Source organism: Lampris incognitus, chromosome 2 (assembly GCF_029633865.1).
Source record: "Lampris incognitus isolate fLamInc1 chromosome 2, fLamInc1.hap2, whole genome shotgun sequence".
NCBI lineage: Eukaryota > Metazoa > Chordata > Actinopteri > Lampriformes > Lampridae > Lampris > Lampris incognitus.
The window spans coordinates 11,219,271-11,291,359 of NC_079212.1; the positions used below are offsets into that span (position 1 = coordinate 11,219,271).

At 43.5% G+C, this 72,089-nt stretch overlaps 2 protein-coding genes across 10 annotated transcripts; one reads left to right on the forward strand and one right to left on the reverse strand.

The window, feature by feature from the left end:
• Positions 1-2,309: 2,309 nt before the first annotated feature.
• Positions 2,310-24,597, reverse strand: LOC130108334 (tyrosine-protein phosphatase non-receptor type 22-like). The gene is given in 28 exon segments (XM_056275240.1): positions 2,310-4,588; positions 4,699-4,779; positions 4,880-4,910; positions 5,008-5,126; positions 6,730-6,792; positions 7,299-7,326; positions 8,343-8,464; positions 8,621-8,683; positions 8,921-9,025; positions 9,531-9,558; positions 10,014-10,138; positions 10,451-10,528; positions 10,843-10,920; positions 11,115-11,201; positions 11,557-12,098; positions 12,232-12,362; positions 14,592-14,653; positions 14,656-14,677; positions 14,941-15,018; positions 15,137-15,203; positions 18,471-18,613; positions 18,849-18,908; positions 19,306-19,377; positions 19,532-19,570; positions 19,842-19,937; positions 21,135-21,211; positions 22,825-22,933; positions 24,346-24,597. Coding segments are annotated over 28 exon segments (2,667 nt in total). The 5' UTR covers positions 24,445-24,597; the 3' UTR covers positions 2,310-4,526.
• A 12,417-nt stretch (positions 24,598-37,014) lies between these two features.
• LOC130107243 (C4b-binding protein alpha chain-like) lies at positions 37,015-49,937 on the forward strand. 9 transcript variants are annotated; one of them, XM_056273743.1, is made up of 13 exons: positions 37,015-37,236; positions 37,447-37,552; positions 37,687-37,872; positions 38,110-38,209; positions 42,433-42,506; positions 42,977-43,159; positions 43,253-43,432; positions 45,738-45,821; positions 46,602-46,634; positions 46,735-46,782; positions 47,372-47,432; positions 47,862-47,925; positions 48,653-49,937. In XM_056273743.1, the coding sequence occupies exons 2-13, from the start codon at positions 37,495-37,497 to the stop codon at positions 48,653-48,655; spliced, it is 1,074 nt and encodes a 357-aa protein (XP_056129718.1). In that variant the 5' UTR covers positions 37,015-37,236; positions 37,447-37,494; the 3' UTR covers positions 48,656-49,937. The 9 variants fall into 9 exon arrangements, with proteins under 9 accessions (XP_056129718.1, XP_056129719.1, XP_056129722.1 ...); XM_056273744.1 differs by having other exon boundaries at positions 37,450-37,552; XM_056273747.1 differs by lacking the exon at positions 45,738-45,821.
• Positions 49,938-72,089: the final 22,152 nt, after the last annotated feature.

Here is a 72,089-nt window from a genome sequence, read left to right on the forward strand (position 1 = left end):
GTTCCAAGACGAAAACCACTGCTGAGCAAAAAGAACATAAAGGCTCATCTCAGTTTTGCCAGAAAACATCTTGATGATCCCCAAGACTTTTGGGAAAATACTCTGTGGACTGACAAGACAAAAGTTGAACTTTTTGGAAGGTGTGTGTCCCATTACATCTGGCGTAAAAGTAACACAGCATTTCAGAAAAGGAACATCATACCAGCAGTAAAATATGGTGGTCTGGGGCTGTTTTGCTGCTTCAGGACCTGGAAGACTTGCTGTGGTAAATGGAACCATGAATTCTGCCGTCTACCAAAAAATCCTGAAGGAGAATGTCCGGCCATCTGTTCGTGACCTCAAGCTGAAGCGCACTTGGGTTCTGCAGCAGGAAAATGATCCAAAACACACCAGCAAGTCCACCTCTGAATGGCTTAAGAGAAACAAAATGAAGACTTTGGAGTGGCCTAGTCAAAGTCCTGACCTGAATCCAATTGAGATGCTGTGGCATGACCTTAAAAAGGCGGTTCATGCTTGAAAACCCTCCAATATGGCTGAATTACAACAATCCTGCAAAGATGAGTGGGCCAAAATTCCTCCACAGCGCTGTAAAAGACTCATTGCCAGTTATCGCAAACGCTTGATTGCAGTTGTTGCTGCTAAGGGTGGCCCAACCAGTTATTAGGTTTAGGGGGCAATCACTTTTTCACACAGGGCCATGTAGCTTTGGGGTTTTTTTTCCCCTTATTAATAAAAACCTTCATTTAAAAACTGCATTTTGTGTTTACTTGTGTTATCTTTGTCTAATATTTACATTTGTTTGATGATCTGAAACATTTAAGTGTGACAAACATGCAAAAAAATAAGAAATCAGGAAGGGGGCAAACACTTTTTCACACCACTGTACATTCATACCTAAGGGCAAATTTAGTATGGCCGATTACCTGACCTACATGTCTTTGGACTGTGGGAGGAAACCGGAGCCCCCGGAGGAAACCCATGCAGATACGGGGAGAACATGCAAACTCCACACAGAGGATGACCCCCAAGGTTGGACTACCCCAGGGCTCGAACCCAAGACCTTCTTGCTGTGAGGCGACCGCGCTAACCACTGTGCCACCTAGGAAAATAATGCCTTCTTTCGTTCATGAATTGATTAAAATTTGCATATGCAACGACCTAAGATAATGTGCGATATAGAAGTGCAGCTGAATTGTTTTGGTCAGTAAATGATACACCCATCAGCCGATCACTTACAGGTATGTGAATAACATTGATTATCTCATTTTATCTCATTACACTGGCACCAGCCACGGGGTGGGATATATTAGGCAGCAAGGGAACTGTCAGTTCTTGGAGTTGATGTGTTGGAAGCAGGAAAAATGGGCAAGTGTAAGGATCCGAGTGACTTTGACCAGGGCTTAATTGTGATGGCTAGATGACTGGTCAGAGCGTCTCCAAAATGGCAGGTCTTATGGGGTGTTCCCGGTATGCAGTGGTCAGTACCTACCAAAAGTGGTCCAAGGAACGACAACCAGTGACCCGGCGACAGGGTCATGGGTACCCAAGGCTCACTGATGCACATGGGGAGCGAAGGCTAGCCCGTCTGGTCTGATCCCACAGAAGAGCTGCTGTAGCTCAAATTGCTGAAAGCTGAAAAAGTGAATCCTGAGTATGATAGACAGGTGTCAGAACACAGTGCTTTGCAGCTTGCTGTGTATGGGGCTGTGTAGCTGCAGACCGGTCAGAGTACCCATGATGACCCCTGTCCACCACCGAAAGTGCCTACAATGGGCATGTGAGGATCAGAACTGGACCAAGGACCAATGGAAAAAGGTGGTCTGGTCTGATGAATCACCTTTTCTTTTACATCATGTGGATGGCTGGGTGGCTGGGTGTCATTTAGCTGGGGAAGAGGTGAAACCAGGATACACTAAGGGAAGAAGGCAAGCCGGCAGAGACAGTGTGACTCTGTGGGCAATGTTCTGCAGGGAAACCTTGAGTCTTGGCATTCATGTGGATGTTACTTTGACACGTACCACCTACCTAAACATCATTGCAGACCAGGTACACCCCTTCGTGGCAACGGCACCCCCTGATGGCAGTAGCCTCTTTCAGCAGGATAATGTGCCACACTGCAAGAATTGTTTAGCAATGGATTGAGGAACATGACAAAGAGTTCAAGGTGTTGTCCTGGCCTCCAAGACCAAGTTACTCATATCTCAATCTGATCGACCATCTGTGGGATGTGCTGGAAAAACAAGTCCAATCCATGTAGGCCCCGCTTCGCAACTTAAGTCAGTTTTATATGTATAGTCCATTATCACAAATTACACATTTGCCTCAGTGGGCTTTACAGCAATACAACATCCTGTCCTTAGACCCTCCCATCAGATAAGGAAAAACTCCCTAAAAAAAAACAAAAACCCTTTAACAGGGAGAAACCTCGGGTAGGACAACAGAGGAGGGATCTCGCTCCCAAAGATGGACAGGCGTGCAAAAACATACAGGACTTAAAGGATCTGCTGCTAACGTCTTGGTGCCAGATACCAGACGACACCTTCAGAGGTCTTGTGGAGTCCACGACTCTACGGGTCAGAGCTGTTTTGGCGGCACAAGGGGGATCTACAAAATATTAGGCATGTTAGAAAGGTTCCAGATGGGGGGGTGGGTGTGTGTGTGTGTGTGTGTGTGTGTGTGTGTGTGTGTGTGTGTGTGTGTGTGTGTGTGTAGATCCCCATTGGTACCGCCTCCCGTGGTGGGGCGGAACTTTCCTCCTTTAACTTCTAAGAGCGCGTCGGACTCGTTTGAGAGACGGTGTGGGTTCCACTTCTGCTCGGGTATAAGATCTTCTTTTTTTATTGCATTTTTCATTCATGTACAGATCAAAAACACAAGAAGAAAAAGAACATTGTGACCGGTTATTTTCTTGCCCGGTGCGGGATTCGATACGGGGTGTACTGCGCCACAAGGCGACATCGCTAAGCCGAGCGGTTATTAGTAGTTTACAACATGAAAAAAAAACAAAAACAAGACAACAACACGGGGTCGGGTACAACGTCGACTCGGGGGGGGTCCTTCGACTACATATGACGTCACGGACTACGTTGCCAGCTAGCGTTGTGCTAGCTTTACACTTATTTAGCCGTGTGTGTGTTTTTACAGCCCACGTTGGCGTAGGGTTGGTTCGTAAAGGTGCGAGGGTCGACGGCTCGGGAGGTCCCGCTGCTCCTAAACGGAACTAGCCCCCACCCAGCCACGATGCGGGGAGTCGTGACGTCATCTGTAGTCGCAGGGCCCCGAGCGGGGCGAGTAGATCAAGTGCCGAAGACCGGGATGGGCTTTTACCGTTAGACCGCCGTAGAAGTTAAGGGAAGGTTCGATTATATTGTAACGTGCATGGATAAGTAGACACGTTGGTCCTTGACTAACGGGTCGGACCCTTTAGTCGACTGGTTAACGTTGTCGCTTGCGGAGTGGGAGACACGGGTTCGCGTCCCGGCCATGGCGACGGTCTCCCGGACCGCCCCCCGAATTCGCTACAATATATTTGTCTCCCGAAGGACCTGCCGTGTTCGTGCGCGTCCGGAGAAGCGGAAGTCGGGCTCTTTACGTACCGGATGTAACTTGGCTGTTTGTTCGGTTTCTGTAATTAACGAGTGGGTTAGTGGAAAGGCACCGAGCTAACGGTTAGCAGCTAACAGCTTTCACACTTCCGACAGTACTTGCCAGTTGTAATTTATGTGTAATGTTGCCAATGATTGCTTTGCATTGTTTCATTCCAGAACCCCCCCCCCACACACACACACACACACACACACACGTCTACTTGTCAACAAACATCGTTGGAGGTAACAGCTTTGCATTCCTGCCGATGCACCACAGTCGTCCCATACTCCCAACTGGCTACAGCTACAGTCCAAGCTACCGGTCCTCCGTCACAAGGTAGGTGGTCTTAATGTTGTGGCTGATCGGTGTGTCTGTGGCTGGTACATTTCTTTCCTCTGCCTACCACCTCGACAGGTGAGCCAAAAGGTGAATTTTGGACCCTGAATGCAAGGCGGCAGGCACAGTTTATTTACTTGCACGAGAGCAAATGCATATGTGTTCTGAGGACACATACAATACCTGTGCACCCGTTTGCATAGCTGTTTTAGGCAAGTCTAACAATACTAGCTTATACACATGACAACAAATGAGTGAAACCGCCCACTGTAGACTGCCCCCGCCGTCGAGCCAGTTATTTCCATAGAGGGCCACTGATAAATTTTCTACTCAAGCTATTTGTCCATGATTGTCTTGCGTGTCCATTACCTTCCCCGAGGCACTGGTTGTTAGAAAAAAAAACTCTTGTTGTCAAGCATCGACAGGGCTACCTTCAGCCAGGTAAGACCCCGCTACAGTACAGTATCTTTTGGCCCTGAGAGCAGAAGCAGCAGCTTTGAGAAGTTTTCTGAGCAGAAGAGGGGAGTGCTGTGTGATCCTCCACCGTAGAGATGCTCCACCTACATCCAACCTTCATAGTTAAGAGAGGGGGTGACCGCGATTCACACCCAGGTCTCAGGGTGACTCCTTGGGCCTTTTGGTTTCCCAAAACGGTTCCCAAAACCTAAAATCGGGATACAGATTTATTTTGATAAGCTTGTGTCATAAATAATACATGAACTCTTATCTATATTCTATAGTCACGCAAAATAATTGAGGGTCATGCAGGCCTACCAAACTTGAACATGGAAGAGGAAGCCGCAGAAACGGGAGCAGATCCGGGTTCGACAGGTGGCGGCGGAGGGTCCGTTTTAACTAAAAGTGTAAATTTGTTTCTCACATTATTCCTGCAAGTGGACTTGGTCTCTGTACAGCTGAGATATATTTCATCTAAACAGAAACTTGTAGTACTTACGTTTCACTTTGTGTTTAAAAAACTTCAAGCTCTGACAGGATAAAATGAAACGCATTAGGCAAGTTATTGACATGTTTCAGTTTTTAAAATCTTGTTGGTGGGTGTCGTGTTTGTAGTTTCCATGTCACCTTTGTTCTTGACATGCTCTTCTGGTTGCTCTTCACTGATTTTCCATCTGAGGTCTCGGTGTTGGGCAAGGGCCAGCATCTGACATCATCCTGCCCCACTTCTGCTTTTGCAACTGTGGCTGATGAATATGAAAATAGGATTCAACATATCTATAAGAAAATCTGATGTGTGGATCTGAAAAAAGTACATCCATTCATGTGGTGTTGCATCTTCGTATTCACTGGCGGTTTTATACCGTGAATGTTTAGGCACTATATTGCATCTAATATTGTCTTCGTTTTGGACATTTAGGTTTTCTAACCTAATAGGCATTAGATTAGAGCAGCTAATGAGAATCATGATATTTTCGTAAGCTATAATCATAGAGGTTTGTTGTCGTAACAATGTGTGTATATATACACTACCGTTCAAAAGTTTGGGATCACCCAAACAATTTCGTGTTTTCCATGAAAAGTCACACTTATTCACCACCATATGTTGTGAAATGAATAGAAAATAGAGTCAAGACATTGACAAGGTTAGAAATAATGATTTGTATTTGAAATAAGATTTTTTTTACATCAAACTTTGCTTTCGTCAAAGAATCCTCCATTTGCAGCAATTACAGCATTGCAGACCTTTGGCATTCTAGCTGTTAATTTGTTGAGGTAATCTGGAGAAATTGCACCCCACGCTTCCAGAAGCAGCTCCCACAAGTTGGATTGGTTGGATGGGCACTTCTTTGAGCAGATTGAGTTTCTGGAGCATCACATTTGTGGGGTCAATTAAACGCTCAAAATGGCCAGAAAAAGAGAACTTTCATCTGAAACTCGACAGTCTATTCTTGTTCTTAGAAATGAAGGCTATTCCATGCGAGAAATTGCTAAGAAATTGAAGATTTCCTACACCGGTGTGTACTACTCCCTTCAGAGGACAGCACAAACAGGCTCTAACAGGTACTATTTAATGAAGATGCCAGTTGGGGACCTGTGAGGCGTCTGTTTCTCAAACTAGAGACTCTAATGTACTTTTCTTCTTGCTCAGTTGTGCAACGCGGCCTCCCACTTCTTTTTCTACTCTGGTTAGAGCCTGTTTGTGCTGTCCTCTGAAGGGAGTAGTACACACCGGTGTAGGAAATCTTCAATTTCTTAGCAATTTCTCGCATGGAATAGCCTTCATTTCTAAGAACAAGAATAGACTGTCGAGTTTCAGATGAAAGTTCTCTTTTTCTGGCCATTTTGAGCGTTTAATTGACCCCACAAATGTGATGCTCCAGAAACTCAATCTGCTCAAAGAAGTGCCCATCCAACCAATCCAACTTGTGGGAGCTGCTTCTGGAAGCGTGGGGTGCAATTTCTCCAGATTACCTCAACAAATTAACAGCTAGAATGCCAAAGGTCTGCAATGCTGTAATTGCTGCAAATGGAGGATTCTTTGACGAAAGCAAAGTTTGATGTAAAAAAAATCTTATTTCAAATACAAATCATTATTTCTAACCTTGTCAATGTCTTGACTCTATTTTCTATTCATTTCACAACATATGGTGGTGAATAAGTGTGACTTTTCATGGAAAACACAAAATTGTTTGGGTGATCCCAAACTTTTGAACGGTAGTGTATATATATATATATATATAGATATATGTATAGATATACATTTTCACTGCTGCCGTGTGAAGTATCTAATGACATGAGTATGCGAATACTTCAATGTGAACCAACTTCACGTAAAGTGCTACTTACCACTTCCCCCTCCAGATGCGACCACAGGAAGTGGCGCTACCTGATTAACTTCAATAAGGGGCTCTGTTTTGGAAACAATCATAACCCCACACACGCACACACACACACACACACACACACACACACACACACACACACACACACACACACACACACACACACACACACACACACACACACACACACACACACACATTGATATGTTCATTTCCTTCAATCGTGAGAGAACAAATAACTGGTTGTTTCACCAGTCAAGTGTCTTTCTCTGGTCATGGACAAGGATGCCCCCCGTTGGTGCAAATGGACGCTCATATGGTTGTTTTAAGCCGTCGTCAAAACTAAAAAATCGAGTCATTAGAAACGTAGGCCTTTTTTTTTCGACCTCTGATTATTTTTCAGCACATTTTGATGCAGACCGTGGCAGTGTAGTCAGTTATAACTATGGAACTTGAAAACATTGATGTAGTTTAATTCTTCACGGCAGCAGTTAACAGCTGGTGCTCGTAAAGCGGCGGCAGAGTTGGAAGCTATCTGCTGACTGAGGGGAACACGAGGGGATAAGAGCTTACCTTGTCTTGAACCTTTAGCTCGAACACTCTGGGGGAACATTGGAAAACAGATGAGCGTGTTAGTGTTCTACCAACCAGAGTGTCTGACTCACACTTTGAGTCACAAGGGGAACTTTTTATAGCACGAAGAGGCTTTTTTTTGTTTTTTTTTAAATGACTTCTCAAACTCCTCTGCGAGAGTGGATAACTTGAATAATGTGATGCACAATGTGAGTGTCACTCTTTTTGCACGTATTACTTTTTTTTTATTACCACACAGTCACAATCCAACTCTGGCATGTAGTATGCAAGATATTTAGGATTAACTGAGGATCCAGCGAGTCTCCAGAGGTGGAGGTATACACTGGAGAGAAGAGGAATGAAAGTCAGTAGGAGCAAGACGGATTATTTATGCGTGAATGAGAGGGAGAACAGTGGAATGGTGAGGATGCAAGGAGTAGAGGTGACAAAGGCGTATGAGTTTAAATACTTGGGGCCAACTGTCAAAGTAATGGGGAGTGCAGGAGAGAGGTGAAGAAGAGAGTGCAGGCAGGGTGGAGTGGGTGGAGAAGAGTGTCAGGAGTGATTTGTGACAGAAGGGTACCAGCAAGAGTTAAAGGGAAGGTTTACAAGATGGTTGTGAGACCAGCTATGTTATATGGTTTGGAGACAGTGGCACTGATGAAAAGACAGGAGGCAGAGCTGGAGGTGGCAGAGATGAAGATGCTAAGATTTTCACTGGGAGTGATGGAGGAGGACAGGATTAGGACCGCTCAGGTTGGACGGTTTGGAGACAAAGCAAGAGAGGCAAGATGGAGATGGCTTGGACATGTGTGGAGGAGAGATGCTGGGTATATTGGGAGAAAGATGCTGAATATGGAGCTGCCAGGGAAGAGGAAAAGAGGGAGGCCAAATAGGAGGTTTATGGATGTGGTAAGAGAGGACATACACGTGGCTGGTTTGACAGACGAAGATGCAAAGGACAAGAAGAGATGGAAACGGATGATTGCTGTGGCGATCCCTAACGGGAACAGCCGAAAGTAGTAGTAGTAGCGTCTCCATTACCTTGCTCCTGTTCATAGGATCTTCGAGGAACCTCTTGGAGTGCGAGGTGCCCGCCCACTCGGAGGAGACGCCTATCCTCGGGGAGGCCTGTGTAGTCTGAATGGGGCCGGTGCTCTTTTGGACTTGTGGGAGAAAGCATCAGTCAAATTAGTCTTTCGGGTGGGTTCAGAACTGTATGTGCAGCTGCAGTTCCTCATCTGATCTTTGGTTTTTGCATCAGCTTTAACGCATAATGGATGCCTCATGAGAGAGTGTTTGCAGATAAAGATAAGACAAACCTTCCTGGGCGATGAAAGACTCTGAGGTTCTATCTGGAAGGGGTGGAGTCAGGTTGTTGTCAGCTGTACCAACATAAGAAAACCAACAGCAACACGTTGCCTTAATCACTTCCTCCTTTTTTTTCCCCATGTTATTTCTCAAATGTAATACACACGTTAATTTGAAATACCATTTTAAAAGGCATATGACTCACTTTTGAGCAGATGAGGATATCATAGAGGTCGGTGTGGCCTATGAGCCTCATAATGTAAAAAAAAAAGAAAGTAAGATGATGAATCCATCACTCCACTTGATCTTACCTTGAGGGGCGAGGGGAGGAGTTTGTGCATTTAGAGGTGGAGAAGAAGGGTGGAGGTTTGAAGCTGAGCTTGATAATAGAACTGAATGGGTTACTGGTGATGGAGCTTGAGGAGGGATAAAGCAAACGTAACCAAATCAATTATTACATGCATATCAAGCGACAACTTGCAGTCTTGATTTTGTGAGTCTTTATCACTGCATTTAGCTGGTGTAACGGATGTGGGTAAGGCATGAAAAGTGACTATGCAAGGGGAAGTTTTCCAGCATTTATTTGCTCCTGCAGAAGACGAACGCAACAATTTTTGGCATCTCTTCTGCACCTCTGCTCCTCGTCAATGCAATATGGCACTGTGAGGGGAAGGCGGAAGCTATGGAAGCATAGGAGGTACAGAAGGAGTGGCATGAAGCAACATCATTTCTGCAGGGAATATCAATAACCGTAAATTAAAATAACTCAATAAGATAGAATTCACAAATACTTAACAGAGTTATTAAATGATAAATAAATTCAAAAATACTAATTGGAAATAAAGAAATTAATTAAGTGCATTTTTTTTATTCCGTTACACCGGCATGAAAAAGGTAGAGGGAAAATATATATATATATACCTGTAAAATTCATTTTAATTTTCAAGCTCTGAAAGAAAGAGAAGTATGTAACCGTTACATGGCTGCGGGAAATTTTTATATCGATTTTCTGTGTGCAATTCAGTAATTATAAAACAGTTTCACACACTGGTGTACATTAATTAAAGTTACTGACAGGGTTTTCACATGAGAAAATCTCCTCATGATATGTTAGGTATCAACCACATTCACAAGGGACGCTGTCTCAACTGGAGCTGTCTGATAATCGTTGTCAACCACATGTTGATTTGGTTTCAACTGATGCTGGTTCAGGAACACCTGCAGACACGGCCAATTGCGTCTGTAGGGATGCCCGACCCAGCCGGAGGTAACACGGGGATTCGCCGGTTCGAATCCCCGTGTTGGTAGGCAATGGAATAGACCGCTATGCTACCCGGACGCCTGATGTTACACTTTTTTGCTGGAGACGATGCATACGTCATTGGAAATATGATGATATCCCACCTTGCTCCTTGCCCAAGGTTTTGTTTCCTTGGGAGTTGCAGTGCTCATGGAGCTGCCAGACCATTCTGAAGACATTCCTATTCTGTTCACCGCCGGCATGAACTGAAGCTGATGCTCCACAGGAGCTTAATGACAAGGCAGAATAATCAGTATCACATTCATATTCAAACACATTACAATTTAACCACGGATAATGAATATTGATGTTTTTATTTTATTGTTGGCCATAAAGGTTTCAAGCATGTCATGACCTTTGCCATCGCACCTATACCTTCATCACTAGCCAACACTAATGACCCTGGGGTTCTCTCTGGAAGTGGAGGTACAGGTGAGGGGGGTGATCCTGAATATATACAGGAAATTAAAATCAGTTTCACTGGATATTAAGATTTTTTTTAAAAATTTTTACTTGTCATGGCCTTTTCCATCACACCTACCTTCATCACTAGCCAACACTAGTGATTCTAGGGTTCTCTCTGGAAGTGGAGGCACAGGTGAGGGGGGTGGTCCTGAACCTGAATGGACATTAAAATCGGTGTCATGGCTCTATGGCATCAATGTGGCTTCTATTGTGCATATTTCATATTAAGTGTCATGCACCGGATGAGTACCCCCTCCCCCTACCCTCACCCCCAGCTTTGGATGCCCATCATTCAGGAAAAATTGGGCCTACTTTGATGGCATGAAAGTAAAACTCATATTATTAGAGCTATCATTCGTCTTAAGAATTCGTGACAAAATAATGTCATATCTGAAAACACAGTCATCTGCATTTATGAATTACAGCCTTCATCTGTTGTATCTTCTTTACATCACTGATACTCCTCACCTCCCATCTCCAATAGAGCCTCAGCTGCAGCATTGGGTGGGATGATGACCTGTAACCCCGGACAGGGCTCCGAATTCTCTGCGTCACAGAATCAAAGCATACGTATTGTTCAAGCATATTGCTAGACCCTGGAGTAAAATGTGTAGATGGTACCACACAGCAAGAATGAAGCACACCGGACAGGCAGGCCAGCTATAATATGCGACATAGAGACCGGATGTGAGATGAAGGTGCTGTAGGTGTGAGCTTAGCCACAGAGCAGCAGCACTAACCTGCATTAGCAGACAGCACATAGGATTCAGGGGTTCGCATAGGTAATGGTGGAGGTATGTCTTCATCTGGATGAGCCGAAATTGTATCTAAAAAGACACTTCAAATCAATATCAACCAAACCGCAAAATCAAATTCAATTATTCCGTTATCGCCATTGCACATTGCAAACAAACCTTCAGATAATCAATCTAATAATCTTTGAGACTGATGCACAGGCGAATAACCATGCTTAACTACAGCTGACTGTCACCACGGCATCCAAAATCATTGGCCGTGCTGAATCTCTACATACTCACCGGACTGTCCTGCCCATCACCTCTTCCAGCTCCTTCCCTCAGGGAGGCGCTACAGGTCACTGTCCACTAAGACTAAACGCTTCACAAACAGTTTTTGTGTCTAACTATCTATCTACCTATCTATCTATCTATCTTATCTACTTACCTGAGGTAGGAGCATTGAAATCCAGCGTCTGGTTGTTCAGTGTTAAACTGGGTGTGCTGAACACAAGGTTATCTGTCTGCTGGCCTGCAGGACTCAAGTCCTCGCTACAACCCTTCGATTCCTCCTCTGACAGAGGTGAGTTTACTGGAGAGTCAAAGTAGGGGTCCTCTACTGTCAGACAGATGGCTGCGATGGGCAGTACAGAAGAATTCAATGGTGGTAAGTCATCCTTCTCCTCCAGTACACGGGCTTTCTGGCAGGTATATCCCAGTGGTGGTGAGGCTGTGTGGACCTCACTGAAAAAGTCTCCTTGCTGAAGGTGTTGGGGATTGGATGGAGGCCCGAGAAAGGTCTGGGGTAGGTGTTGTTGAGGATTTTGTTGTTGATGCTCCCTCTGTTTGTCCCTGTTGGCCATGGCACTGAGAATATCTGAGGTGGAAGACAGCTGGGACGGTGGTAAAGCAGTACCCTCCTTTGCCAATAAAGGATTGCTTAATGGTGCGACATGATTCGGTATCTGTTCCCGCTCTGCAACTGGAAACCTGGTAGAAATTGAGATACAGTTTATTAGCATGAGCACAAAGGACCATAATATCGAATGGCCTTCTCGTTTATTTTTTTTCTGTCAAATTATGGAATAGGGCCTTTTTAATGAGACAGTGATTGTCGACATACATTTGATGCAACTCTGCACCCATTGGACGCCATGATTCTGGTCTGGGTTGTGAGTCAAACCCCAACTCCTCATCGATGTCCGAGAGCTCACTGTCACTGGCTGCTGCCGTTGACACTGGGGGCACCCTCAGCTGTTTGATTTAGCACAGATATGCAAGTTCATTTATTTATTTATTTATCCCTGTTTTCTCCCCAATTGTATCCGGCCAGTTACCCCACTCTTCCGAGGCGTCCCGGTCGCTGCTCCACCCCCTCTGCCGATCCGGGGAGGGCTGTAAGACTACCACGTGCCTCGCCTGATACATGTGGAGTCGCCAGCCGCTTTTCACCTGACAGTGAGGAGTTTCACAAGGGGGACATAGCATGTGGGAGGATCATGCTATTCCCCCCAGTTCCTTCTACCCCCCATGAACAGATGCCCCGACCAACCACAGGAGGCGCTGGTGCAGCGACCAGGACATGTACCCACATCCGGCTTCCCACCGACAGACACGGCCAATTGTGTCTGTAGGGACGCCCGACCAAGCCGGAGGTAACACGGGGATTCGAACCGGCGATCCCTGTGTTGGTAGGCAATGGAATAGACTACCACGCTACCCAGACACCCCTAGGTATGCAAGTTTTAACATTTAAAAAAGTAAGAAACTTTACATACAAACTGGTTTCAAGGCACTAGTTAGCACTAGTTGATGATCTGTTATCCTAGTATGCAATTTTCAATATTAAATATTAACAGATGTGCACCACACAGCAGGATAAACTTGATGACATGTCCAGTTGGACTACTCATCTCTTGCCATAATGTTTCTGCACATCATAAAGAGTGACTCATTGGACCTCTGATTGCTCTGCTCAACTTGAAGATAATTTTCCACTGCAGATCATGTGACTGTCTCATGTCAGCGGTTTGAACAGTTGTGGGGGAGTCTGCCACAGTTATGTTATGGGATGGGCTTGTCTGTAAGCTGTTGCCCTTACAAAAAACATGTTTATTTTGACAAATGAACAAATACATACACTACCGTTCAAAAGTTTGGGATCACCCAAACAATTTTGTGTTTTCCATGAAAAGTCACACTTATTCACCACCATATGTTGTGAAATGAATAGAAAATAGAGTCAAGACATTGACAAGGTTAGAAATAATGATTTGTATTTGAAATAAGATTTTTTTTACATCAAACTTTGCTTTCGTCAAAGAATCCTCCATTTGCAGCAATTACAGCATTGCAGACCTTTGGCATTCTAGCTGTTAATTTGTTGAGGTAATCTGGAGAAATTGCACCCCACGCTTCCAGAAGCAGCTCCCACAAGTTGGATTGGTTGAAGATTTCCTACACCGGTGTGTACTACTCCCTTCAGAGGACAGCACAAACAGGCTCTAACAGGTACTATTTAATGAAGATGCCAGTTGGGGACCTGTGAGGCGTCTGTTTCTCAAACTAGAGACTCTAATGTACTTATCTTCTTGCTCAGTTGTGCAACGCGGCCTCCCACTTCTTTTTCTACTCTGGTTAGAGCCTGTTTGTGCTGTCCTCTGAAGGGAGTAGTACACACCGGTGTAGGAAATCTTCAATTTCTTAGCAATTTCTCGCATGGAATAGCCTTCATTTCTAAGAACAAGAATAGACTGTCGAGTTTCAGATGAAAGTTCTCTTTTTCTGGCCATTTTGAGCGTTTAATTGACCCCACAAATGTGATGCTCCAGAAACTCAATCTGCTCAAAGAAGTGCCCATCCAACCAATCCAACTTGTGGGAGCTGCTTCTGGAAGCGTGGGGTGCAATTTCTCCAGATTACCTCAACAAATTAACAGCTAGAATGCCAAAGGTCTGCAATGCTGTAATTGCTGCAAATGGAGGATTCTTTGACGAAAGCAAAGTTTGATGTAAAAAAAATCTTATTTCAAATACAAATCATTATTTCTAACCTTGTCAATGTCTTGACTCTATTTTCTATTCATTTCACAACATATGGTGGTGAATAAGTGTGACTTTTCATGGAAAACACAAAATTGTTTGGGTGATCCCAAACTTTTGAACGGTAGTGTAAATATGAATATATTCATGTATACTTGACTATAAAAACCGAGTATTGGCCTTTATTACCGTTGCTACTTTTTGCAAAAGTCTCAAGTATTCAACAAGTCCAGAAAGACAAGTAAAGTTTTAAGTACACCATTCTCAAGTCAAGTTTACCTTTTGCGTATGTATGACAAAAATAAAATATACTGAGTACACTTGCTTATTTGTACTTTTCAAGAGGTATACTAAATGTGAACTGAAGTAAACCTCTTTTTTCTAAGGGGGGGGGGGCTTATACCTAATCGAGATCTCAAAGGATTTGTTCCAGGTTGCTCACCTCATTTTTGCTGCCTTGCACGTCCATCAACTTCAAATATCTCTCAAACAGCAAGATGAGGCTCTGTAGACCAGCTTATATTGCTCCTGAGATTTCAAATCAAAACCTGCTCTGTTAGATGGCATACTGGCCCCGAGGCATGATGTACGTAACTCCTATTTCTAAACAAAACGAGAAAAACTACACCTTCTGGCAGAGAGACACGAACACTGACATTGAAAACTGACTTAAAGGTGGCTGTTAGGACCACGCTGATGTGCACGGCTACTGTGGTTGTTTCCAACAACATAGGTGTTAGCTACAGATGAAAGCATGTCGTGCAAAGCTCACTCAAGTAACACATAGCTACCTTGGTTTGAACTACAGAGGGCCGTTGGGTTCGCATCGTTACAACCAGATCATAAATGGAGAAGTCAGCGGGCACGATCTGGAAAAAAAAAAAAAGAAGTTAAGACACATCACAATGCAGCTTCCACTTTTAGAAACGAAATAATTCAGATAAAAATAGATCACTTGTGCAAAGTATCAGGACAAGCACTTCTCACCTGCTTCTTCAGAAGGTTCCAAGTATAATCGATGACACACAGGACTCCTGTTCTGCCACAGCCAGCACTGCAGTCACAGCAGCCAAAACACAGATTTCAACAATCAATCCATGACGTACGTAGGGCAGAACTATCATTCTTAGAGCACAATTCTTACTGTTGTTCAAATAGTCATGGTCAGATAGGACTTCTGTTATTGAAGATTAGAAAGGGCAAATATATGCAGATAGGACTCTGACTTGAGTCTGATAGTTTGCTCGGGTAGTATTTGCAAAAATGGTTCATGTTGAATTTGTGTATGCATAATCTGCTTTAGCATGCATGGGTGGATTCATGCATAGGTGGATTCACGCATGGGTGGATTCATGCATAGATGGATTCATGCATGGGCCAATTCATGCACGGGTTGATTCACGCATGGGTCAATTCACGTATGGGTGGATTCATGCATGGATAGATTCATGCATGGATGGATTCATACATAGGTGGATTCATGCATAGATGGATTCATGCATGGGCGGATTCATGCATGGATGGATTCATTCATAGGTGGATTCATGCATGGGTGGATTCATGCATGGGCCGATTCACGCATGGGTCGATTCACACATAGGTGGATTCATGCATGGATGGAATCATGCATAGGTGGATTCATTCATGGATGGAATCATGCGTAGGTGGATTCATGCATGGGTGGATTCATGCGTGGGTGGATTCAGAATTGTTAAGCAAGCTGTCAATCTCAAACATTAAATTTAGTTCACTAAGCTGCATTTCAAATACAACGTTTTGTTTATTCAAACTTTTTTGGCACTCCATAATCGAATAATGAAAACCCCACCCATACAGTCTGCTCTGCAGGTTACAACGACTGCCGAGTCCGTCTTGGAGTTTTGCACAATAACTCACACACACTGCAGGTTGTTGGACAAATGACAGAACCCACCCCATTGCATCAGCAATAAAAGGCAAGACTCAGCTAGGGACTAGTATTGGAAATTAGCTTTGGCTATATACACGTACAGTATTTACATATGCATGTATAGTATGTACATGTACAGTATGTACGGAAGGAAATGGCTGTGGTTGAATACATATTTCATGAAGTGGAAGGAACACAGGGTGATGTACAAGAGTGGAGGAAAGTGCACACAGGTGGGACTATATCTTATGTAGGAGTAGCGATCTGAAAGGGATCGGAGACTGCAAGGTGGTGACAGGGGAGAGTGTAGCTAGGCAGAATCGGATGGTGGTTTGTAGGATGAGTTTGGAGACCAAGAAGAGGAAGAGAGTGAGGGCAGAGACAAGGATCAAGTAAATGGTGGAAGTTGAAGAAGGAAAGCTGTTGTGTGGAGTTCAGGGAGGAGTTAAGACAGGCACTGGGTGGTAGTGAAGAGTTGCCGGATGGCTGGGCAAGCACTGCAGAAATAGTGAGGGAGACAGCTAGGAAGGTACTTGGTGTGTCATCAGGACAGAGGAAGGAAGACGAGGGGACTTGGTGGTGGAATGAGGAAGTACAGCAAAGTATACAGAGGAAGAGGTTGGCAAAGAAGAAGTGGGATGGTCCGACAGATGAAGAATGTACATTGTCACTTGTACTTGTCACTTAAAAACAAATAAACAACAAATAAAACAACAAGGTTTTTTTTGTTTTATACCAAACAAATCAAAAATACGAGTATCTCCCATTCAGTACTGGCACCTTCATGCTTTTGGCAATACTATCTGACAAGCGACCCTCCCCCCCCATAAACACCCACAGTCCTGCACGTCACATCCTCATTGTTCAATGTGCAATCTATGGGACCAATAAAAAGTGTTCATATGGTTACATCCATCCATGCATTATTCAAGCCGCTTATCCTTACTCAGGGTCGCGGGGATGCTGGAGCCTATCCCAGCAGTCATCGGGCAGCAGGCAGGAAGACACTGGACAGGCCGCCAGGCCATCACAGGGCCAACATATACACACACACACATTCACACCTAGGGACAATTTAGTACAGCCGATTCACCTGACCTACATGCCTTTGGACTGTGGGAGGAAACCGGAGCCCTCGGAGGAAACCCACGCAGACACGGGGGGGGGGGCATGCAAACTCCACACAGAGGACGACCCGGGACGACCCCCATGGTTGGACTAACCCGGGGGTTCGAACCCGGGGCCTTCTTGTTGTGAGGCGACCGCGCTAACCGCCGTGCCACCGTGCCGCCCTGGTTAGGTTACAATAAGAATATATACTTTATTCTCCCTCAACATGTGAGACATATTTTCAGAATGGCTTTGACAAATTTCATTTTTATTTGCGTCCCCTACCTTTCCCTGTTTGCTTGTGGATTTACTTCGAATTCACAAAATCATGTGAAATTTCAAAATCATTTTCACACTTGCATAATTTATCTAATTATGTTGACTTGGCTACTGGTCATTAACAACGTCCGTAGCAGAATGTGAACCGGTGTTTATACGAGTGTCTTTGGATTCAAAAGTGTTTGTGTTCCACCTGAAGAATAGAGTCTAATTAAGACGGGGGGGGGGGGGGTTGAAATGCGGTGTTTTCTGTTCTAGTTGGAGGGTTTTCTATGTGTGCTTATAGTTTTGGGGATCGGAGCATCATTACGAGAACAGGCAGTTAGGTTTGAGTCATACGTGTGAGACTGAAAAGCCATAAACTAAAAGCACCACGCCGGGCCACACATTCATTTGTTCAGCACGAGAAATGGTAAACTATAAATCTTCTGACAGCACCACCTCCTACAGTCGTCCGCGGACGAAGCCTTACTCAAATGGGCCCGTCTCTGACAAATCATTTTGTTCCCGCCACCTCACCCTGCAACAGGTACAGGCAGATCATGGTGGGCTAATGTGGTCTGCATGATACTACTCTGCAAGTAAGTGCATATAAACCATCAAGGGAAGCATTTTGTCCTCGCTAACAGACTCATTCCAGTTACAGGCAACCAAGGGCAAGTGTCGCTCCAGGGTAAAGGAGTGACCGTGTTTTGCTATAGGTAGTCATGCGTTAAAATGGGCCATAACTGAAATGTGCGAAAACTTGTAACTGAATTCGGACCAACCTTCAACAGGAGATCAAGTGGTAATGATAGCCAGCAAGAGAGGAAGTGCATCAGTGAATGTTCTCAAACCCAGTGGGGTTGTTAGCAACGAGCCCACTTCCTGTGCCAAAGAGGGGTGTGTGTGTGTGTGTGTGTGTGTGTGTGTGTGTGTGTGTGTGTGTGTGCCCTAATGCCTAGGAGGGGCAACAACGGTCTCTGTACATTAAGTGCAGAACAAACCCTGCCCACACAGCAAATCAGGAAGAGGAGGTTTGACCTGCAGTGGATGCAGATCGGCACGTCATCGTGGGGCTGATAGGAGCGCATTTCGTGCAGCATCTGCAGGATGGGGGGGATGGAGTCTGGGACACCGTGATCGGGCCAGTTGACATAGTGCAGCTGACGCAAAGCGCGGCAACGCTGGATGAGACACAAACATCGCAGAGAACTGTAATCCAAGTTTACAGGGGCCAATCGCTCACATTTCCTCCAGAGTTATAAGGCGTAAAGTTCCCACATGATGAGAAAGACACAGTTCTATAATGAAAATGTATGCTGAGCTGCTTAGAACCAAGTATACAATAGTTGCCACCAACAATCAGGAAATATTCTGTTCGTTTTTTGAGAGTTAATCTTCTAAAATCGTATAACTTACATCCTGATAGGTCACCCTCAACATCCTGGTCAGGTAGTCTCCTTTACTTTCCTCAGACTCCTGTATGCAAACAACCAGCAATGCACTGTTAGTTTCCTGAAGCAGAGAAATTCTACTTTGGTGTTGCAAAAAGAAAAAAAGGGGGGGGTGGTAGCTTTGGTGTTGCAAAAAAAAAGGGGGGGTAGCTTAGATGGGGGAGCAAATTTGCAATGCATGGATGAGAAGTGAACACGTTTTAGACCGCAGCTTTCCAGGCGGAGGACAACGGAGACCGTTTGAGAAGGGACGAGGTGCATCCCACACATCAACGACGTTAATATGGGAGACGTAGCCGTCTGTGTTCTACTGCCAGAAAGTGGGCTAATAACGTTGGTCAGCTTGGTGACAAGAGATTTGCTATGGGGAAGGCTGTTTCAGGAACCAGCCGAAGCAGGAAGTGGTTTAAGAACACACTTACACAGTGCACTGTGAAGGGCTCACACACAAATGACTCCACCTGTCTCTCTGGCCAGTAGCGCTCGCACTTTTTCTGTAAAAAGACCACAAAACAGACCACGCCACAAGCTGGGGAACAACTCGGGCGTTTTAAGAAGGACGCGGCTTTACATAAGTATAATGCACCAAGCGTGCAAATGTTGTGAGAGAAAAGGATCGTGCAGAACGACGTGAGGAAATGACCTTACCCTCCCCATCTCGAACTCCCGACAGGCCATCACGATGACCTAGTGCAGAACATGGCCGTCAGAGAAGCGCCACAGTGAAACATTACAGGCAGGCATTTACAACAGTGATAACAGAGAGAGGAAGGGCACGAGGCGAGATACAGAGGGGAGAACGGAAGAACAGACTAACGGTAGCTTAGCGACGGTCTGCTCGTGTAGGGAAATTAGACAAAGAACCCCAATAGGGGGTTTTTTGTGTTGTTTTTTTTTTTAACAAAGATGACTTGTGTGAAATAAATCATTTCATCTGCTGAAGGAAGGCTGGCCTCACCTCGATGTTGTACTCCCAGATCATCCTCCAGAAGTCACGCACCGAGTGTGGTAAAGGACCCTGAGTGGCAATGTAGGCCCCGGACTCCGAGACCCCCTTTAAACAACACAGAGCTGAGCATCAGGTCTCAGATAATATGCAGTCGCAGTATTTCCAAGTCAGCTTGCATTACAGGACAGAAATGGCCTCCATGCATCCGTTACTAAACGTTACGCCATCATCCAACATCATACCGTTAATTAACATTAGGCGTTTGGAGAGAAGTACACATACATATTTTGCTCTATTTCTTCCTACAATGCTTTGTTAACCTGCTTTAACCAGAGATGGCGAATGGCTCCAATGTGTGCACAACTCAACAGCAGGGTTTTTTTTGTTTGTTTTTAACCGAAGCATGACCACAGACCATATCTCTTAGTTTTGCATCTCTTCACCGTGCATTTCAATTTGGGTTTGCATCGTCCTATCTGTCTGAACTCTTGATGCCCTTGTGGGTCAGTGCACAGCCTGGGACGCCTAGGCAAGGCTCTTCTAGCTGGACTGGTGTCGAGGCTAAAGGTGACCGGGCCTTTGCTGTCAGGGCCACTGTGGAACAAATCGCCTTGAGTCAGAATCAGAATCATCCTTTAAATTTTCTATGATTTCAGGGGCGTCCGGGTAGCATAGCGGTCTATTCTGTTGCCTACCAACACGGGGATCGCTGGTTCGAATCCCCGTGTTACCTCCAGCTTGGTCAGGCATCCCTACAGACAAAATTGGCCGTGTCTGTGGGTGGGAAGTCGGATGTGGGTATGTGTCCTGGTCGCTGCACTAGCGCCTCCTCTGGTCGGTCAGGGCACCTGTTCAGGGGGGGGAGGGGAACTGGGGGGAATAGCGTGATCCCCTGGTGAAACTCCTCACTGTCAGGTGAAAAGAAGGGACTGGTGACTCCACATGTATGGGAGGAGACATGTGGTAGTCTGCAGCCCTCCCCGGATCGGCAGAGGGGGTGGTGCAGAGACCGGGACGGCTTGGAAGAGTGGAGTAGTAGCCAAGTACAATTGGGGAGAAAAGGGAGGGAGGGAGGGAGGGAGGGAGGGAGGGGGAATCATATTCTATCTGATGGTTCAAGCCCTCTGTAGCTTGGTTTTGAGAAGTGCTGTACAATTAAAGTTTATTGTTATTAAACACAAACTTCCACCTACTGCTGTATCATCTCATTCTGAACACAATTTAACATCTTAAAAAGAGAAGCAGGGGAAAAAAGTTTTCAAATACCAAAGGGTTCTCCTTTCGAGGGTTTACGCAAAATACCTTGATGAAACTTGCGTTGATGTAGTCCGAGTCATTTGTGGAGGTGTTGAGGGTGAGCCTCACTCTGCTGTGGTCAACTGAGGAGAGAGGAAGTCACATGCTGCCATACAGTTCACTATAGCACAGTATCTATACTGGTCTAATGAAATACTATACTGAATATACTATATACTAGAAGAACCCCGCTACAATGTAGCGGTTTGGTTAGCCACCCGTCTAAATCTCCCTCCTCTTCATCCTGCTAGCTAACCGCCCCCCCCACTCCAACTCCCTCACCCCAAAATGCTCAGAATCATCTGAAATGCCGAGAAAAGTGGTTTTTAGCCATTTTTAGAAAATGCATATTTTGCATATTTATGCATAATTATGCATAATTTTAATTTTCTGGGATTTTTCCCGCACTCTCTGAGACAATACCTACCACCTCCAAAAAGAATTAGGATCATAAATGCTTTAGTTTTCGGTCCCGCTATCTACACTAACTAACACACACACACACACTAACACCACACACACACACACACACACACACACATTACGAAAATATATGAGTAGATACTGAATATACATTATACTGGTCTAATGAAATCCTATACTGAATATACTATATATGCTGACTATACATTATACTGGTCTAATGAAATACTATACTGAATATAAATTATACTGGTCTAATGAAATACTATACTGAATATACATTATACTGGTCTAATGAAATACTATACTGAATATACTGAATATACATTATACTGGTCTAATGAAATACTATACTGAATATACTGAATATACATTATACTGGTCTAATGAAATACTATAAAAAAATATACTGCTGTAGGGAAATCCCGGTCGTTCTAGTGTTGATTGGGATTGGCAGTATTGTATTAATTACAGGTCGTAATATGATTTGGTATTTCTTCTGCATAACAATAATACATAACCTCTGTTATTTTTTAAACTTGCCGTCAGAGGAATTTAATTGCATAGGGTCTTACAATCAGTCCGTAAAGGTTTATAAAATCACAGGGAGGTAATAGGATACCAACTATTGTTTGTACGTGCTATCTAATTTCTAGCAGTGGGTATGGTAGATCTACTTCCTCATCGCTGGACTTGAGCCATCATGGTAGTAGCAACGGCACAGCTAAAGGCAACGAGTTGAGCACTGGTTTCACCACCCACCCCCACCCCCGCCAGATAGCATCTGGATGTGGGCCACTTCAGGCAGTGATGCGGCACTGATGGCCTCCTTCTGGCCCTGACAGAATGGATGTGAGCCTGAAGTGGCCCACATGTATAATAACAAATGTGGCCCAAATATGCCAAATCAAATGTGGGCCTTTTTTGGCAAAGATGCGGTGCTCTTGGCAACATGTGATCTGGATGTGACCCTGATGTGGCCCATGTGGTAAATGGTGAACATGGCCCAAATATGACAAAACAAATATGCGCCACCTTCGGCGAATATGCGGCACATACGGCATTGCTATGGCCCAGATCTGGCAAACAGGAGCGGACCGCCCAAGCGCCATCATCCCACGCGGTATGTGGGCCGGATGAAAGTGTCAGTGTGGGACGGGTCCGGGCCACAGCAATTTTGCTATCTGGGCTGGCTAAAGCCTGTTGCAGCTCAACGGAGAGCGGGCGAGTGTCCCATGCTGGCCCAGGTACAGCTCTGAGAGATCGTTCTTACATGGAACGATGTCCTTATATCGGTTCTTCTTGATGTTCTCCTGCTTGTCTGCGGCACTGGTGGAGAATATCTTGTCCGTGCGATACTTGATCGACTGCTTTTTCAGCCTCTGAAAAAGAAAGCGGAGTCACTGCCACAGTTCACGAGGATCATTCGGCGGATGCGGTTCATGTAGCTATGCTGCGATGATCTTTGTGACATCAGAAGATAACTTGATTTATGTCGCAAATCGCACAAACAGACTTGCATTCCAGGCAGTTCTGAGATATATTTTGCCATTGCTAACCCTAACCCTTTTTGTGTCTGTTTCTAAATTTTTCTAAAGCACTTAACCTGTAAATCTACCATGTAACAAACACTATCTATAGAGGCCGATGTTAGATTGTGTTGCATAAATATGATTCCCGAGGCCATGGAAGTTTTGCTAATATGTAATTGTGTGGAATGTGGCCTCCCTGTCTTGACGTCATGTACGCAGAGGGTAGATTACATCGACCGTCCAAGTTTACAGGAGTTTAGCTCATACTGCATGGCTGCGACCAAAGTTTTAGCACTAGAGACCTCCGGCACTGCCCACTCACGCAGATCTGGCAGGGCCGTGAGACTTGCAGTGCGCTTGTGACTGGAAACTGACATGGTGACACACAAACGGAGAGCACTTCGACGTGGTTTCGACCAGCAGAATGAGTACAACTCCAAATAAACCCACGGCGCATCATCGCTTGTTTTTCACAACACTGGCCTTTTTGTTCAGAGCCATGTTCTCACAGTTCCAGCAGAGTAAGTTAAAGGGCTTGTGGACCATCTGCACTGCTAACACCACAGAGCGCTTTTTGTTCTGGGAGGAAATGATGCAACTGGCATGTCTCCCTGGAGTGGTCAGGGTGGCAGAGGCATGACAGCGGCCGGGGTGGCATGTGTGGAGCACAGGGCGTCGTCTCCTGGCACTAAGGATGACTGAAATGTGTAGCCTATCGCCATGGAAACAGCTCATCCTTGTGCACTAAGCCTTGTCTGTGTGTGTGTGTGTGTGTGTGTGTGTGTGTGTGTGTGTGTGTGTGTGTGTGTGTGTGTGTGTGTGTGTGTGTGTGTGTGTGTGTGTTTCGGTCAGCCTATAGACACACGGCAGAAAGTGAGGACTGTTCTGCATCTGTTACATCGCATTTGCTTTTGGTTCTCCTTGCCTGCTAAGTTACGAGCATCAGTGCAAAGAGGAAGCTACAGAAGTGGCACTGGGCTGTAAAAAAGCCACATGTCACTTTCCCGAACAGTCTACCCTCGGTGGAAAATTGTGCATTTTTGGAGAGTGAAACAAGATGTATAACACTTTTACCATGTAATAGTAGATGACAACGAACGAACAAATGGATGAAAGCACACTGAATAATTTGTCAGCTGTGAAGCCGTGTCAAATGACTCGATCATCAGTATCACTCGGTAAACCCCCCTATAATGTGAAGACTTGGTCTACAGTACTTGTCACGACATTATTGTTCTAATAGGGACATGATAATGACTCACTAAGAACTCCTCATCAAGGCCGTTCTCTGGCTCCTCCTTCGTCTCCTTGCTTTCCAGCTGGGCCAGAAGGCTCCTCAGTATCCAGGCCTGCTGTTCCATAGCTGCTGGTACACCGCCTGGAATAGGTCACCTCCTTCAGGCATGTCAGGACCCAGTGGTCCTCCTCCACAGGTCATGGGGCAGGAACTTCAGCGCCCGGAGTTCTGGGACTATGGCAGATGTACTCGAAAACTATACCGGTGCGAACAGCGACTCTCTCACGTAACTCTGACATCAAGGAACTATTTGTGAGGAAGCGTACGAGCTGTCTTAGAGGAAGAAAGAGTGAGCTAACAGGTTCTGTGGTCTGATTGAAAACACTGCCGCCGCCGCGCCCCCTCAGCGCGTCTCACTGGGTCCTAGAGCCTCCTGGGTGTGTGATTTTGATGTGTCTGAGTGTTAAGACAGGGCAAGGGAGGGCGACACTAAGGAGAGAGGAGCAGACATGAATGTGCATACTCAAGCTTGAACAGCTGTTGCTACCCGGAGTGAGCGTGCCATAGAGCATCCAGCCTGATGGACTCCATTCAGGACACGGATACACAACAAGTAGGTTGGGGATGGAGGTAAACCCGAAGAGAGGGTAAAGAGACGTCGTCTGGATAGCCATACAAATAAATAGGTATGTGTTTATTTCCATATTCGTTTGTTTATTGATTTATTTATTCATCTGTTCATTCCATTATTTTACTGGGTGTTAAATTGTTGGGGTTTTTTTGCTTCTTATCTGCCTTAACAAAGCAATGGACAGAGCTGTGCTCCTGTTTATGAGAATTGAGTCAGAAGTGCAAGACTTCCTTTACCGTGTATAAAACCGAATTATCCTTTTGTTTGTCAATATATTTTATCAACAATCTTAACTAGCAGCAACCTTTTATTATCACTTTCCACTTTTACTTTGCACTGACTGCTCTGTTGTCCTGGGGAAAAGGACACTTACTACTGACAACAATAATAATAATAATAATAATGAGAAGAAGAAGAAGAAGAAGGAGGAGGATAAGAGGAAGAGCATGAGAATAAGGATAATGGCCAATAAAGCTGCACAAAGTCTATCTCCTATCTTGTTCCCTTGCAGTCTATCAGGGAATACGCTGACATAATATGCTTAAATTACATATGAGAGATTTAAGTTTCTTACATATGAAACAATGAGTCCCCATCTTCAACCCAGATTTTCACATCTCTGAAACCAGGCACTTCACCACGTTCACAGGTAGAAATAAAATATCGCCATCTAGCGGCTCATTTGTGAGCAAGCGGGACTAGCCATCCTAATATGGTTCTGACAGGAGAATTTAACCAAGTCGCTCTTGATTTGGTTTTGTGATTGAAAATATGAAGTGAAAACAGTCACAATCTGACAGCCTAAACCTTGCTGGGTATTAATTTTCATAAATAAACAAAATGATTGCAATGTTCTTATCCCCAAGCTTGTATTATAGAGTGTAGAACTGAAGAAGGGGAATGGACATGTATGTACAGTAGTGCCATACGTATTTGGCCATCCTCTCACGATGAACCAGGTTGAAGAAAATATAGCCCCCTGTGTGAAACGAGCTGTAACGAGTGTTTCAAGCAGCGTATACAAAAGTGTAGCTCCACACCCCACTGCATCAGAAATGTAACAGGAAGCCACAATCACCACAGTCCATCTACATCCTGCCTTCTTGTCAAACATTGTATTATTTCAAGCTTTCACTTTTTCACAACAGGATGAAATCGCTTTGTCTGATTCTGCTGTTCCATGGTAAGAGGGCTATAATTATTACCAACGTTATTTGTTTGGCTAAAGTTTAACCCCACGATTGAAGAAAAAACACAACAAAAAAAGTCCAACCGCAACAAATGTCGCAAACACGTAAACTTTTAACTTGAAACAGATCAAATAATGAGTTATTGCATATATAGAAATGTGGTTTTTGAGGGTCAAATAATGAGTTATTGCATATATAGAAATGTGGTTTTTGAGGAGTTTTTTTTTTTTGCAGCAGTGACAAGATGAGTGCTATGCTACAGTACTGATTAAAAGAACAACTCTGCTTTTCAGCGAGCGTTCAGCTCAAGTGTAATCATCGACGAATCCATGGCCGCGTTGGCGAGGAATTCACACTGGTGTGCCACTATGACACAAGCCGTTTTCTGTTCAGCAAAAAGTACTGGTGTCGTGGGGACTCCAGAACCACCTGTGAAATCTTGATGGATTGTGAACGCTTTCAACAAACAGATCCTGGACAGAGGGTTCGCATCGTGGATCTGGGGAGAAGAGGGGTGATTGTGAAACTCACAGCTCTTCAGCTAGAAGATACTGGAGTGTACTGGGTTGGCATTGACAAAGTATATGCGGACATCATGGTGTCAATCAATGTGGTTGTCAGTGAAGGTAAGAATACAACACACACTCTAAATAATGGGAAATACACATAATGCCCATGAAGTGTTAAGTTCTCTACCCTATCACTTTAATTCGAAACAGTAATTGTCATCTCTCTCTCTCTCTCCCCCTCTCAGTGCCAGTGTCAGAACCAAAGGTCTGGCCCTTAAACTCGCTGGTGGGCACATGTTGGGGACAGCCAGTAACGGTGCGCTGTGGTTGCACACGGGGTACAGGTGTTGACTACAAATGGTACCAACACAATGGACAGCAGGAGACCCAGCTCAACAGCTTATCAGATTTGTACCTACACTGTAGTAGAATAAAGGATGACAGCCATTACTACTGTGATGCCAGTAACAGCGTGAACAGCCAGAGGAGTGATATGCTGTCTGTGCAGGTTCTGGCACCAGCAGTGGCCCACTGCGTCTACGTCATTAATATACCGGGTAGGATTTTCTCCTCTTCAGAGCAGGTTGAGTCAGTTCGCCTGGACGCAACGTTTACTGATAGAAACGCTTCATTGCTAATGTAAGCGGCCTCTTCAAGTCTCAACTGACTGCAGGTATCCCCACCCTTATAAACAACACAGCGGCGTAACGACCCAAACCAACGATCAGTTTCATATGGTGACCATTAATTGCCTAGAGCAGTGGTTCTCAACCTTTTTGGGGTCCTGGACCCCCTGCGTATTTTTGATCTACCCTGAGGACCCCTCCACCTGATCTTGGGGGAGGGGGGTTGCAATTGGATAGAAACAGTAGAAACTGCATTTTAAATTGCATTATAGCATTTATTCACTCTTTGGGGCAAAAATAAGAGCTTTCAGTTGTAACTTAGATATAGTTAACAAAACAGAGTTCTTATGCAGTAACTTTCAGATATGTGTAACAAAACAGAATATGTATTCAGTAACTTTCAGATATATGTAACAAAACAGAATATGTATTCAGTAACTTTCAGATATATGTAACAACAGAATTTTGATGCAGTAACTTTTAACAATGCAAACGGGAGCGAGATCTCTTATTAAAATACAATAGATTACACTTGTGAAACAGATGTAATTAGAGAAAGAAGTCCTGTTACCCTTTATAGTTTAGGTAGATAAAGGTCTCAGTCACATTTGAGTAAAACAATCCTATTTCTATAAATGTCAGGATCTTTTTTTTTAAAGATATTTTATTTTCACGGACCCCTTGCAATTACACCACGGACCACTAGGGGTCCGCAGACCCCCGGTTGAGAAACACTGGCCTAGAGTTTGCACGACATCGGTCTTGCTAAAAACGGGAAAGTTTTCCCTTCGCGTTTTAAAGAAGTTCCGGGTTCAGACCACGTCGTTTTGAATACGGTCCGCACGCACACGGATCCGCAACGGAAAAAAACCGAGTTTCCTCACCACCGGCTAGTTCCCCCGGGTCTTGTCCAAAAGCGTCTCTTGGCTGCCCTCCGTGGAGGTATGGGTGGACTGGGAACTTGGCGCGTGTAACTAATAGCTGATCGCAGTAATGGAGGAGCGTTAATAAACTTGACGGAGACAACGGCGCAGACACAGCTCGGCGATCCGCCATTGTTCACGTCGTTTTACTCGCGCATGACTATTCGACTGAAAACGTAATACGCATGTGCGGCGCGGAGCCGTGACGTCGCCGTTTTCGCACGGAGCGGTTTTGCTCGTTTACACGGCGACGGCGGAGTTTCGTTTTCCAAAGGTGTCACTCTGGAACCCGGTCTCAAAGGTTTGCGTTTTCAGGGCCCCCAAAACGCCGTTGTCGTGTGAACGAACGGCCAAAACGCAACAATACTGTAACGTACGTGGATAAGTAGACACGCTGGCCGCTGCTTGGCGGGTCTGACCCTTAAGTCGCGCGGTTGGCGATGCCTCCTGCGGTGCGGGCAATACGGGTTCGCGTCCCGGCCGCGGCAGTTCCTGTGGCTGCGTTGTCCCCCGAATTCGCCACAATACTTTACCGTTTTACGTTGAAAACGTCGTCGTGTAAACGGCCCCAGTCACAGCATTGTAAGGCGGTGACAGATGTGCTCTTAGCGCCCCCCGGTGCAGGGATGGATGGTCGTTCCCTCTTCACATAGACGGCCTCTTTGACGCCCCGTTCAAACCAGCGTGGGTGTAGACTGCGGAGTCCTGGCCTGACGTGTAAACTCTCCTGTGTTGTTGTGCCACCCTCCCGGCCAGCGTCTGTTTAGTTATGACTATTTGCACTCCACACAGTCCCCCCTGCTTAGTGCCATAGGAAGAAAAAACTATCTTTGTTACAGAAAACATGTCTCCAGTTCGTTATCACCTGCTGCCCTGTGTAATCCGGCTCTTCTAAAGGTGAGTTCTCTCATCCCATGGCTCTTACAATATCCCTGTTAGGAGTAGGCCAGGATTTAATACCCACTACCCTTTGCATTATGTGTCTTCAACTGTCAGGCCAGATAATTTGATTACAGTCTGCTGTAGTGATTACAGTCCAACTAAGCCCCTTAATCCAGTTGTTTTTGCTCTTTTAAACGCCCAGTCCATGCCAATAAATAAATAACTAAATCTTTCATTCTCAATGATTTGATTACTTCCCTCAACGTTGACTTTCTATTTCTTACTGAGACCTGGCGAGTGCTCCCCTCTAGTCGAGCTCTACCCACCCAGCTACTATAATTTTCTGAATGCCCCCAGGTTAACAGGTCATGGTGGGGGTGTAGTAGCTGCTTTTAAAAAACAATACACTTGTATTCCTTTTACTTTTGGTTCTTTTAACAGTTTTGAAATGATAGCTTTTAAAATTGTGTGTGACAACCCAATTTACTGTGTAATCCCCCAATTCATCTACAGGTTTTCTCAATGAATCCTCTGAGGTATTGTCCTCTCTTGTTCTTAAATTTGATAGGGCTATTATAGTTGGTGATTTTAACATTCATATTGATAACCCTTTTAACTCATTTGTCTTAGATTTTCATACACATAGAAATGTATAATTCCCTCTTGCCTCTTTAATATACAGTCAGCAGCCATGTTTTCTAGTTACTTTTCCAGTCTGGCCAGCTGCCCTCCTCACTTCTCCAACATTAATGACCAAGTTAGTTGGTTTAATGATTTGTGTACATCTGCCCTTGATTTTTCAGCTCCATATACTTCCAGGGCTGTCCCAGTTATTAACACAACCCCTTGGATCAATGAAAATATCCATCAAAAAAGAAGGGAATATAGGAAGACCGAACGCAGATGGGGGGAAAAAATCTACTCTTGAAGGTCACCAACTCCATATGAGGGAGTTATTATCGAATTTGAATCAAACTATTAAAGATTCGAGAGCTGCTTACCTCTCTCACTTGAGTGAGTGTCCAATTACTAGGCGTGTCCAATGACATTCTTATGCATGCTGATAAAGGTGAATACTATATTCTTATTCTTCTAGATTTAACCGCTGCCTTTGATACATTCGATCATTCACAGACACATCGATCATACCATCTTACTTGATAGGTTGGAGAACTGGGTTTGCGTCTCTGGTACAGCCTTAAATTGGTTTCGTTCTTATCTGACAAATAGATACTTTAGTGTTTGTTTTAAAAATCTTGTATCCTCGTCACCTCCCCTACTGTGTGGAGTCCTTCAGGAGTCTGTCCTCCTTGGGCCAATCCTCTTCCCTTTATAGACGCTTCCTCTTGGTAATTTGTTTAGTCACAGACACACTTGTTCAGTGTTAAGGGTGGTCCTATTGCTAAGGGTGGGGTCGTTTTGTAATTTCATATGGACTACCTCCTCTGCTTGAATATTACACATGGCCCACTGAAACTGGTTAATGGTTGCGCCTATCTGCATATAGAACTGATCGTTGGTTTCGGTCGTTGTGCAACTGTATAGTTTATAAGGGTGGGGATATCCGCACTCAGTGTAAACTGAAGGGGTCACTTAGATCAGAATCAGAATACTTTATTAATCCCCAAGGGGAAACTGGGTATGATCGATGAAACCTTTCTGTCAGTAAATGTTGTGTCCAGATGAACTGATTCAACTTTTTTGGGGGGGGGGGGGGTCCTTACCTAGATTATTGAGCATGCATAACGACATTTTCTCCACTTTAAAAAAAGAAAAAAGAATGATTAATCAAGTCTATTTTTGTGAAGCTGTTATCTAATTGTTGCATGGGTTGCATATAAGGATGATGGCACTATAAAACCTTTCTTTCTTTCTTTTTCTTTTTTTATCTCAAGACCAACCTGTTTATGACTGCAGGGATAGACTAAGGACCAGCCCGATGTCATTACCACCCTCAACTACCTGCCAGACTACCGAGCAAATACATAATGTTGAAAGAGGAAACCAGTCTATACGCATCAGTGAGGAAGATCAAGACCTGCTTCAGAGCAGGTTAGACCCTACACCATCCTTCTGCTTATTAGGTTATCACTTAACTGAATTATGTCTCAACTATGTAAGATGGCTGAAATAGAAATTTTATTCTATTATAACAGGTGTCTTAAATTCAGATTTGACCAGAAATGTAAAGCGCAGCTTGACTGGTTGATTGATTGATTGATTGATTTATATGTTTAGCTTCATGTTATTAATCTTCTGTGGGTTGTAACACAGTTTGAACAGTCAGAAAACACATTTCTGCAGACAAATTTACTCTCTATGTAAAACATCATCTTGTATTCCCTAAATTCTTGGGACAGTTGTTTGTGCAGTTAGTAAAGTTTTAAGTCATTAAAAAAGTGCAGTTTGGATCCAATTACTTTATAAAAGTCCCTGGGCCAGAATTTGGACAAACCAAACAATATCCCCTGAATTTACATTAAACAGAGCGACATGACAAAGTTGTCCGCCCTCGCCTCTCTAGCGATAGAACCTCTTGCCGAGAAAATACGAACTGAATCTCTTATTTACGGTTATAACACAGACACAACACAAAATAGGATTACTCTATATGCAGATGATATATTATTATCCATCCGTCCATCCGTCCATCCATTATCCAAGCCGCTTATCCCAATCGGGGTCGCGGGGATGCTGGAGCCCATCCCAGCAGTCATTGGGCGGCAGGCGGGGAGACACCCTGGACAGACCGCCAGTCCATCACAGGGCCCTAATGATAATAATAATAATAATAATAATGATGATGATAAAAAAAACGGGTGAGCATCCGACGAATATTAGCGGCAATTACTGTCTTTGGCAGTCTCTCTGGCTACCGTATTAACTGGAATAAGAGTGAGCTCATGCCTGTCGATTGCATGATCCAAATATACTAAAGACCTTCCCATTCAAGGGGACTCCTAACAAATTCACCTACTTAGGTATACAGGCTACTAGGAAACACCAATACCTATTTAAAGAAAATGTATCTCCTTTTATTTCCAGATTATAATCATGTTTAAAATAATGGCAGACCTTGCCTCTGTCCCTAATTGGCAGAGTCAATTCTATTTAAATGGTCTGTTTACCTCAATTGCTATACCGATTCCAAAATCTCCCAATCTATTTAACGAAAGTCTTTTTTATGAAACTAGATTCTATCATCACCCAATGCTCTGGAATAGCAAATGTCCCACAATAAAAAAGATCCCCTTATGCAAACCCAAGACAGAGGGAGAATTAGCTCTACCCAATTTCATTTGCTACAATTGGGCTGTAAATGTCCATGCCTGGATGTTTTATTTTCACTCTCCCACTGCCTCTTATAAATGGCTATAACTAGAAAGAGAAGACTGCTCCCCATATAACCCAGGGGCTATTATCTTAACTCCTTCCAGACCTCCCAAAGCTAAATACCAGAGTAATGAAATAATATATGGCTGTGTGATGGCCTGGTGGCCTGTCCAGGGTGTCTCCCCGCCTGCCGCCCAGTGACTGCTGGGATAGGCTCCAGCATCCCCGTGACCCTGAGAGCAGGATAAGCGGTTTGGATAATGGATGGATGGATGGATGAAACAATATATGCATCAACTCATATCTGGAAGTAATTAAACAAGAACTTGAGTTCTCTAGCCTCCCTGATGCCAAGTTTCTTCTCTGTGCAATAAGTGCCAATCTAATGAAGCCACTCTAGTACACTGCTCTGTATAGTGTCCTAAGATTCAGATGTACTGGTGCAACATTTTCCATATCATTTCAGAAATTCTCGATTCAAGAATTGAGCCTGACACACAAACTATTATTTTTAATACTTCAGAGACTTTAAACAACCTCATATTGGCTCATAGATGATTTATCAACTATTTCCTTATGGCAGTTAAGAAATGTTTGTTGATGTTGTAGAAGGGTGAAGACATTACTAATGTTAAAATGTGGCTTGATGATCTTGTCAATACTCTTGAGGCAGAAAGGATTAGATATATTAGAAGTGTTCAGGTGAACTTATTTAATGTCATCTGGCAACGCTTCATTCAATATTTGGGGAAGATAACAAACAGTCTGTTCTCCACCCACTCCACCTGCCTGCATTCTCTTCTTCACTTCTCGTCTGGACTCACTGTTACTTTGAACAGTTGACCCCAAGTATTTAAACTCACCCACCTTCGTCACCTCTACTCCTTGTATCCTCACCATTCTGCCATCCTCCCTCTCATTCACGCATATATATTCCATATTGCTCCTACTGAATTTCAGTCCTCTTCTCTCCTGTGCATACTTCTCCACATCTCCAGAATCTCAACCTGCTCCCTACTCCCGCTACAGATCAGCGTCATCCACGAACATCATAGTCCATGGAGACTCCTGCCTGATCTTGTCCGTCAACCTATCACCATAGAGCTTATCCTTGATGTAATCCTCCCTCCTTGAAACCATCTGTCATTCTTACAGCACACCTCACCACTGTCACAATGCCCTCATACATATCTTGCACCTCCCTTACATACTTCTCTGCCACTCCCGACTTCCTCATACAATACCACACCTCCTCTCTCGGCACCCTGCCATATGCTTTCTCTAAATCCACGAGGGCAAAATGTAACTCCTTCTGACCTTCTCTATACTTCTCCATCAACATTCTCAAAGCAAACATCACATCTGTAGTGCTCCTTCGTGCCATGAAACTGTAACAGTGTACGACCACGGATGTGCAGGCTCACTAGCCCTTGGCTAACAGGTCGGACCCCTTAGTTGGCTGGTTAGCCTAGTCGCTCGTGGTGCAGGGAACCCAGATTTGATTCTCGCCTGCTCCCTGAATTCACGCTATATTTGATGGCAGTGGTGGGATGCATATGCGCTCCCATTCACACCATGGTAGAAGAGTTTGAACCCTCCTCCGATGCTCCTGGCCTTACTCCCCTTCCACCTGGTCTCTTGCACACACAGTATACCTACCTTTCTTCTCTCCATCATATCAGCCAGCTCGCTCCCTTTATCAATCATAATGCCAACATTCAAAGTTCCAACTCTCACCTTCACACTCTTACCCTTCCTCCTCTCCCTCTGCCTCTGCACATGCCTTCTCCCTGTCCTTCTCTTTCACCCAACAGTAGCATAGTTTCCACCAGCACCCTGCTGGCCAACAGTACCGGTGGTGGTCGTTGGTAACCCGGGCTTCGACCAAACTGGTGTGGAAATCTGATTAAGAGCCGCGTATTTGATTTAGCAAAGATTTTATGCCAGATAGCCTTCCTGACGCAACCCTCACCACTTATCTGGGCCTGGGATCAGCAGTAAGAATGGACCAGCTTATGCATCCTCAGTGGCTGGGTTTTACTTGTTATTTAAAAAAAAAGGTACAGCTTAAGCAAAAGAAATGTCAAGCAATCTACCTCGCACACTCTTTAAATGTCCATAACTTTCTTGAGTATCTTCCAACATTTCTCTTTTTACAGGGCATGGACGGGGCTGCCATACTGGTATACACTGCTGCGTTGGATCTCATTTGTTCTTCTGGTGACAAGCTTGTGCTTGGCCTGCAGGTACAGAGGTGCATACAGATGCTAAAGGTACAGAGATGCACAAAGGCACCAAAGGTGCGGACAAACAGGGGCTGGATTCTTACACCAACCTACAAGTTACCCAGTAGTTGGTGGTGTATCTGGTTGCGTAGCATTGTTCTCTGTGGCTTGACTGCCATCTAACTTCGCATGCGATTGTTTACAATAAACTGTTACGGTGAAATGAAACGATTAAACTGTGACGTAGAATAGGTCAGTTTAATCTGTATTATCGGCGTCACCCATCGTCAGTTTTGGAAATAATTACTATTACGTTTCAAATGAGAAATCTCCAATATTACTTCCAGCCCTGGCACGTGGTGTGGCGACCCTGTGCTGCTGGGAGCGCTGATGAGCGGAGGCCCCTACTCTCTGCCAATCACGGGAATGCCGGGGGGGGGGGCTGGCTGGCCCGCTGGTTACTGAGTGGTTTCGTTGTTTTCGTTTGGGGGGGTGGGGGGGTGTTGAGACGACCAGTAAATTGTGTTAGAGAATGGCGGTCTGTAATAAAGACGTAATGAAGATGACGTGTCAGTGTGGTCTTTACAGCGGTGGACGCCTGCCCATCACTACCCTTCACCGCAGATCCTTATCGCTGCGCACTTCACCAAGTTATCTTTCGTTGTGGTTGTTGTTTGTGTAACCGGTTATTTTCTTGCCCAGTGCGGGATTCGATACGCGGTGTATTGCACCACACGGCGACATCACTAACCGCTCGGCTAAAGGGTCAGACCCGTTAGCTGGGAACTAACGTGTCCTTATTAGTAGTTTACAGTCGTCACCCTCCCCGGAAGCGCGCCCTCGCGCTTTGTTATTCCCGCGCTCCGAAGAGACTGCTGAGGATTTGCACACTTCCGGATCCCACCGCTGCCACCAATGTAACCGGTTATTTTCTTGCCCGGTGCGGGATTCGATACAGCGTGTACTGCGCCACAAGGCGACATCACTAACCGCTCGGCTAAAGGGTCAGACCCGTTTGTTAGTAGTTTACAGTTGCCTTATACAGACGCTGACAAGCGGCCGGGGGTTTAACAATCCAGGCCAAACTCAGGTTTAACTGATATTTTGAATTGAAACATGTGCAGTGAAAAAAAAACATTCTGAACTGATTTGACGTTCACGGTGATCCTGTTCACTCGGGTGAAAGAGACGTTTCTTAACTTCTAAATTGTTCGCTTAAGTTTGTCACACCGGGTCAAAATAACAGAGGACTGAATTCGTCTCGCGATACCGGACGATCCGGGGCTCTGCGCCCAACAATCTGGTGTAGCGAGCCTGACTTGTGAGTCAAGAGCCTAATAATATTCTGCGGAAACGAGCCACCCAATCAGCCATTATGAGAATGGGCGTGTGTGTGTGTGTGTGTGTGTGTGTGTGTGTGTGTGTGTGTGTGTGTGTGTGTGTGTGTGTGTGTGTGTGTGTGTGTGTTTTCAGGCTCTGAAGTTTACACAATAGAGGAACAGACCCGATGTTGTGACTTCTCTTATCCACACCACACCCGACAGATTTTGACTGAGAACGACGTAACACCGCTTTCCACATCTGTTAGGTGGTGGTACATGTCACTATATGAACAAATCTTTTGGCATGTTAACTTGATCTTGATATATACATTTGTAACCACATGGATTAGTACTGGTATAATGGTGGTGTTGGTGGTTATGGTTCGCTTTAAGCGTACCATGAGCGACCATCAGCTGATTGCTTATGGCATGAAACGGGCTTGTACGGTCTCATAAAGGATTTACCTGACGCACTGGATTTAATCCAGCCATCAGTAATTGACAGCCGATGATTTATGGCATGAAACGGGCTTGTACGGTCTCATAAAGGATTCACTTGACTCGCTGGACTTTTAACAGAGTTGTGAAAGCCAGGTCCGGAAAGTAAAAGTTCAAACCATGTGTCTGCCCCACTCCTGCGCTACGCCGGCAGTTTCTAGACAACTTCGCTCCTCAACTGAACTGGCGAACGCAGTCAGCCGCTTTAGTGACACGGTCGGAGCGAATACACGGCTTGGATCTCGGACTTTCTGGGCCTGGTTTGCACAACTCTGAATAATCCGGCCGTCAGCTGGATGATTTATGGCACGAAACAGGCTCGTACTGTCTTACGGTTCGTATTGTCTCATAAAGAATTTATGAGACAATACTAGTAGTATTGTCAATACTATAGTATTGTCTCATAAAGAATTTACTTGACGCGCTGCCAGCGGGTGGAGTGGGTGGGTGCGCAGACCGCGGTGGTTTTGCGGCGGACCGGCGGATCTCGCACTGCGCCTTTAAGGCGACGCCCACTTGGTTCAGAACGGCTTTTAACCGGAAACGTCGGCGTCATTTCCAAACAATATAAGGAGTGGCGCCGCGAGCCGAGCCAGCGCAGTCTAAAGGTGGCCGTTTCTTCGACGCGGAACAAGATACCGTGGGGTTATTAAGGGATTTTTCGTTTTGTTAGACTACATATGCTCAGCCAAGGACCGCGGCAACCACACCTATTTTTGTTTAACGTTCGAGGTGTCTGTTAGCCGGCGGAAGACCTCTGCGACCTGGCGACGCTACGTGAGTTTGGCACTTGTGATGCAGTCGGCTAATTTAGCTGTTAGGGAAGGGAGCTTGTCCCTAGGGACAAGCTCCCTTCCCTAACGGCTGCGTTGAGTCGTTACTGGCCATAACGTTAACTCCCATTACGATCATTTGTGGTCCAGTCGTTTGAATGTATCTCAGTACTCTAAACGCCGACGTTGTTGTCGTCGTTGTTGTTGTTGCTAGAAGGAGATCAGCGATCCTGTTAAAAACGCCGCCAACTAAGATCACACGATGAGGCCTGCTTGTTTCCTCATAGCGAGCCTTCTCGCTCTTGCTGGCATCTGCCAAGGTGAGTGACGTACCACACGCACAACCCCGTGGCTGTTTTGTGATGACGTAGGCGGGCTGTTGTTTCAACGTGGGATGACTTGTCCTCCCTTCCCGAGGTTATCCAAAGCTCTCGGTTTGCCTTTTCCCTCCCAGGCCAAACTTGCGGTCCACCGACTCCCGGAGACAACGCGAATGTGCGCCCCGAAGACGCGAAGCCAACTTACGACGATAAAGAAACGATCACCTTGGTCTGTGATGTTGGCTACACGAACCAAGGGGGGTCTCCGACCATTACATGCCAGGCTGGTGCTTGGAGCCCTGTGAACCTGCGTTGCGGAAGTAAATATTTCTTCTTCGCCCCTACACCCCCTGTCCACTGCTTCCAAAGCCAATGCAGATGCTGCTGTTCCAAATTCAGTCAACATTTTTAATGCTGCTAGTGTAAAAACACTACCTTGGAGATGGTTAATTTTGTTTTTGTTTTTTTGTGCAATCTGCCGTCTTTGATTTTAATCTTTCAACTTGGATTTTCCTTAGAGGCAAATCGTTGTTTTTATTAGATTTTCTGTTTTTCAGGAAAAGATTGTGGCAACCCCGGACAAGTGCCAAATGGAGAAATTCACATCAAGACGGACACTTTGTTTGGTGACAGAGTCACGGTCACTTGCAACATTGGGTTAGTGGTAAATTATGTTCCTCATACTTCTTGTTAAGATAAGCCTATTTTTGATTTAAGAGGTCTGCCAAAAAGGTGGATATATTACCCCATGGGTAAATACTGTATCCGCCGCTTTAGTGAACCACCTAGCGTACTCATGCAGTGGTACTCAGTCACGTACCATCAAGTGTTTCATTAGAACAATAACTTTCGTACACCTGACTCCATGGCACATAACATGGTACCATTGCTGCAAACATTTAAATTGTCTACTGCGCTGTCTCATTTGTAATCCAGAGTGCTGAATGCTAAGAGATGTAGATGCTCTTAAAATTATATACTTTGGGCTTTAGTATAAAAGCACTGAACAATTTGCTTGGGAATATACAAACTGGAATTTGCACAACGCTGATTCTGTGGCCCAGCAGGTTGCCGAAGTACACTGGAGATAGCAGGGAATGCTTATTTCTATACTCTGTACTATGCAACAGATATGAACATGTATTTATAACGAACCAGGAAGCTTTGTCATTCAGTAATGTAATGTTTGCTATAATAGTACAGTGTGTCTCCTGATGCAAAACAGTAAATTTACATATATACTATATATACACTACCGTTCAAAAGTTTGGGATCACCCAAACAATTTTGTGTTTTCCATGAAAAGTCACACTTATTCACCACCATATGTTGTGAAATGAATAGAAAATAGAGTCAAGACATTGACAAGGTTAGAAATAATGATTTGTATTTGAAATAAGATTTTTTTTACATCAAACTTTGCTTTCGTCAAAGAATCCTCCATTTGCAGCAATTACAGCATTGCAGACCTTTGGCATTCTAGCTGTTAATTTGTTGAGGTAATCTGGAGAAATTGCACCCCACGCTTCCAGAAGCAGCTCCCACAAGTTGGATTGGTTGGATGGGCACTTCTTTGAGCAGATTGAGTTTCTGGAGCATCACATTTGTGGGGTCAATTAAACGCTCAAAATGGCCAGAAAAAGAGAACTTTCATCTGAAACTCGACAGTCTATTCTTGTTCTTAGAAATGAAGGCTATTCCATGCGAGAAATTGCTAAGAAATTGAAGATTTCCTACACCGGTGTGTACTACTCCCTTCAGAGGACAGCACAAACAGGCTCTAACCAGAGTAGAAAAAGAAGTGGGAGGCCGCGTTGCACAACTGACCTAGAAGATAAGTACATTAGAGTCTCTAGTTTGAGAAACAGACGCCTCACAGGTCCCCAACTGGCATCTTCATTAAATATTACCTTTTAGAGCCTGTTTGTGCTGTCCTCTGAAGGGAGTAGTACACACCGGTGTAGGAAATCTTCAATTTCTTAGCAATTTCTCGCATGGAATAGCCTTCATTTCTAAGAACAAGAATAGACTGTCGAGTTTCAGATGAAAGTTCTCTTTTTCTGGCCATTTTGAGCGTTTAATTGACCCCACAAATGTGATGTTCCAGGAACTCAATCTGCTCAAAGAAGTGCCCATCCAACCAATCCAACTTGTGGGAGCTGCTTCTGGAAGCGTGGGGTGCAATTTCTCCAGATTATCTCAACAAATTAACAGCTAGAAAGCCAAAGGTCTGCAATGCTGTAATTGCTGCAAATGGAGGATTCTTTGACGAAAGCAAAGTTTGATGTAAAAAAAATCTTATTTCAAATACAAATCATTATTTCTAACCTTGTCAATGTCTTGACTCTATTTTCTATTCATTTCACAACATATGGTGGTGAATAAGTGTGACTTTTCATGGAAAACACGAAATTGTTTGGGTGATCCCAAACTTTTGAACGGTAGTGTATATCAACACAGATACAGGAAATAGGCCTGTTTTGTGCATCTTGCACTCATCAGCTGCTGATGTGTTTACACAAAGAATCATACAGTTTGGACATATCAGGTCTGCAAATAATAAAATACTTTTCTGCCAAGCACAGGTTACATCTTTTACCCCTAATTGAATTTACATTACTCTTTGCAAGGATTTTCCATGAGACAGAATAACTGATATTCTTGTCTACCAATGACCAAATGTGGCGGGTTAAGGCCGTTGCATTTTTCGCATGCTCATTTCTGAAGCTACTCATATGGGCGTTAAACCTAATTTTGAAAGGGCCCTCTGTTAATCCCACGTAAGTGTCCACATTGCAGTTGTCTTCTCTTGTCACCGATGCCTGGTAGATGGCTCCCTCTATCTGGCATTTTCCTTCAAGAGGACATGATGCCTTAACTTGGCATTTGCAGTTGGAGGTGCTTGGTTGTGGTGAGGGGGTCTGTGCCTTGGTCATGATGCTTGTGTTGCGGGATGAAATAACCTGCTGAATATTTGGCATGCAGCTGTTGCTCATTTTGACAGTGTTTCTGTTGAATATTTTCCTCAATTGGTGGTCTGGGGTAAAGCACTCATCCAAAAGCTTGAAAAATTGTTTTCAAATATTCGAGGCCACAGTGTCGCTGTAGGGAGGATTATACCAGGTGATGTTCTGCCTTCTGCTGCGCTTTTTTGTTGTTGTTGTTACTGGCTGTCGCTAATTGGTGGTGGATTGCACTTAAGTCTGAAATCATATGCACATGTTTGTAAGGCTTCCTGGTATGGGGGGGCTGCTTCGTTAAAGATGGCCTCGCTGGATGATAAACATGAGAGTCTTTTGTTTATGCTCACTGGGATATTTTTCAAAATGGAGGGTGGATGATTGCTTTCTCTGTGGATGTATTGTAGTATATTGTTGGGTTTCATGTAAGGTCTGTATGTACCATTTCTAAGATCTAAAGAGATGTCGAGGAAGTCGATCTGTTTTTTGTTAGCCTCAATTGTAATTTTTAGTCCATTGCTTGCAAATATACTACACATTTTCTTTTTTATTCTCTCGACTTCTCTTGCCGGTTTTTTGTAGACTGCCAGCCCATTGTCTCTATATAGCCTGATGTTGATGTCTAGGACCTGTAGTTGGGACAACAAGTACAAGCGCACTAGCTCACAGGTCTCTGTCCCGTCGAAGCTGCCCATGGTCACGTCAAATTTGCTGTTACCTTGCTTCTGCCATGGTATTGCCTTGTGTTATAAGATTGACTCTTTAGGATGGGCTATTATGTCTCTGTGTTGGTGGGATATTTTGGTGTATGTTGAGGCAAGTTCAGTAGCTTTGTCTAGTAGCTCTTTAGTTATGGAGGGGTAAAATTCATCAAATATCAGCATATAAACGCATGTCTGCTCTTGTCATCTATGTCCTTAAACCATTTCGATACTTGGTCGGTGTTCTTCCACTGGTTTAAGGGAACCCTCTTCAGAATCAACCGATTAATATGTTCAATATTTTTTTTGCTGAGCTTACCTATTTCGGGCTTGGTGGGGCCGATAAGCCTACATGTTGGTTTGTTTTTAAAATTTGGTTTGTGGTCTTTCAGGGTGATAAAGGCTTGCTTCTGGGCGGTGACGTCAATGCGGTCTTCTTATTTCAGATCCAATGCAGTTTTTTTTGGCCACCAGTTGTAGACACCGAAAAAAGTATCTCCTTTGTAACTATAAGTAAAACGTCTTCACGCTCCCCCCTTAGATGAGATACACATATGTTAATTATTAGAGGTTTTTTTTATATTTTAACTGCCTGTCCTTCCAACTATGCACCAATACCACCCCAATTTATAATTCACATAAGTTACCTTGTTATATTTTTAATGTACGCCATTTCAACAGTGCCCTGGCCCCTTAATGCTTTTCAAAACAAACTCCAGTCCCATTGGTTGTAATGTTTTCTACCCCTCCATTGGTTGCTGTGCATCATAAGTACCTACCCCATTGGTTGTTATAATTTGAATGTTTCCCCATCTGATTGGTCGCTGTCCAACCGAAATTAGGGGCGTGACGCTGGGCAACGCAAACTGATTCTTTGTTGAACCACATTAACAGCTGATGAGTGCGAGACGCACGAAACAGGCCTGTACTGCAATGTATTAAAATCTTTTTTCCTGTATCGGTGTTGATATTCTGCTCCTCATTAGTTGAGCACTCACAACACCATTGACGGTTTCTGAAAAAAAAAACCGCTATATATATGTATAATTTATATGCACTTATTGTAAGTTGCTTTGGATAAAAGCATCAGCTGAATGACTGTAATGTAAATCATAGCCCATGAAATAACTCAAGTAACTCTTAAGGTTAGGATAAAACTCATTGCTGGGATTTACTGAATGTCGTATAATTCTGTTTTGTTTTTTTCATTCCTTTTCAGTTATTATATGATTGGCCAAGATGAACTGCTCTGTGGAGATAAAGGATGGCTGGGCCGGCTACCAGTATGTGAAGGTCAGAAATTTCTATTTAAATGAATGTATATTTAAATAAGGTACTAATAGAAAGAAAATGTGAAGTTTAAGTATTTGGCTCCATTTAAAAACATTCATTAATTTATTCACTTTCCAAGCTGCTTATCCTAATTAGGCTCATGGGGTGCTGGAGCCTATCCCAGCACTCACTGGGCGGAAGGTGGGGAAACACCCTGGGCAGGTCACCAGTCCATCGCAGGGCAGACGGACACACTCATACCTAGGGGCAATTTAGTATCTCCAGTTCACCTGACTTGAATGTCTTTGGATTGTGGGAGGAAACCAGAGCTTCTGGTGGAAACCCACGCAAACACAGAGAGAACATGCAAACTCCACACAGAAAGGCCGGCCAGGAATCAAACCCAGAACCTTGTTGCGGTGAGGCGACAGTACTAACTACTGCGCCACTGTACTGCACTCATTTAAAAACATGTTTTTACTGTTTTGCAGTGGTGAAATGTTTACAAGCACCAGCAGTTGAGAATGCATACCCTCCCTCTCCAGCTGACGACGTCTACACTTATGGACAAGTTGTGAAATACACATGTCTAAAAGATTACACTCTTAATGGGTCCTCATCACTAACATGTTCAGAAGATAAAAAGTTCAAGCCAGATCCTCCAACATGTATAAGTGAGTTGTTTTCGTTATTCTAACCTTTTCCTATACTAACTGTTCCTATCCTTTGACCGTTTATTTATCCCATCTTAATTTCTTCATCCACAGAGGTTGTCTGTCCATCTCTCGATGTTCCAAATGGAAGGTGGATAGCGGGTGCTCGGCCCCCTTACGGTTACAAAGATTTTGTCGAATTCCAATGTAATAATGGCTTTGTTATGCAAGGATCACCCAGCGTGCGATGTGAACTTAACAGCAAGTGGTCACCTGAACCTCCAGTGTGCTCAAGTAAGTCCTGAAGATGTAACCTGTGAGCTGATGTAGGACTGGTTAAAGATGGTCTCTTTTGTTTGAACATGGTTAAATGTGATTCTATACTAATGGGGGTTTTCATCACATGCTAACAATCCCACTTGCCATCTGTGGTTTTGCCTTTATTCCAAATAGGAATTTTTAAAATATCTTGAGGCTCCTATACTGTGGAGAAATCTGAAAGTACATACAAATACACTTGCCATGAATCAAATATTGGTAATGGAACTGGGTAACACTTTAAATTTCAGGCCGTTCATTACACACAAATAACCAAGTAATATACAGATGTACTTGAGCTATGGTGAGTGGCAATTACTGACTGATATATGTGTAAAACGGGAGCTTTTCTATATTTCTAGTCCGTTTCCTTGTCATTATAATGCAGTTAAATCTAATCTACGTCAAACACCATAGGATAAATTCACAAATCCCAGTGTACCAAACAAGTGTTTTGAATCCTTTTGTGTCGAAGGAATGAATAGTAATAAGCTGTTAAACTTGGATCTAAAGTGAATGTTGAATGTGGTGCTGAATAACATAACTACAGTAAAGATAGGGCATTCAATATTCACCCTATATCAAAGTTTAAAGCAGCAATGTGTAATATTTCTCCAGTAATAGTTATTTTATCCGTTGGGGCCATGGAGTCAGGTTGCATATTACTGTCTGTCATCTTTACCATGGATGCTCTACGTGTATTGTTTCAAAATATTTTGACCAGGTAGGATGAACCCTGGTGCACGGGCAAACATGTACATGTTGGAAACGACTCCATCAGAAAAAAAGATAGAAACGTTATGCCAATGTGGCGATGCTTCTGTCAGACAGACAGTTGATGTAGCTGTAGAACAATGCGACGATGTAGTTCGATGACGCCTGGACTGCCTGCGTCTACTTTGTTCTTAGGATAGCATGTTTACAAGGGTGTGGACTATTTACTGGTGAGCTGATGGCATGCGACTCGAGTGGCTGCTGCATTTTGTTTGTAATCCAAGAAAGTCGGTGTCAGCAGGTGTATTTCCCTGGCTCCTACATCCAGCTACATTGGAACGCTTTTCAGCTGTTCTGTTGATTGATTGTTCAACACAACCACCACATCGTTGTTGCATTTCATCCATCCATCCATTGTCCAAATCGCATATCCTGCTCTCAGGGTTGCGGGGATGCTGGAGCCTATCCCAGCAGTGATTGGGGCAGCAGATGGAGCGGACACCCTGGACAGGCCGCCAGGCCATCACAGGGCCAACACACACATTCACACCTCGGGACAATTTAGTACAGCCGATTCACCTGACCTGCATGTCTTTGGACTGCGGGAGGAAACCGAAGCATCTGGTGGATACCCACGTAGACACGGGGCAAACATGCAAACTCCACACAGCGGATGACCCGGGACGACCCCCAAGGTTGGACTACCCCAGGGCTCGAACCCAGGACCTTCTTGCTGTGAGGTGACCACACTAACCACTGCGACACCGCCTGTTGCGTTTCAAATGGATAAAATAATGTGCAAGGTCTACACTCTGCTTGACATCACTGGGGCTGCTAAAAGGAAAGCCATCAAGTATTGCATGGAGGCTGCAGAGAGGGTCTCAAGATGGCTTTGAATCAGAAGGAGTGATCTGTGGGCCAATGCTGCTGGGACACAAGCCAGGGCCTGATCAGCCCTGGCTGGGTCGCCTGAGCGAGGGTGTGTGATGAAAGACCCGAAAGACCCGAGGACTTCAGGAAAGATCCCTGATGATGTGTGCCAGTGCATCCTAGGATGTATCTTCGAGTCATACAAATCTTGCAGATTGCAGTTTTAACGGATAATTACTAGTTATCCCTGTGACACAAAGGATTCAGAATACTTGTTTTGTACAATATGATTCCATACAGTTTTTTATGTAGATTATATTTAACATCACATTACAATGACAAGGAAGCAAACTGGAGATATAGAAAAGCCCCCAATTTACTTGTATATAACTCGGTAATTACCACTCATAATTCAGTTGCATCTATTTTACTCATGTATTACTCGATTCTTTGTAATGAATGGGCTGCAATTTAAAGCGTTAGCTGGAACTGATATCGTATGCCGTGGAATTTAATTCTAATTTCACTTTGTAGCCCAAGTCCTGAGATACTTATCTCTTCAGTTTGATTTACAGTTGGCCGGGAGAATTATTAATCTGTTATCATCATGTTTTTTTCAAGCGATTACAATCCATATAAAGGTTCTGCAATAAAGTATCAAGAATACTGGCCTGATTAGTTTTCATGCCTTTTATAGAGCTTCCAACTAAAGCTCCTACTACACCTAAAGCCCCTACTACCACTTCTTCTCCTCGCACTACTAAGAAAATCCCAGAGACAGGTAGAGTCCATTTTGATGCTAAAGCTCTATTCTAGTCTAGTCATTGCAGTATGTGCTTAGTCGATTCAAGTTTGTGATTTGTGTCCGCACCTCCTCTTGGCATTAGCGCAAGCATGCCCACTATTTTTAACAAAATAATCCTGATGACGCATAGGTCAGGTGATTTGGCCGTACTAAATTGTCCCTAGGTGTGAATGTGTGTGTTGGCCTGGCGGCCTGTCCAGGGTGTCTCCCCACCTGCCGCCCAATGACTACTGGGGGGGGCTCCAGCATCCCCGCGACCCCGAGAGCAGGATAAGCGATTCGGATAATTGATGGATGGATCAATCAATCAATCAAGTCACGTTTTTTTATAGTGCTTCTCTAGCTGCAATGATGGATGAATAATGGCTAAATTGTGATGATTAATACCGATCAGTGTGAATACTCTTTTACACAACCTTTATGCAAACTGATTTAATGGAATTATGTAACATAACGTTCTTGTGGCGTATGTAGTGATCCATGTCAGCAGATGAATGCATGAATTGCCTTCCCCTTTTCTTGCCTTGCTCTGGTTTAAAATGCCAGTCTATATATGAAACACCTGACTTCAAATTTGTCTTCCCCAGGCTTCATGACTTTGTGTTTTGGAACAGTTGTGTCCGCAATCTCTGAAGCAGTTCCCGTAGTTCACAACCTAAAGCCCGTTTACACTTTGGCAAATGCTGCAATTTGTTTGCTAAGAAATGTTTTCTTGTTTTTGTTTTTTTCTTCATGTTTCATTTCCCACATCTGCAGTAGGCGGCCCCGCTACGACCACTCCCCCAAATAGTAAGACATCTCAAGGCTTTGGGATTTTGTTTTCAGTACACATGCGGCATCGTTTTCTCATTGAATTCACCGCAATTCTGTACTTTTTTGTTTCTTGCAGATGGCGCTGAACCTTCTAAGTGGCAACCATTGTGGTTAATTGTGTTGCGTAAGTTCCAACTCATTGCATTTATTTATTTATTGCATGGTAGAGTAACACTTACTAAAGATAATTTGGACTCCAGGTCCAAATTACTGTGTGTGTGTGTGTGTCCGTGTCCCCAAGGAGAAGATATGTTAAGATTCATTATGGTGAATATAATGTCCATATAATTTATGCTTTTTGCCCCAGAAACTGAGCTGTTAATGCTTGGGCTTCATCTAATGACTATTGTCATTGTTTTCATTTCATTTTATCGATTAATCTATGATTGATTTGTCATTGATCATGTATTCTGTAGAATTTAGAATAGTGACAAATGACTCGGTTCTCAGAGCTCAAAGTGATTCGTAACTCTTTGCTTCGTCCGGTCAGCAACCAAAAAACCCCGATAGTATTCATTTATAATGATATTAATCTGAGAAAGGTGAGCAGTTCTGAGCGTTTGTGAAGCTATAACCTGCATTTTTTTTTCTCAGTTGGGTACAAAAATTATAATCAATTAGCTTATCGGTTGTTTTAGCATAGTCAATGCCATACATAACAAACTGTTGGCCTGATGAATTCATACATCTCCTTCTCCTTTTTATCCAAAAAGTCATTATAGTTGTCGTCGTAGTAACCATCATTGTCATTAAATACTTCAAGGACAGGAGCCGGTAAGATATTGTTCCATTCAGCTTGGCAAACTAACAGCAAGCAAAGCTTGGTCATTTACACTCCTCTTTGTCTCCTTTGGTATCTGTAGCATCCACTTTACTTATTTTCCTGCTTGTTGGTTTGTTTCTTTTTAACATTTTAATGACGTTTAAAGCCAACTGACATTTATGTTCAATGTTGCATGTTAGTTGTATGCTTTTGCAAGTCTTTACACTCAATAAGTGGGATGTGAAAGGGTTGCCCTAAGCACAGTTCCATTTTAAATGGGAGAAAGGAAGCTGGTGTGTGTGCCAGATGTTGTAGATGGGATGAGGGGTGGAGACTTGACTATGTTCATTGGTCACTGGACTTTAGAATCTAGTCAAGTTTCCTTGCTTTGTCTGCCGGGTCATATGCAGTCATGATGATGAGTCACTTTCGGATTACAGCTGTCGCAGTGGCTACTCAGGAAATGTGGCCACAAAAGAGGAAGAGGGAGTTATAACACTCTCGGTAAGAAGATGGATCACAAGCACACTCTGATTCATTTATCCTAGTTAAAAATGGTGCTGTGATGAGTTAAAAAAAAAAGAAGTGCGGTTGAGTGGGTGGGACTCATCTCTGACATTTATTTTCCTGATTGTTGTTGTGCAGGATGGCTGCCTTTTCCCCATTCTCTTGCCTATTACCCTCGACTGCAGACTGACCTTGTTGAAATGTTTACAGCATTACGTCTGTCAATATCTAAGAAGCGGCACGGTGGCACAGTGGTTAGCGCGGTTGCCTCACAGCAAGAAGGTCCTGGTTTCGACCCCCGGGGTAGTCCAACCTTGGTGGGTCATCCCAGGTCATCCTCTGTGTGGAGTTTTCATGTTCTCCCCGTGTTTGCGTGGGTTTCCGGGTGCTCCGGTTTCCTCCCACAGCCCAAAGACATGTTGGTCAGGTGAATTGGCCATACTAAATTGTCTCTAGGTGTGAGTGTGTGTGTGTGTTGGCCCTGTGATGGCCTGGTGGCCTGTCCAGGGTGTCTCCCCGCCTGCCGCCCAATGACTGCTGGGATAGGCTCCGGCATCCTGCGACCCTAATAGGATAAGTGGTTTGGATAATGGATGGATGAATGGAATATCCAAGGAGTGTTTTTTTCTTTTTTACAGGGGTGCCCAGTTGTGTGAAACGTCCTTTGTCAAATTTGATTGTCTAAAAAGGTTTGATTGTCTTTTCCCCCGCCATCTCTTTTCAGTAAAAAGCGGAGCTTTCCTGTTGACGGACCACTTTAATCTGCTGTAGCCTTTCCAGGAAATATGGATATTACCACATCAGCTGATGAATGTACCAGCCTTGTCAAATTGCATGTGGTTGGCACTGAATGAAGTCTAGAAAATCTAGAAAGGATTACTCCAAGTTGAAAAGTCTGATCATCACAAACCTGGCAAGTTATGAAAAACATGCCCTGGTGCACGCTCATACCTACACTTAGGCTCAAGATGTGGCTTTCATTGGATTGTCAGTTGTTTGGCAATCCATATCTTCTTTGCTTCACGCAAACGTAACATTTTTCCCATAATCCAATTCAGATTCCTGATTTGTTTGTGATGTCTTCGATTCTTGTCGCAGCTATTTTCCCATCATAATCGTATGAGAATGAAGGATGTGATGACATTCTCGAGTTTCAAGTTTGTCATGTATGAAAGGACTTACACTGTTTCTCATGATGATGAAGTGCTTGCACTTATTGCAGAACCTTAGGGGCCTGATTTTGTGATCTATAGGTGTGACCAATTTTTGTGTTTGTTGTTAGTGTTTATGCTGCCTTTGGAGGTCAGCAGTATTAAAATAAATAAATAGATAGCTAGATAGTGGCTGTTGGATGGCAATGAGCAAAAGGGCTGATTGCAGATTTCTGAGTGATCACATCTTGAGTGTAATTCTTGGGGGGGAAAAAGTGAATCTCAAGATGACGTAAATCTACAACACCAGTGTCAGATAGCATTAATGCCAAAATTGTGTTTTTTTTTTGTTGTTTCATTTCAATTGAAGTGTGTGACGTGCCGCTGAAAGTTTTTTTTTTTTTCCCCTTGTCGTTGGATGGCAGGGAGGTGATTGGGTGTAAATGTGAAAGCCATTGATTCAGATAAAGGGAGTTTAGCTCTAATGCCAAGCCAGCGGTTCAGTTGGTAATGATTTGTGATGATCTGTAATATTTATTATAGTCACATTAAATTATGTCCCACGTGAGTCTTACTTTCATTAAATCTCACTTTTAACAATTTAAGACCACGAAGAAGAGATGAGTGATACTTTATAAACAAGTTGTTTCAGGGTCAACAGTGTTGAATGGTCTTTGCTGTTTCTTAGAAACATTGCATTTGCCTCTTAAGGCTTTTGGCCAGTTAGTAATGTATATAATTCAAAACAATTGATATTCTGTATGTGAATTGGGTTGAGGCATACTTGTAAATTTGAATTTGTGCTAGTTCTTTATTAGGTCTTTGCATAGCACTCACAAATAAAACAAACATAAACAATGCAAGTGTCCAGTCCCGTCTTCTCATAAACCACGCACGGTGCACGAGTGTGACGCGCGCGCACGGTCACTTGTTTAATGTTGAGTTCACTTTGTGTACATTGAAAGCTTCTGTACGGTCCCAGGCGCAGAAAATGCACAGATCTTAAAAAAAAAAAAAAACCTGACAAGTTTTTTGACATCCAAAAATGAATTGCGTCAGCACGTTAATCATGTGCACGCCGCTCCATCATGTGACGTAGTGAATCATTAATAAGTCGCACTCCGTGTTACAGAGGAGCGTCCGAGTTAAGAGATGGGGAATCTTGTGGAAGGAAGACTAGAGCCCTCTTTGGAGGTACTTTCTCGAGTATCCGCTTGTGGCAGCGTTGTGGAATACTTTTATTGCAGGTCTGGGACAATATCCTGTTCTGGCAATATGTTGTTAAAGGTCCACAGTAAACACAGTACGCAGACCCACAACAGCATTTGTACGTTTTACGTAAATCTTCCGAGTCATCTGGCAAACGGGAGTTGGGTCAAGCAATTTGCAAATCTGTCCTAAAATGGCATTTGTTGGGAAACGATAAGCTGGCCGTGCACGTCTAGAAACGAGCAGAATGCTTACGAGCAGGTTTTGTGCTCGGCAAGGTGACGCAAGGCGAGCTTATTTGTGTAGCGCCCTTATCATGGCAGACAGAGGTCATTCAAAGTGCTTTGCAGGCAAAAGATAAGATAGAAATAAAAGCATAAAATGAGATAAATAAAAGTACAGACGCATTTTATAAAAGTACAGACAAGTTTAAAACCGTGTTAGTAAAATAAAAGGGCCATAAAAACCAATGAAAAGTAACAACAATCCCAGCAGAATATATAAAAAATAGCAAAATATACGAAACACAAACACCAAGAACTTAGCCGTAGGCTGTTTTAATAAAAAGTAAGGTTTTTAACCTGCTTTTAAATGTGTCCAGTGCGGGGGGCCTCTCTCAGGTTCTCAGGCGGGGGTCCATCTATTTGGGGCATAAATAGAAAACGCAGCTTCCCCTGCTCTAGACCCAGCACGAGGGATGATTGTTAAGAGACCGCTGCCACTGGACCCGAGAGTCCTTGCTGGTTTGTAAGTAATTAGCAGGTCTTTACAATCGGTGTGGCTGGAAAAATAAACATGGCCCAGATTTGTGCGTCGAAGGAAGTTGTTAGTAAGTATAGAAGACATAACACTACAGCATTTATGTGTTGTCTGGATGTGTCCAAAGCTTTTGACCGAGTTAATCGTGGTAAATAGTTAAACTACAAGAGCGAGCCCCCCCCCCCCTTATTTGATAAGGATCTTTTGGTATTCATATCAAACCATGCAAGTTAGCCAGGGTAAGAGTATATCTGCACCCTTCCCAGTGACCAATGGGGTCAGACAAGGTGGAGTACTGCCACCTGCTCTATTCAATGTGTATATGGATGATCTTTCTAAAAAGAGTGTAAGACTGGCTGTATGGTGGGGGAGGGGGGTAGTCTTATCAACCATCTGATGTACACCGATGACTTAGTCCCCCTGTCCCCTTGTAGTGCTGGCCTACAGCAACTGCTCAGAGTCTGCCCAAGTCATGGTGTGCAGCATGACATTACATTTAACTCTAAAAAGAGTGTTGTCATGGTTGCTAAAACCAAGGAGGATCAGAAGCAGACTTTTCCTTCATTCCTCATGGCAGACCCAGCACCAAATGTGGTCAACAAAGTGAGATATCTGGGTCACATCATCAGGAATGAGCTGTGTGACGACGATCATGTGCAGCGCCGGTGTTGCAAACTGTACGCACAAGCCAACATGCTGGCACTCAAATTTCACATGTGTACAGACGATGTTAAAGCTGCTCTTTTTAGGGCCTACTGTACTCCACGCTATACTGCCCACTTGTGGTGCCATTATAGCAAAGCCAGAATGAAAAAGCTGCAGGTAGCATATAATGATGATGCGTTCAGAATCTTGCTCAAGCTTCCAAGATGGGACAAGTGCAAGTCACGTGTTTGTGACTAGTAATGTCCCCACTTTTCATGCTGTGTTGAGCAATTTTATGCACACATCTATGTGTCGATTAATTGATTCAAAAAATTTAATTATAATGGTTGTAACCGAGCCTACGCAAAGTTACACAACTTGCTCCTCTTGTTTCTGGAAACACTGGAACAAATGTCTGTCTAGGTTTTAATCATTGTGGACTTGTGAACTGCTGTCTTAGCTATATTTTTGTGTTGTTGTCCTGTGTTGTATTTTTATTGTTTTTTAAAAAAAAATATGGACCTATGTGTCTGAATAAAGTAAGATGTGATTGATTGATTGATTGACTGATATAGTGTGGTGCAAGTCCATTTAGCGCTTTGTATACAATTAACAGAATTTCAAAATCGATTCTAGTTGCAGAGATCTCAGAACAGGCGTAACGTGCTCATGCGTTTTAGTTGCGGTGAGAACACATGCTGCCACATTTTGAGTTAACTGTAGTTGGCGCACAACTGATTTTGGGAGGCCGGTGACGAGTCCATTACAGTAGTCTAGTCTACTTGTTATAAATGCATGGATTAATTTCTCACAGTACTTGAAAACCTTCAAATATACGGATCATAAATCACAATACATAGAAAATGACATTGCCCCTGAAAATAACTTTGGTAACAATACTCGCAGTGATGGTGAATACTATACAGACGACCAGTTTAAAAGAAATGTAAATATGGATGGATCAATATCAATAAGTCACTTCAATTGTGGGAGTCTTAATTCAAACGTTTCAAAAAAATCAAACACTGTTTAAGACAACTGCACAAAAAATTCACAGCACTGGCAATATCTGAAACTTGGCTTAATGAGGGACAAACTGACATGGTCGAGATGAAGGGATATGAAAGCTGTTTCATTAACAGAACTCAATCAGAGGGTGGGGGGGTTGCATTGTACATAGATACAAATTAGAAAAGTTATTGTGTTGGTAAAATGTCATTTGCTTTGGATGACATCATGGAGTGTATCACAGGAGAAATAGACATGGGGAAATCAAAGAATATACTAATTAGCTGCATTTATAGAAAACCTGGTTCCTGCATTGACACCTTTAGAGAAAAGTTATCAGAACTTTATACCAACATAAATAACAAGAAAATGGTTTTTATCTGTGGGGATTTCAACATTGACTCGTTAAACCCACAAGATCACAATTCAACTACAGAGTTTTTTTTAAGCAATATATTTATTGAATTTTGTTTGCAAATTACATCAAAACAAGTAATAGCACAGTGCAGCAAACATTTTCACCCCCCCCCCCATAACCCTGTCCCTATAACAAGTAATACAATTCAAAGCAGGGTTAAAGAAGATAATAAAAATAATAAAATAAAATAATAATAACAATAATTTCTTTCACAGACTGATTAGAGGGTGTGGTTTTTTTCAGTTGCTTTTACGCATATAAACAGTCAGATAGATTTGTTCTACTCCCCCAGAGCTTGTTCTTGATTAAGCAAGTTACCAACATTAGTATTACGTCTTAGGAAGTACAGAAACAATCCCCAGATTTTATCAAAAACACTTTGTTTACGTCTAACAATATACATTATCTTTTCCATTGACATGTTTGAGGCCATTTCTTTAACCCACATACCAATTCTTGGTCCATCAACACTTTTCCAATTAAGAGCAATTACACGTTTTGCTTGTAATATACACATATCTATAAATCTGAACTCATTGCTATGTAAATGTGGGGTGGTAGGATATAAACCAAGAATAAAAAGCTTTGGACTCAATGGTAATTTCTTTGACAAAATTTGATCAATCATATCAACAACATCTTGCCAGAAGGTTTTCACTTCCACACATTCCCATATACAGTGAAACAGCGTCCCCCTTGCCTCACTACACTTAATACAGGTATCAGGAATATTGTCATTAAACTTGTGCAATTTAACAGGAGTTATATATGTACGCATCAGCCATTTATACTGTAGAAGCTTTAGGTTGCTGCTAACTATCTGTCTCTGGGCCTCTTTACATGCCTCACTCCATTCTTCTAAAGATATTTCCTCCTCTATATCTCCCTCCCATAATCTCAGTTTTGTCTCTGATGATTCATCAGATCCAGATACAAATAAGTCATACATAGTTGAAATTAAACCTTTATCATAACAGTGTTTTGTGACTGCAACTTCTAATATAGAAATGGTAGGAATGTCTAATGAATGGCTTTGACAGGATGATATAAAACTCCTTAGCTGAAGATATTTGAAAAAATGATTCCTTGGAATGTCATACTTGGTAGATATTTCCTCAAAGGACATGAATACTTCATCCTCCTCCCTGTACATGTCTTGCACTTTCCTTAACCCCTTTTCAGCCCATAATTTAAATCCCCTATCATTTTGCCCTGGTTTGAAATTGGCATTACCCCAAATAGGACTGAAGCGTGACCGGGACATATTTATATTCAAATACTTACAAGCATCGAACCAAACATCAATCATATTCAATATTATAGGGTTGTCTGTATTTTTCTTCAGATATTTACGGTCTGCTGAATACAAATACAGGTGCAATGGTAAGCCTGGTTTAACAGAGCAGGCTTCCAGATCAATCCAAGCTGGGGGACTTCCAGATGAGAAGTAAAACATAATCGACCTTAATTGTGCTGCCCAGTAATACCATTGGATATTTGGACATTTCAGGCCTCCTCGATCATATGGTAGATAAAGTAAAGATAGACGTAATCTAGGACGTTTATTTTGCCAAATAAAGTTGGTAAACAGTTTCTTGATTTTCGTGAACAAAGATGAAGGAGGGGGTAGGGGGATATTCTGGAACAAATAAAGAAATTTGGGAAGTATATTCATCTTTAGGATATTAATCCTGCCGATCATTGAAATAGGTAAGGATGTCCAACGCTCTATCGAAGCAATACTAGCGTCCAGGATGGGCTCATAATTTGACTGAGCAATCTTATTCACCTCAGGGACAATTTTTATTCCCAGATATGTAAATGTGTCTGTTGGGTTGAAGGTAGAAGCATAAACAAGACCATTCTTCCTCTCTGTTTCATTCAGTAACATTATAGATGATTTGGAGTAATTAACTTTATAACCAGATATTTTCCCAAATGATTCAATAAGGCTTAGGAGCGCTGGGATAGATCTATGCAGATTTTTAAGCATTAATATCACATCATCGGCGAAGAGTGCTACCCTGTGCTCCAGATGTCCTTCTCGAATTCCATAAATATCGCTGTGTCCTCACCGCTATAGCAAATGGTTCTATCGCTAGGATAAAAAGTAAAGGCGATAAAGGGCTCCCTTGAGGGCAACTTCTACAAATGTTAAAAGGTTTAGAAACCTTACTATTCGTCAAAACTTCTGCAGTAAGCCCTGTACAAAGCAATCTTACCCATTTGATAAATGTATCCCCAAGGCCAAATCGTGTTAACACTTCAAACAGATAAGGCCATTCAACATGGTCGAAGGCCTTCTCTGCATCAAGTGAAAGTAAGGCCGTGTCAGGCGCCTCCCTCTGACTGTATAAAATATTGAGCACTCGTCTAACGTTATGAAAACCCTGTCTCCCTTGAATGAATCCGTTCTGGTCTTCTCCCACTACTCTAGGTAGAAGATCCTCCAATCTTCTTGCAAGAATTTTACAGAGTATTTTTGTATCAGAATTTAGGAGACTAATTGGACGCATATTTTCACATTTTGTATTTGGTTTCCCCGGTTTTGGGAGTAAAGTGATTAGGGCGCCCCTCATAGATGTAGGGAGAAGACCATTCTCAAAGGATTCCTGAAACATCTCCAAGAGGGGTGGTATTAATTTGGTTTGAAATTTTTTATAAATTTCTATAGGGATGCCATCTGGACCCACTGATTTTCCAGCCTGCATACACCCAATTGCTTCTGCAATTTCCAATGCAGTTACATCTTGATCTAATACTCTACTTTCCTCTTCCGAAATTTTAGGAATATTAAGATTGTCTAGGAATTGTGTTTGCGTGTCCAGATTAGGAGAGCACTCAGAGCTGTATAATCTCCTGTAGAAGTCTCTAAAGGCTTCATTAATCTCTGTCGGGTCCACTGTAGTTCTACCACTTGGGACTTCAATACAATTAATAGACCTTTCTGTTTGTTGTTGTTTAATGCGCCATGCTAGAAGTTTTCCGGGCTTTTCCCCCTGATCATAGTAGGACTGTTTGAGTCTCATTAAATCAGCAGCCGCTTTATTAGCTGCCAGTTCATTGTACTGTGCTCTAAGCAGTAGCAGTCTTGTATGAACATCTGTAGGTATATTTCTATTATTATATATTTCTGTTTCCAGTTTTTTAATTTCCTCATCTAATGTCTTCATTTCAAGTCGTGTAGCCTTTTTCTTGGAACTAGTGAAGGAAATGATTTGGCCCCTGATAAAGGCTTTGAAAGCCTCCCACCTTGTGCTAGCAGAAGTCTGGGACTTGTTACATTCAAAATACAGGTCAATCTGCTTATCTAAGAAATCTATGAATGTAGGATCCGCAAGCCACCCGGGTTGAAAACGCCATCTCGGGGGGTCGCACACTAAGTTATTATCTTCATAGGTCAAGGATACTGCAGCGTGGTCAGACAGAACTATACTACTATAATGACATTCATCTATTTTGGAGACAAGTAGCGCTGAAACCAAAAAGTAGTCTATGCGTGAGTGAGTTCTATGAGTACCGGAATAGCAGGAATACTCTACTGCGTTCGGTTTACCATGCCTCCAAACATCAAACAAATTTAATTCCTTCATAAAATGGTGTATCGTCTTTCTGGACTTACTGTGGGTATCATCTAAACCAGTTGACCTGTCTTTTGAAGGATCTAACGTACAGTTAAAGTCGCCAGCTATTATGTATTTCCCAGGATGATTTGAAGCAGTCAAAAACAGACTATTATAGAATTTAGAGTCATCTTCATTGGGGCCGTAAACATTTATCAAAGTTAAGGTTTCAGATAATAACCTACCCTGGACTATAATATACCTCCCTGCAGGGTCCTTAACTACATGCTGTACCCGTAATGGAACCGATTTATGAATTAGTATCATAACCCCTCTAGCATGAGTGGTGTAAGGAGCAGACAACACTTGACCCTGCCATCGTCTTGCTATTTTGGGAACGTCCTCATCCACCATGTGTGTTTCTTGTAAAAAAACGATTTTTGATTTCAAGGATTTTATCCTGCTCATTACCTGCTTCACTTTTGTGAGTTTGATCAAACCCCTACAATTCCACGAAGTAAATTTTACCTTACAACTCTCTGACATTGATTCCGGTATGTTATATTAGGAACCGTAGTGAAGAAGTACTTTAACAAACCACACCCACTGATGAAAGAATAAATAATAAAATGAAACCACAACAACCCACCCTCAACCCCATACGAACCTAAAGTCCATGAACTCTGGACATCCCCTCCCATCCCACGTTTAACTACCGCTAAAACGAGTTTCTCTACCTTTTCTTTTCTTCTCGCTCCAGCTCGCTATCTTACTTTTTCTAAATACTAATCACACATAACATCATTAATGAACTGTTCAACGCCAACAACATGTAGGCTTATATAAAATTAACCATCCGAGCACATACACAAACCTGGAACCCGTGCATGCAGACTGGAAGACGAGGAGAGGGAAAAGTCTGTAGCCTGGTCACAAGAGTCCGCGATGCATTGGGCCTTCCTTCCTCCGACAGGCGCATAAACCGATGATGACTCTCTCTGTCCCTTAGGTCTAGGCCTACTTGGATGTGCCCATGTCATTTCGGCTGGTGCTTGGACATTGTCTCTCATTCAGGGTTAAGTGCATTCCACAAAAGCTGAATAGTCTAGCTATAAACCAGACTCCGTCCTGTCCAGGTAGAAAAATAAAGCCTAAACAAAAACAAAATGGCGACAGCCCGAACACGTAGCTACATCTTTCGTGTAAATGTAAATAAAATAAAATAAAGTGAGCTTAATAGCCTACTGCATCAGTCCTTATCCGAGGGATTGAATAAACCGCTCCACTTCTGCTGGGGTTTGAAAGGTGTGGGGTCTCTCGTCGTGTGTTACCAGGAGCCGGGCTGGAAAGATGATTCTGTGCTTGTGGATCCCCTGGTCTCTCAGCTTCTTCCGGACCTGGTCGTAGTCGCGCTGCATCTTGTGCACCCCAGCAGAGAGGTCGATGTGAAAACGGACCGGCGTGTTCTTGTAAAGGACCTGTCCCTTGGTTTTGGCTGCCTTTAGTACTCGCTCCCTGTCCTTAAAGTTCAGGAACCTCATGATCAATGTCCTTGGACGACCCGTGCGAGAGTCTACCGGAGCGCCGATTCTATGAGCTCGCTCCACTACCAAGCCCTCCCGCGGATCCATGTTCAGAGCCTCCGGCAACCACTTCTCCAGAAATGCAGGTGCATCCTGGCCCTCTTCTTTCTCCGGTAGGCCCACCAACCTTACGTTATTTCGCCGACTCCTGCATTCCAAGTCCTCCACTTTGTCAGTCAGGCTTGTGACGGTGTTTTCCAGCGTGCTAACTCGGGGTGTTAGCTTCTTAACGTCGTCCTCCACGTCAGAAATCCGTTGCTCGGCCTGTTCCATGCGGCCCGTGCATTCCTGTATTTGTTTCTTTACATCCGCAATTGTCGCTTGCACTCCATCAATTTTCTTGTAAAGTCCACTTTTCAAAGACTGTATGGCTTTCATGATATCTAGGTTGCTATTCTTATCTGTGTCTAACATCTCGTCATCTTCTTCCTCGTGGTCGTCTCCTTCGTTAGCCATATTTTCAACCTGCATGGCGTCGCTAACCTTCTCGGCCTCTTCCTCGTGTCGCGATTTCCTTTTCTCCTTCTCTTTTTCTCTCTTTGCCTTTTCTTTCGGGTTTTTCCCTGACATTTTAGTTCTGGGTACTCTTATACACGTATTGCGTGACTTTAGACAAGATTCGGATTAGTATTGTAGGATTAATTTACACGGTAGCTGCAGAGCTTGAGATGTGCGACCCCCTAGTCCCTCGCCATAACCGGAACTCAACTACAGAGTTAATTAATTCCATGTACACAGTACCAGCCTATATCCCGCAGTCACAAAACCAGCCAGAATAACAACGCACAGTGCAACCCTAATTGACAACATATTGACCAACGTCATTGACCGCAAAGTAGTAAGTGGAATAACAATAGATGACATAAGTGACCATCTGCCAGACTTTACAATAATCCAGAGCTGTACCATGACCAAGAAAGATATCAAACCTTCAGAATGACACGTAACACAAGATGCTACCAATTATTTTAAAGAAGACCTAATGAAACAAGGATGGAATAAAGTTTATGCAGAAGATGCAAATAAGGCCTATGAATAATTTCTGTCCATTATAGTAGTAACGCTGTATGAAAATATTGTCCACTAGTAAGGAAAGTAGGTAAACAAATATACGCTGAAAAACCATGGTTAACTAAAAGGAATACTAAATGCATGTAAGAAGGACATTTTATTATATAAGGAATTTTAAAGAAAATAACAACAGAAGCTGATCAAAAATATAAGATATATAAAAACAAATTAAATAGAATTATGAGAATCAGCAAAAAGGATTGTTACAGTAAATTACTAGAGGACAACAAAAACAATATTAAACAAACATGGAATGCATTAAATGACATTATTAAAAAAAGGAAGTGGGAAGGCAGGATACCCAAACCATTTCCTGACTAGAAATAATTCAACTATTAATGACATGGCCATGGTTGCAAATGAGTTCAATAAGTTTTTTGTCAGTGTTGGTCCTGACTTAGCTGAGGCAATTGCAAAGACCGGTGTGATGAAGGTTGTATGTTGGACGGACGCTAGTAAAAGCTACACAGTTAAGAACCTACGAAGTCGGCTCATTCTTGAATTATTCGTATGTCAGTAAGACAAGTGTAACCAGGTTAAAATTAATGTTTTTATTTTATTTTGTTTGAGTATGAAATATCACCAAATCCTGTCTGTGTGCTGTTATTTGTGTTTACTACATTTTATTTTATGTCATTATTTACTTTTATGTATGTTTTATAACGACCGTCATATACATGTACTGTCGCTTTAAGAGAGAGGTCTTGTGGGTACACGGAAGAGGGAACGCGGGAGAGGTCATTTTTGTTTTGTGGGAGGAGTCTCAAGCAGCGATCGAGCCGAGCCACGCGTGTTTCTTACCGTAGCACAGTTTTGCTGGTTGAGGAGAACGTAACCTTGAGTATCCCTGTAAGAAGATACTGCAAGCTGTGGGATAAAATACTTGTTTATCCTTTCTTACATCGGAGTCCCCCCGTGGACGGTTTCTCCTTCTAACGCACACGAGTGAAGTCCGGGCAGTGGTTGAGCTTCGACCCCCACGTCCGTAAGAAACACCGCTCCCGCTGGAGGACTGGACGTTTGTCGAAGGGTTTGAAACCAAAATAAATGGCAAGGTGGGCCAAATAGAGTCCTGTGTGTCCCCCCTTCTTCCTTGATCATGATGGTGATGATGATGATGATGAGAGACTGAGGGCCCCCCACACCACCTGGGGCCCCACCCAAAATAGAACACAACGCAGAGCTAATGATGAGAGTGACGGGCGTGCAGCAGGCTGACCAGCATAGAACAGCATAGGACTGCCCCCGTTACACATGGTGTCAGAATAGTCTGTGTATCTGAAGACGAGCGGTCGTGCCGAAGTTTAATCCGCCGAGTGAATTCAAATTTGACTGCCCCGTTGAATGGCCGGAGTGGAAACAGCGGTTCTCGCGCTTCAGGCTCGCGACAAAGCTGGATAAAGACGACGGGGAGATTCAAGCGAGTTCGCTGATTTATGCAATGGGAAGCGAGGCTGAAAAGATATTCAGCTCGTTTGACTTCGCGGCGGAGGATGATAAAGTGGACTATGATATCATACTGAAAAAGTTCGACGACTACTTTATTCCCCGCCGCAACATCATACATGAGAGGGCGTGCTTCTATCAACGTAGCCAGCAGCCAGGAGAGACAGCGGAGATGTACATCCGGACATTGTATGAGCTGTCTGAACACTGTGAGTTTGGGGACAAGAGGGATGAACATATCAGAGATCGTCTGGTAGTGGGCATAAAAGATAAGGTGCTCTCCCGTCAGTTCCAGCTCACAGCGGACCTTACTCTGGTGAAAGTCATTGAACAAGTGCGCCAGGCGGAGGCAATAACAAAGCAGCTCAGCCTCCAAGCTAACCAACCAGAGGCCCAGCTGGCTAACGTCAATGTTGTCCGACGGCGGGACGGACGCCAAAAGAAAAAGGGCGGACAGCGTCATGGTGGCGGCAGTCCTGCAACCAACACAGTAGATGAATGCGGGAGGTGCGGCAAGACGCAGCACACCGATGAGCGGAAGTGTCCTGCAACGAACAGTAAGTGCAACAAGTGTCATAAAAAGGGACACTGGGAGCGTGTACGTCACTCTAAAGCGGTGAGGGACGTCACTGAAGAGGTTAAACAACTGTACTTTCTGGGAGAAGTTGGCAAAGAGAGCAGTCAGGAAGATTGGACTGTTAGTTTAACAATAAGTGATGTACCAAGAACCTTTAAAACTGACACGGGGGCTGACGCTACTGCTATCAACCAAGGGACATTTAATAACCTGAACCCGGCCTGGCCTAAAGAGGAACTGATCAAATCCGCTGACGCCGCAGCCAAATCGAGGCAGGCTTTCTACTACAACCGCAGGAACGGCGTGCGGACACTGCGCCCACTGAACTCGGGTGACGCAGTGCTCACCAAACTGGATGGGCAGAAAACATGGACAATGCCAGCAGTTGTTCACAGCCAGAGCTCCACTCCCGGATCCTACATAGTGGAGACAACTCAAGGTGAACATTACAGAAGGAACAGGCGCCACCTGTTGGCCAAACCCAAAACACTCACCTTTGTCAGCAGGGATCCTGACCATGTCACTCCAGGGGAGAGTGGAAACACGGATGAGTCCCGAGCAGCAGAAATGCCAACGTCCCCACCACATGTTACTCGCTCTGGCAGGGTGAGCAAGCCAGCAATCCGGCTGGATTTGTGAGGCGTATGGACTTGTGTACTGTGGGGGATTTTTTTTTTTTTTGTGAAAAGGGGGGGGGGGTGATATACAGGTTAGAAAATCATCTTAGAGGGGGAGATGTGATGAAGGTTGTATGTTGAACGAACGCTAGTAAAAGCTACACAGTTAAGAACCTACGAAGTCGTCTCATTCTTGAATTATTCTTATGACAGTAAGACAAGGCGTCTACGGACATTACAACCGGTAGAGGAGATAATGTGGAAGGCAAGAAAATATCTGTTAAAGAACCCATATTTATAAGGGGAAGAAATGAAAATTATTGACACAGTTAAACATGTCAAGAACAAGAAGTCCGCTGACTGGAATGGAATCGACATGTTTATGGTTAAAAATATCATCAAATGCATCGCAAAACCTTTGTCTCACATCTGTAACCAATCCCTACGAACCGGTGTTTTTCCAAACAAAATGAAAACAGCCAGTCATACCAATCTACAGGTCTGGTGACAAACGCATCCTTTCAAATTACAGACTTGTTTCCTTGCTTCCACAGTTCTCAAAAATACTAGAGAAAATATACTTTTCAAGAATACATGACTTCATCACAAAACATAATGAATGTACTGTGTGGTCAGAAATATGGTTTTAGAGCAAAGAGAACAACTTCATTTGCACTTATAGAATTTATAGATGAAAAAATAACAATGGCAATAGAAAACAAATAACATGCAATAGGGGTATTTCTGGATCTAAAAAAAGCATTTGGCACCGTAGACCATGAATTATTACTGAAAAATACTACAATCTTATGGAATTAGAGGAACAGCACTCTCCTGGTTAACCAGCTATCTAAAAGACAGATGTCAATATGTTGAATTACAAAACTTAAAATCTCACCTACTGAAAGTCACATGTGGGGTCCCCCAGGGCTCAGTGTTGGGACCGTTACTCTTTATTCTGTATATAAACAATATTTGTGAAGTGTCTGAATCTCTGAAAGCCATTTTATTTGCTGATGACACAAATTTATTTTGCTGTGGGGATAATCTGGATCAACTCCTGCATTTAATGGAAAAGGAACTGATGAGGTTAAAGATGTGGTTTGATGCAAACAAACTAACATTGAATTTAAGCAAAACAAAATTTATAATCTTTGGTAACCGTAACATTAACTCAAACTAGAAACTCATGATTAACCATGTAGAAATAGAAAGAGTGACTGAAATTAAATTTCTTGGGGTAATAGTGGACAATAAATTATGTTGGAAACCACATATAAATTATACCAGGGCTAAAGTATCCAAATCAATCTCACTACTATTCAAAGTCAAAGATCTTCTAAATCAAGCGTCACTTTACACCTTGTACTGTTCCCTCATACTTCCATACATCACCTACTGTGTGGAAGTGTGGGGGAACGCATATAAAACCAACACCGATTCAATCTTCATTATTCAAAATAGAGCCATAAGGATAGTAAACAAAGCTAATTACAGAGAACCAACAAACCAACTCTTTATCAAACTAAAAACACTAAAATTCAAAGATCTGGTGGACTTTAAAACTGCTCAAATCATGTACAAAGTGTTAAATCATAGAGTACCCAACAGTATCCAGGGGTTGTTCCAGTTGAGGGAAAGTAATAATGACCTGAGAGGAATATGTACATGTAATCAAAACCCAGTGAGGGCAAATGCAAAATATCATTGTGTCACAACCAAAGGAGTCAAGATATGGAACAATTGCAGTGATGAAATGAAATCATGTGAAACAATAATCACATTTAAAAGACTCTTTAAAAATAACGTGTTGAACGGATATGGGATGGAGCTGTGACATCTTGTGTGAGTTGTTCTTGAGTTGTTTAAATGTTGCTCTGCACTTGCTTTGATGGCTTTGTTCTTGTTCTGTTGAATGAAGTATCCTTGTTTGATTTACATCACGGTCACAATGAAAACTCGGTCATCTACCACCAGTGACCATGATGTCACTGGTGGTAGATGACCGGGTTTTCATTTAAATCACACGGTTCACTGTTGAAATATTAAAACAGAAAAAGGGGGGTAAGAGTAGAAAAGTTGTTAACTTCTGCCTACTCCTCTTCGAACTGCCTAGATTTCAAACAAACGTTTGATGATGATGATGATGATGATGATGATGATGATGATGATGTCGTTAGCTTGTTTTGATTTTTTCTTTTTAATTCCCTCCATCCATTATCGGACCCGCGTATCCTGCTCCCAGGGTGGCGGGGGTGCTGGAGCCTATCCCAGCAGCAGTCACTGGGCAGCAGGTGGGGAGGTTGGTGAGGGGGCACCCTGGGACAAACGTTTTAATGTTATTTTTTAACGTTCGAAATAAACTGAACAAACTAAACAGTCTGATTTTGATAGTAAGCCCCTTAGTTTGGAGACGTTGTTAAGATGGTAGACATTGATTGGATTTATTTCGAGCGAGTTAAAATAACAAAGTTAAGTATACAGGCAGGAACGCGAAACAACAGAGAAAACTTGTTTTGCAAACTCTCTGTGACAACACAAGTGACGGCTGGTCCATGTTGGGAAAGGGCGCAGGATGAAGTAAATGAGTTTTCTGGTCCTCCTACCCCCCCCCTATTTTATACACTGCCCCTCTCCTTTTATACACTGTAGCGAATTCGGGGGACGACGCAACCACAGGAGTTGCCGCGGCCGGGAGGCGAACCCGTATCGCCCGCACCGCAGGAGACATCGCTAACCGCTCGACTAAAGAGTCATACCTGCTAGCCAGTGGCCAGCGTGTCTTCTTATCCATGCACGTTACACTACATTCTCAATCAAGTCAAACCACAACAAAAGGGGGGGGGGGGAAGAAATCATGCATAGAAATCAAAATAAACAAACAGCACAACTCAAACAAGTCGCCGCACGCGTCACGTGTCGTGTCACGCTATTCCGGCCCTCCTCCGTTCATCCATCCCACGTGTTCAATGTGTTATTTTGAAAGAGTTGTTTAACTTACTTACCGGCGCACACATCTTCATCCTCTTTTAATAATAATGAAATTAAACGTATACGGCGCTTTTCTAACACTCCAAGTCGCTTTACAACAGGGGTCCCCAATTACTTTTCATGGCGGGCCACTTTTAGGGCCACTTTTAAAACCACGGGCCACTCAACCTCCAGCAGCATGTTGTTCGTTAGTTTGTTTTGGTGTCGATACGTTGCAGGTATTATAATTTAAACAGATTTTTCATCTATTTTTCGATATATTACTAGTCTTACTTTTACTAAGAAATTAATTTTAAAAAAAAATTTTCGGTAGGGAAATAAAAAAATTCTTCCTTCTGGCATTTCTCCAAAAATTCTCGCGGACCATAGATCAACCCGTCACGGGCCGGACGTGGCCCGCGGGCCGCCTATTAGGGACCCCTGCTTTACAATAAACGACAGATAAACGTAACGCAGACATACGGGGGGGGGGGGTTACGCGCGGGAGAAGCGGCAGCCGCACACGACGCCAGCAGTGCCCCGCCCCCCCCCGCTGAGACACGTACAAAAGGACAAGAAAAACAAACATAAATCACGGATGAAGTCTTTCCTACAGTTGTTCCATAGATGACCTCCTTTGATGGCTATACAGTGACGTTTTGCATTTGTCCTCACTAGTAATCGTTATTTGAATAACACAATGAGAGAAGAAGAAGAAGAAGAGAGAAGACCGAGTCGAGGGTCGCCGGCGCCCAGCCTCTCTTATTGGCAAATCCGCGCTCGCCGCCATGTTTTCCTGCCAGCTGGCGGATGGAAAGGGAGCTGAGTAGATGACGTCACGCTCCCCGGACAATGAAGACGGGGTTGGCCGCCGTCGCCTACTTCCGTTCTCGGGTCACTTGAGTGTCAGAGAACATATTTCCCTGATAAAGAGCGCTATTTTTTCTTTTCTTTTCCTTTTCTTTTCTTTTCTTTTTCTTTTTGGTACCCAACTTTTGTTTAGTTCCAACTGTTTGTTGGGGGTGTTTTCGCCCGGATGGAGGAGTATCAAATCAAGGATAAAGACCTTCTTCCTTTCTAGGAGGTTTAACTGTTCACTGCTTTACACCAGTAAACATTTCGCTTTTGTTTAAGACTGAAAGGCAAAAAAAAATATCGAACAAGAATTTTATTTTTTTATTTTCTTAATAGCTAAACTATCTCTTTAATGTCATTCATCCATGCGCGTTATAGTGTCATTCATTCGCTTTCATTTATAAGCCATAACTTACAAAATGCAGCAGAAGACAATTTTATTTATTTATTCATGTTGTGACGTTTACTTAAAACAAAGGGTTGACATCCATTAGAGCGAGGAGACGTTCCAGCCCATTAGTTAATTAGTTGGACTTAAGGTGATGTAACCGGTTATTTTCTTGCCCGGTGCGGGATTCGATACGGGGTGTACTGCGCCACAAGGCGACATCACTAACCGCTTGGCTACAGGGTCAGACCCGCTAGCTAGGGGCTAACGTGTCTTATTAGTAGTTTACATTATTTTATTTAGCATCCCCTATTCTTGAAAAAAACACAACTACTCACCTGAGACAAAAAAAAATGTTTTTTTCACCTGATCAAGAAACATGAAGTCAACAGATGTAGTAACGCTTCATAACTACACACTATGAAGCATTCGTTAAGTATTAGTAACTACTGACTTCATCATTTGTAAAGTATTTGTAAAGCAAGACATGCACCAATGGTTAGTGAGTGTGTTGACAGATGGTTTATAAGTACTTATTAATACTGCAGTCCATGATTAAGTCAGGTAGTTACTAGTTGTTAGTTAAGTATTTTGTATCACCTCATCTAAAGCGAGGACTATCGAGGCCTTATAAAGCATTTACACATGAGACTGAAAGGCCAGCAGCACCTTGAGACTCACAAAAGTCTAAAGATCCTTTAAGAAGTGTAAGTACATGATTAACAAACTGTTTAGATGTACATTTGTGCGTGAATTAATCACGAATTGCAGTATTAACAAGTATTTATAAAACATCTGTTAACACACTCACTAACCATTGGCGCATGTCTTGCTTTACAAATGATGAATTCAGTAGTTACCGATACTTCACTAATGCTTCATAGTGTGTAGTTGTTATCAAGAGTTACAATGTGGCAGGAATGAGGAAAAACACAGGAGACCAAGGCGAGTTTGATGTTTATTCCTCAACTCCAAAAACCAACTGCAGCAGGAAAAACCCTGCACCGGCAAGCCCGGGAACGTAAACCACGCCCCCAGCTCACAGTCCTGCTGGGTGAGAGGCATAGCCCCTAGTAGATTGTATTACAAATGATCCACAACTGACCAAAACACTGTTATTATTATTATTATTATTATTCTATATCCCGTATCCACCGCAGTGTGTCATTCTGTCTCCCAGTTCAGAAAATCCAACATATTGATTCCTGTGCCCGGTGATGGCTGCCAGCTCCCCGGGTCAAGACGAGATCTGTCCTTCATTGTAACCGATTTCAAATGGTGCTAGAAACACAAGAGGACTCCGAACACCAAAAGAAATCGGTCAACCTTGGAGAGAGGACCAAGAGCTTGAGCTGCGTGGATGTCGCCCCGTTCACTTGGGCAGTTTCTCACCCACCGAGTGGCCTGTCAGCGAGCGGTCCCTCCCCCCTCCCCCCCTCTCTCTCTCTCTCTCTCGAGGTTGTCGCTTTGGCCTCCGTACGCTGTCAGAGCCCGTGTTGTTGTGAAGTTGTCTGTCGGTGCCACACAGGAACACACTTCTCACCCCAAGAACACTGATTTCAAATGGTGCTAGATAGATGACAATACTCTAAGCCACCATCTGAAACCAGCTTCCAAGGGGAGTATTGTTGACCAAAGCTGTCCGTCAATGACATAACACAAGTTGGGAAGCAGTAACAATATTCTTTGAATACCTTTGACCAATGATTATCACCCCCCCTCCCTCCACCACCACCACACCGCCTCCCATCTTGCTTGGTTTTAGCAAGAGAGTATACTACTGTCTAGTCATCACCATCCTAGCGGGCCTCTGCCACCTGGATGACACACGGTAGCTGAAAGAGGGAGATTAAGAGGAAAGAAAAGAAATGAAAGCCACTTTATTTTTGTCACTGCACAAGTTACAACGAAATGTGTTCTCTGCATCTAACCCATCCTATTGTACAGGAGCAGTGGGCAGCTGCAGGCCCGGGGACCAACTCCAGTTCTTCTTTCCATTGCCTTGCTCAGGGGCACAGGCAGGAGGATTAACCCTAACATGCATGTCTTTTTTTTTCTTTTTGGACCCCCCCCCCTCCCTTTTTCTCCCCAGTTGTATCCAGCCAATTACCCCACTCTTCCAAGCCATCCCGGTTGCTGTTCCACCCCCTCTACCGATCCGGGGAGGGCTGCAGGCTACCACATGCCTCCTCCGATACATGTGGAGTCGCCAGCCGCTTCTTGTCACCTGACAGTGAGGCGTTTCACCAGGGGGACATAGCACGTGGGAGGATCACGCTATTCCCCTCCCCCCCTGAACAGGCGCCCCGACCGACCAGAGGAGGCGCTAGTGCAGCGACAAAGACACACACCCACATCCGGCTGCCCACCCGCAGACCAGGCCAATTGTGTCTGTAGGGATGCCCGACCAGGACAGAGGAAACACGGGGATTCGAACCAGCGAGCACCGTATTGGTAGGCAACGGAACAGACCGCTACACTACCCGGATGCCGCACATGCATGTCTTTTTGATGGTGGGAGGAAACCGGAGCACCCGGAGGAAACTCACCCAGACACAGGGAGAACATGCACACTCCACACAGAAAGGACCTGGGATGGCCTGGGGTTCGAACCCAGGACCTTCTTGCTGTGAGGCAACAGTGCTAACCACTGGGCCACCATGCCGCTCAGTTGTAACAAAATAACTATTTGAGAGTCAATAAGTGTCAGCCAGCTTTGATGTAGCCTTACATCAATATGCAATTTATCGTCATACATTCTACAAAGCCTAGTATTAATACATCCTGGGGAAGGTCTAAGTCTAACAGATGCCAAACATAATGTAACAGAATTACAAGCTGATAAGGGTGCAAGGAAAAATCCTACGGTCCCACTCAAAACCAATTAGCCCAACAGATTCAGAAGGATAAATGAAAACACTGTGGCTTTTTAACTGTTAAACAAGAAAAAAATGTTAAGGTATCATATTAAAACACTAATAAATAATATTTAGCCTTACTTTATAGTGAAATTCCACAATGTATGGAATGTATAAATTCCACAAATAATACTAATTATTGAGGTTATTGAGATTCAGTTAATACCGAATACGATAAGAAATGCCAAGACGGCTGCTTCCAGTTTTATTTCTTAAAATATAGCAATATTTCAGTACCTACAGACAATAATATTAGTTTCATTGTATTTCATGAATATAGAAGTTTTTCTAAAAAATTAAAACCTTTCATGCAAAGAGGAATATGTCTCATGTCCTTTGGTCTTATTCTCATTTTTGCTCTGGTTTTATTTCCTTTGCAAAGCACTTTGTAATATTACAAAAATGTCTATATAAATAAAGTTTTATCATTATTATTATTATTAAACAATCAGGTGCTGTATTCGTTGTATTTAACTCATAAAGCTAAAACCTAGTTACATTTTACAATAAGGGTACATTAATTAACATGAGTTAATGCAGTAATAAGCATTAACTAACAGTTTATAAAGTTAAATAACCCTAATGACATTCGTTAATACAGTAATAAGTATTAACTAACCCTAACCCTATACAATTATAAGCATTAAGCAACTGTTAACAAATTTCTCGTTAACATTTATTAAGGATTTACAGGTTAACTTAGACTAGTAAATGATGAACACCATTACTAAATGACTACTAGGCGGATCAGTTAACTGTTAATTCTTCTTCTTCCTCTTTCAGCTTGTTCCCTGTTACTCAGGGGTCGCCACATTGGATTTTATACTTTCCATCGGTACCCTGTGAGGGCACAGCACCAATGGTGGCCATTGTTAACCCGGGCCTCGACCAATCCGGTATGGTCTTGTCAATCCACATACTGATTTGATCAGTTAACTGCTAATCAACTGTTAGTTAATGCTTATTACTGGTTAATTAATGTACCCATCTTGCAAAGTGTAATCAAAAACTTTTATTCTCATGACTCGATATTAGCCTTGGACGGTTTGGGGACAAAGCAAGAGAGATTGAGATGGCTTGGACATGTGTGGAGGAGAGATGCTGGGTATATTAGGAGAAGGATGCTGAATATGGAGCTGCCAGGGAAGAGGAAAAGAGGAGGTTTATGGATGTGGTGAGGGAGGACATGCGGGTGGCTGGTGTGACAGAGGAAGATGCAGAAGACACGGAGAAATGGAAACGGATGATCCGCTGTGGCGCCCCCTAACGGGAGCAGCCAGGAGTAGTAGTAGTAGTAGTAGTAGTAGTAGTAGTAGTTGTTGTAGACACTACTACCGTGTTACTATTCCGTGCACTTCAGTGGGTGGGTAAGTTTTGGAAGAAGATGGCCTGAGCTGGAGGTCGAGGCAATTTGGACGGGGCCCCGGCAGGAAAAATCCGAGCGCTCTTATCATACTGTAGTTAAATAAACATTTCAAGGTCCAGTAAAATGATTTTGTCAATGGTGGTTTGTGCAGAAATTATTTCTCACAACGTACTTAAATAGGACAACCTATCTCTGAAATCCCAAACTCTTGTCGGAATAGGAGTGGCACCCTTAAGCACTTGACATGGCCCCAAAAGACGAGGACAAAACCTCCCAAATAGATTAAACCCGTTTTGTATGGAAACCAGAAATAGAATTACATCCATCCATCCATCCATTATCCAAACTGCTTTATCCTGCTCTCAGGGTCGCAGGGATGCTGGAGCCTATCCCAGCAGTCATTGGGCGGCAGGCGGGGAGACACCCTGGACAGGCCGCCAGGCCATCACAGGGCCAACACACACAAATCAGAGTGCAATGTAACACAGACTAGGTGTCAGCAAGGATACTCTACGTCAGGGGTGGCTAACCATGGGCCATGGAGAGCCATGTGCATGCAGGTTTTCATTTCAGCCGGACTCTGCGCCAGGTGACTTCACTGATTAGCAACCCTTCAACCAAAGAGGAAGAATGTATCAGTGAACTCACCTGGTGTGGAGTCGGGTTGGAATGAAAACCTGCATACACACGGCTCTCCATGGCAGCGTTTCCAAACCCAGTCCTCAAGGACCCCCTATCCTGCAGATTTTCATTGTAACCCTGCATAGGTAGCCCTGCTTGTACTTAGTTACTCAACCAATCATCTCACAGCACTTAATTATGCAAGGTGTGCAACATCTGACATAAGTCATTGCTGATTGGTTGAATAACTACAAACAGGTACCTATGCAGGGTTACAATGAAAATCTGCAGGATAGGGGGTCCTTGAGGACTGGGTTGGGAAACACTGCTCCATGGCACATGGTTAGCCACCACTGCGCTACGTTGATCTGCTCTTTCTGTGATACGTCAGGAGATTTGTTCCTTCTCTCAACACTGCGATGTCACCACCGTGATGTAAGAACAGATTGGTGTTATATAAGAAGCACAGCCATATTTACTTTCATAACAGATTTACTAATATAACAACTACAAAAATGCATCGCCCGTCTATTACATTGATGTCTGTCAATTGTTAACGGACTCTTGTAGATGGATACACTAAGCTTTATGTTGCAATAACCTCGATAGCCTTTCTTTGACTGGTCTGATACTAGTGCAGGGGATGCTCGGCAGCATAGGGAATATCCATTGAAATGCACTTCAGAATAGTTCATTGTCTAAGAACCATGCCCAGAAAAAGATTGGTTCATCGTCCCTGATCAGCAGAGTAGAAGACAGAAGAAGAAGAACAGAGGGGGGTGAGAGATGAAAGGCAGTCTCTTGCTATCTCCCTATTTAAAAGGACTGATCTGATACTTGATCCAAATTGAGCGGATGTGCTAAGGACCGATTAAGAGGACGCAGACAGCACACTGTATCTGTACATGCGGTCTCACCTGCAGCTCTGTGCAGGCAGACGAAAGCCCTGCCGGCGACTCGGCGGCTCCTCTCCCACTGCTCCACAGCAGAACGGCG

Bases quoted from the DNA above. Each gene is read 5' to 3' on its own strand.
- LOC130107243 (XM_056273743.1), top strand. From the start codon at position 37,495: ATGAGGCCTGCTTGTTTCCTCATAGCGAGCCTTCTCGCTCTTGCTGGC. The intron at 37,553-37,686 runs GTGAGTGACGTA...TTTCCCTCCCAG, and splicing joins TCTTGCTGGCATCTGCCAAG to GCCAAACTTGCGGTCCACCG. The intron at 47,433-47,861 runs GTAAGATATTGT...TTCGGATTACAG, and splicing joins TACTTCAAGGACAGGAGCCG to CTGTCGCAGTGGCTACTCAG.